General features: G+C 37.8%; 1 protein-coding gene across 1 annotated transcript; it reads right to left on the bottom strand.

The window, feature by feature from the left end:
- Positions 1-1,284: 1,284 nt before the first annotated feature.
- LOC135461413 (phospholipase D1-like) lies at positions 1,285-37,337 on the bottom strand. The gene is made up of 26 exons (XM_064738504.1): positions 37,334-37,337; positions 37,056-37,085; positions 32,210-32,360; positions 30,373-30,501; positions 25,010-25,115; positions 24,717-24,782; positions 22,655-22,812; positions 21,895-22,047; positions 20,671-20,820; positions 20,263-20,346; positions 19,755-19,836; positions 18,968-19,078; positions 16,728-16,867; positions 16,184-16,280; positions 14,431-15,297; positions 14,187-14,254; positions 13,695-13,843; positions 13,028-13,146; positions 12,512-12,622; positions 11,940-12,050; positions 11,049-11,137; positions 10,429-10,595; positions 10,154-10,221; positions 9,648-9,865; positions 8,807-8,927; positions 1,285-8,002 (listed from the first exon to the last, which is right to left on the bottom strand). Exons 1-26 carry the CDS (start codon positions 37,335-37,337, stop codon positions 7,778-7,780), a joined length of 3,774 nt encoding a protein of 1,257 aa, XP_064594574.1. The 3' UTR covers positions 1,285-7,777.
- Between the last annotated feature and the right edge of the window lie 34,752 nt (positions 37,338-72,089).

Genomic DNA, 72,089 nt, shown 5'->3' on the forward strand with positions numbered 1-72,089 from the left:
CACGTGTGTTGACTTCCTGTAATGTGAAGGTCACTGTACAATCAGCAAAGATCTGTACCAGGAGAACACCGCAACAACTAATCATCAAGATGCTTCACAACCTTCCAAGGCTATTCTTGAGACTTGAGCTTTCAGTTCTTGTCAGTACATGTACTTCTACCTTGGTGCTTTGGGCAGTGGGATAGACCAAGTACGAGTACTGGTTAAACCGTTGTCAGTGTACTGTGACTAGGTGAGCAAACTAGATAGCAGACAAGCAAGCCAATTTTGTTTAAAAAAAAAATGGTTTCAGGATACTGTTCATTGCAATGAAAAGTCCTCCCTCTCAGTCAATTTTCTTTAAAATGATAGGACACTGTCACACATGAACAGGGGCATGATCTGGCCTTTAATGAGTTTCATGCCATATTTGGTAATACTCTAGCAGAATGACAAACCAAATTTAGTCAAGATTTTGTGATTGCATCTGGCTGCAGTTTCTTTCGCCTGTAATCTTCTCCTGACTGCATGATCAGATGATACTCTCATGAAAGGTGGAAATAACCCTGTGTCTTGTGGGTTATCAGTTTTACCTCTCACTTGAAAAATATTTATGCTGTTCAGCCTCTGTGAAGCAATATCCCCTGTGCTTTCCCATACGTGATATAGTGTCGGCCACAGAGGGAGTTCAGTGTGTATGCATTGCTATTTTGCATGGTGAATGGCAAGCAGTACCCACCAAACTTCATACAAGATCACCCTAACATCCCAACAACTCGTATGCAAGAACCAGCCCCAACAGTTTAGTTGGCATAGGATCCCCTTTGGGAGCAGTAGGTCCAGGGTCCAAGAACTTAAAAATGAAGTTGTAACTTCCTCGATCGGCATTCAACATTAAGGGGATAGTGCAACAACTGGTTGCTTACTTGCCTTCGGTAAGTCATGTCAGTGAAGTAGCACTGGATAAAAGGTCGGTGGAAATCCGCCCTGCGACCAGGAGGCACATTACATGCACTCTAATGAAAAATTGCTAAGCAGGACATTAAACTCAAAGCAATCACCCACCTATGTGCAAGGAGTTCATGGGTCGATTCCCCCAAATCCATTTCTGACAAGTCCAAATGCGAAGAATTATCACAGTGTTTAGTTTTTGGTAATGGAAGTTCAAATTTTGACATATTTGTGTTAACATTGATGAGATGGTCAAAATTTTAAATTTACAGGGTTCCAAAAAACTCTAACACTGGCTATATGGAACTGGCCCCAGATAGCGAACAAAACCAAAACCACATTTTTTGAGTAAAATAAACTTTTATTTTTATGGTACAATTATATCACACTCTTCAGAAGATCATTATATTGATTGACGAAAAATCTACTCGTACCGAAAGACTACACCATTTGGTTCCCATGTAAAATTACTACAATGTGTGGGTGTTCTAGAACTACACGAAAACTGAATGAACTCGACCCTACACGTCTCGAGTAAACCACACTTAATATGTAATAAAACAGCTTAATGTCTCGAGATAGCACACGAGTTCTGAGGCGAAGGATGTATCTTATATCAAAGTAGTCCAAGCAGTTGTCTTTTTAAAGTCAACATCTGCATGCAGAGGTGAATGCAAAAATCTGTCCTACATATAAGTACTGAATAACTAATGCTAGGTATCAAAAATGAACTGTGCCTGCAGGTTTTGCCCAAATCAGAAAAAAAATTATTCCCATCATGATTCTACATGGGAACTAAGAAGTGTCAAATTTGGACATATTACAAAAATAGACTGTATCACCAAAACGAAATAACTTCTTAAAGGTCTGGCATCATTAGTTCATGCAGCCCAAGAACTTACTTCAATTTCATTATAGTAGCATTTGGAGACTCCCCAAAAGAATCTTTACCTTCTTTGTGTAAACAAGATAGACAGCGCTGTGACCACAAACAGTGCTACCCTATGTCTTCTAATTCTGAGAAACCTAGTCTGCTCATTTCACCCAATATATAACTGTAGCAGGAATATTGAGTTTCTCTTATATCACATGGTTTGACCATCTAATGAACAACATACTCATATCTTAGCTTTTCCAAAGGGCTGGTAAAGAAATGTAATATTCTGCTTTCAACACTATTAATATCTGTCCCAAAAATTAGAAGAATTGGGGCACTAATAGTAATGTAAGAAGTAATAAAAAGATAAAAATTCATTCAAAATAAAAAAAAAAAAAAAAATGTACATTTACATACTGACTGCCACCATATATGTATGAACATATCATAATGCTAGGTCCACATTTAACTATGAAACAAAAGTACATTGTTATCATACAGACTACTGTGTACCAGTACAGTAAAGGCCTATGACAACATCAGCAGCGCTGCTATGAAAATGTGTACCACTAGCTTTAACAATTAATAGCAAGGCTGAAATTGTAATACGTTTTAAGTTCTTTAGGGAAGAACCAGTAGAAAAATGTTCACAAATAAATTTAAGTGTAAGTGGTATACAGTTCAAACTACAGTACCTGTACCCGCTGTAATAATCTCTTACTTTCAGAAAGGTGTTTCCAAGTTCGTTTAGCAGGTAAACTGATATCATACCCCCCCCCAAAAAAAAAAACAAAAAGTAAGCTTCTGCACCAAAAGCATCTTTTGATATATTTGCCTCTAAAAATGCACCATTTTTTTGGGGGGGGGGGGGGGGATTCTTAGTCATTTACCATATTCTGCTAATAGTTTGACTTCCTAAGGGATGTTTTAATGCTTAAATAGAATGATCTGAGCACATTTTTTGCACTGAAGTTTTTCATCTTTCATCACTGTATTTTCCTCACAAGGCTCCTTACTAATACCTGGGACTAAAATATCTGTTCTATAAATCTCAGTTAATACAGAACTTAATACATGTTCAGAATGGGCCTCTTTTATATACAAAACCCTACTATTCATTTCCCTGTTCAGAAAAATAATTTACCTAGAATAATACAACACTCCCTAACCTATATTTTATACTGAGTAATCCAATATTCACATTCACACACCATAATTATTACACCCTATGATATACAAAAAAAAAAAGAAGTTTTTTTTTTGGTTTTATGATTTGATTCAGTTTTGTATGTCCTGGCTACAAATGCTTATAGGCCAAAGATTAAGTGTACACCAGCATGTCATGTCATAAAATTGTCACATCAGAAGGTAAAAAAAGCATGTGCATGTAGCAGACAAGTGAAAGACATCACCCGGGGAAAGATAAGCATTAATTAGGACAAATAAAATCACAGATCTGACAAGAATGTGTACAAATAATGCACACAAATATTTTACCCGGTACATGGGAAAAACCAAACAAGTTCACTGCTCTTATGCACAAGATCTAATTGACAAAGTTTTGCGATGGAATTATAAAACCATTTTCTAAAATCTATAATGTAGAAATAGGGAATGCCCTGCAATTGTGTAAACTATAAAAAAACAAAATCTGAATATGAACATAGATTAAATAGCCTTAATGACCACAAATTTCGTCCATGAATAACTTGCACATTTGTCCTGATTCTGACAGTTCTACCGATTTTTAGAAAGGTGTTTTTCAGGTTTTCTTGAAACATGGGATGATATTCTACTGAAAAATTGTAAGTTCCAGCACCAAAAATTATATTTTGAGACATTTATTTGCCTCTAAAAATGCACTTTGTGGACTAAATTTGAGGTCATTTTTTAGGGTATACATGTTTAACCTACATGTAATGTATAACTACAATGACACCAAACAGATCAGCACCATCAAATTAACTTTCAAACTTCGGCTACATAAAGACATTTACATACTAGATCTGATTTAAAAGGAGTCCGCTTATCAGTTCATAACAGCATAGCCATGGCAACACAGGTTATCATTTCATACTTGTATCATGGCAACAGAGGTAGTCAGTCCACAAAAGCATGATCATGGCAACAGTCCATGCATGATCATGGCAACACAGGTTGTCAGTTCAGATCAGCATCACCATGGCAACACAGGTTGTCAGTTCAGATCAGCATCACCATGGCAACACAGGTTGTCAGTTCAGATCAGCATCACCATGGCAACACAGGTCATCAGTCACTAACAGCATGGCCAAGTCAGTATTATACATGTAGTAGCATGAATTACTTCATTGTCAGTAACCATGGTTATAATAATTACAAAACTGAGGCGGTGCAGAGATCATGCTGACTTCCAATTAAAGAGTTTTTTAACCAAATCTAATACCATGGCTGTATTAAAAATGGAGGAGAGGAAGACAGATAACGGACTATTACTAAAAACCCATTTAAATCCCTTCAGCCTGAAAATGGTGATGATGACAACATAGAATGTCAGGTACAATTGTGATTATGTACAAAAAGTCACCAGTATAAAATGTAAATAATTAGAAGGATAAAAATTTTAAACAATCACATAAAAAAGATTGAGAGAACAACAAAAACTTGTCCCACAGACTCAAACTCCCCCAAACACCCCCGCCACCAACCCACCTCTCTCAACAAGAGCCTGAAAAATGACACATATGAGCAGACAAACATATAGACAGACAGTTTGGTGACATGCAGAAATATATGATCACATTGCCTGGAATGATGGGCCTATAGTTATGCAGTGTTAGTGAACTATATGCGCATGTACTGTACCAAGTGACAATTCTCAGAAGACTCAAGTACAAATGCTACAAACCTGAAGATGGTCATGGGTTGACCCCGGGATGTGCCTGGTTTCCTTCCACTATAATGCTGGCCACCGTCGTATAAGTGAAATATTCTTGACTATAGTGTAAAACACCAATCAGATACATAAATAAATAACCAAATGCTACACCTACAGGTCAAGACGTTGGCTGTACTATATTCCACCTAAAGTCTGCTATGTAAAATGTACTTTCTGAATCATAGAAAGGTCTTTAATCGATACATTTTATGCAACACTCAAGTTTTTCTATGAAATTAATCAAACTTCACATAAAACTCATATATAATTGGTCATATAAGGTGGACGAATTGATCAGAATCAAGCAGAATGTGTCACTTGGAAAAATCTAAATTTTAGGTGAAATAGGGTACTGGTAATAATAATTCCTTTGGTAGCATTGAGATTAGGCTGAAGATGACGGTTCAAATCTCACTAGAGCCATGGTCTTGACCCAATCTACACTTGTGATTCGGTTAAACTTCATATATTCCCTGATGGTTTTTCCTCAGATTTATAGGACCATGAGCAAAAGCATGAGCATGATTACTGTGAATATTAAATAGATTATTTTTTATAATTACTTTAACATGATTCAGCTGCCTATCAATACAAATTCAATGTTTCATGTATTATATCTGTTTCATTATTATGACCTGATGTGATGCAAGACAACGTCTGTGAATGGATTTCTGTACAAAGGTGTACACAATACATATCGTTCTGAATTGAGCTGTTTTTTTGAAAAATTTTCAACTCTGAATTATATTCAGTTCATGTGTTTTATATGGCATGCAACTGTAAATTTGTCACACTGCGGTAAAAGAGAAGATTCATGTTCATCTACGGACACTATATATATAGGCCTACATATATATATACATATTTGCTTAATAAGAACACCACTGTTTGAAAATTCAGTCTGAATACTAAGAATATCAAGCAAGGCAGACGCGTTCTATCATTTTTTTACATCGGAACTTTTTAGCAGTGACAAGCAGCTCTATGGAACGACGGTGTTGTTGTTGTTGTTCAGGAAGGTAATCTTTGATCATGATTATTGGGGGCACATGCCTTGTACCTTGTGAGAGCATGCAAGGCAGTCGAGTGTTCTTGTATTTTCCTATGGATATTTGTGTGTCTATGTATTTGTTTGCAGAGCCATGTATTTTGAGGCCCATCATAATCCCTATCAGTTTGCTATCAGTGCACAGTAGGCTACTTTCTGTTTGAGAATGACATAATCATGACTATTTTGTTAACAAGTTAATTGCTTCAATTCTGCTTTCTGAATCAGATATGAATCCCACTATCAAATTTGCCACCACAGCCTAAGTAACACAATCCATACAATTCTCGAACTACAGTCAAGCATTTTCCCTACAAAAAAATCCTGCCATCAAGTTCTCACTTAATCTCCAACATTGTGTCACCTTATCAACATTTTGCTATTTTCAGCTTAAAATTTTGTGAAATTCACAACATAGGATAAAAAGCTTGCTGCCACAACTTAGAAACACAGAACACTTTGTACAGGTACATTAATTAATGTACTTCCTAATCTGACTCCAAACAGTGAATATAAAACCACACATGCAGCACAACACATAATTTCTCTCCTGAACAAATCTGCATAGTCACTTCATCAAAAAGCACAACCAATTTTTTTAACATTTGCATGCATTATTAAAAATATCCATACTTCTGGACTCATCATGGGTAAGCAATTGCACATTTTCCTTTATTGGCCAATTTCGAATCCCCCCCTCCCTGCCCCTAAATTTCAGGACACTTTCCTTTCTCAAACAGATGCTAATAATCAGCTACACAAATGGGTAAACAAAAACATACATAAGTTAAGCATGCTTTTACAGGACACTTCTACAATGTGCAATGCCATACGGTACTGTGTGTAATAGTACAGTAAGATACTGTAACAAAGTGATAACAACATAATACCATTAAAATGAATAATACCTCAACCAATGACAGCAGCAATAAGCCCATTACAACACTACAGCAGGCTCACAGCCATGTTAAAAATACACACCTACATGTACAGTAGGCCTATGTGGCTCTGAAGAGCATCATTCTAACGCTTTGAGTCTTAATGTCGCACGAAAAATTGCAAATCACTCACGCGCAGATTAACAAGAATTCAGCCCCATTTGATTCCTGATATACTCCTTCACAAAAATATCTCACCATGACAGCATCTGGACAGGATATGGTTGTTGTTGTTGCTGTGGGTAAACAAATGATTAAAAGTCAACTTGTGAAAGTACTGCAGAAAAGGTGGAGATGTGATTATGTTGTGTGATGTGAACATTTAGGTTGTAACATGTACATGTCTTAATGTGGGAGTGCAAAAATACCTTAATGTTAGAGTGTGGTGTCATTGTGGAAGAATGTGACGTCTGTATACAGGCTATTATAGGTCAATTACAAGACTTCACACTGCAGAAGAGTTGCCCTTCATCTCAGCATGTCTTACAAGAATCCACATAGATACATGCATGTTACTATAGTCACCACATGAAAGTATCCAATAATCAAATTCTGCAGTTGCACATGTATCCTACAGGCACATTCTATGTGTACAAAGCCTCCTGCAGGCATCCTGCCCATTTACATGCATCCTACTGACACATCCTGTGTGGGTATACATCCATCCTGCAGACACATCTCCTACCCATGAATATGCAGGTATCTTTAAACAGACACATCTTGCTCATGTACATGCATCCTGCAGACATCTTGTGCATGTACATGCACCCTTCAGACATCCTGCCCATGTATATGCACCCTGCAGACATCCTGCCCATGTATATGCACCCTGCAGATAGCCTGCCTGATACATCCTGCCCATGCATATACATCCTGCCCATGTACATTCATCCTACAGATACATCCTGCCCATGTACAAGCATTCTACAGATGAATCCTGCTGATGCACATGAATCCTACAGATACATCCTTTAGGTACCGCATCAATCCTGACTGACTAGTCTGTTCAATCCAGCACCACAAAATCAATGCACTCAGAATCCAGCAGTACTACTGAAGTCATCTCCTCACGTCCACAAGGAGACAGGAAGCAGGGCCTCTTTCGTTCCTGGCTGAGGGGTCAAGTCCTCACCGCAGAGGAAAGACGCCGGCATTAGCACCAAATGACCTTTGACCTTCTTCAAATGTTCCCTTGCCTCGTCAGGGTTTAGTCTGGCCAGGGGTGTTTTCTTGCAGTACTGGTGCAGCTCGGCAAACTTCACCACAGAGTCTGTCGGTATGCAATTGAACACCTGTGAAGAAGAGAAATAATCAGATTAAAGGCAAAGTAAACTCAAATTATAAACATGCAAGTTCTCATTGAAAGTTCATCAAAAACAACACAATGAGCAGATGTAACAGGAATAAAATATTCAAACCTGATATGATATGAAAATCTACAATGCATTTTCAGCAAAGCTTTTAATGGTCTAAAATCACAAAGGCTTTACATCCTGTCAGCATGACCTCTTACTGTGTTAGGATAATCTATTCTGTACAGTACATTTAGTTATAAATCAATGACTCACAGGGTATTAATAATAGTTTTATTGCCCTAATTCCTCAACCTTTTCGCATATAAAAGAGCAACTTTCAGTGCAATATATGCACATTTTTACATTTGATTTTGCTGCCAAAAACACTGGCTGGATTAATGAGTTCTGGGCTTCACAAAAAGTACAATTTTATCAGTCAACACAGAATAATGCCTTCGGAATATGCTTGAATAAACATCTTGCAAACATGCAAAAGTTCGAAGAATTCCGGTACAGGGTATTGCCAGCTTAGTGTCACATATCACCTCGAATTTATTTTCATTATTCTTCTATGATTGGATTTCCAAAGTCAGCAACACACCACTTTCTGCATAATTATAAACACCCATAACATAAATCACAGACTCCCATTTTTTTCTTGCGACTAATCTTTGCCTTGAAATTTAAAAATGTTAACTTATTACTGATGCTATATATGTATTTATCAGAACTAACAGTCAGTATATCTTTCTGAACTCTTCAAGAAGCTAGTAAACGCATAAATGAACTAGAAATTTTTACCTTTTCAAACACAAATGTGTTAACGCTGGCCTGTTTAATCCAAATCTCCTTGAAGAATTCGTCACTTACAGGGTCAGAGACATCAGCTTGCATATCACCACGCTCTATGCCAAGGTGTTCCCTGATAAACACATCATAAAATCATGTGAATGGTACAAAAACTAATGTTTTTTTTTTTTTTTAAATCAGGGTTCATGGAGCACAATGCTTCTTAAATTCCAAAACTTTCCAGGACCGTTTCAAATAGAATTCCATGACTTTCCAGGACGGTTTCAAATAGAATTCCATGACTTTCCAGGACCTTTTCAAATAGAATTCCAGGAATTTTATCACCAGTTCAAAGCACAGTGCTTTCCACTTTTTGGCACACATTTGACTATTTAGCCATTTGCAAATATTTTGTCGTGCCATCATGAATGAACGACACATTGACCACAAATTCAAATCTTGCTCTGGTTAAATGTCAAGAATTTGAGACTTAACACATACAGTCTACAAACAATTTAGAAAGTGTTTTGTCACTTTAATCAAATTCCAGGACTTCCAAAAAAAATTCCAGGACTTTTTAGGGCCCTGGAATATTAATTTCAAATTCTATGAATTTCAAGGATTTTCTTTCAAGCAAATATGGCATACATGTAATACTACAATGAACATAGAAATACAGAAGATGTTTAGCAGGTAACAAGTATGCTTCAGCTTGTTCAATATGGTCCAAAAAGTCCACCATAGAACCTCCATCTTTTATTTTATTTCATTTTTTTTTTTTAATTTTATTCACTGTAAAAAAAAAAAACAACCCCCCCCCAAAAATCATGAATATTCAGAATACTATACTGACCTGAACAAAGTACGCCTTAACGATGAAGCAAAGTATCCAGCCTGATGAGACTTCCCCCCGAACATCACCTCAAATTTGTGTTTGTCCTCCACCAAAATGGCCACCTCGCTGTCACGATTTCCCAACATGCTCCTGTCATTCACATTGGCTGACCCTATGATGACCTTATTGTCATCAACAATCATCAGTTTACAATGGACATAAATAAGCTCGGTCACCTGCAAAGAACAAAATGAAAATGATATTAGAATGGTACAACAATGGTATCACTCATGGAATAAGGGAAAAATTCGCACCCAGCATGGAGTTAAGATGCTGCCACACTGTAGCCATTGAAGGGCACACGCCTTTAACCATTAGGCCAAGGCTGACCCTATGTAAAACACATGTACAGAGTACTGGTATATATGGTGCTAATCTTTACTTCCAAAAACACACCCAAAATAATTGCAGATTTTTGGGTGTTCTGGCGAAATTATCATGTAAACAACATTTCTAGAACTCACCAATTCTCCCACCAGTTCGCTGTGCGTCCTCAGACCGTAGAAAGATATGTACTGCATGGGGTCCCGAACTGTAAAACAATTTTATAAAACTTCCGTTTTTATGTGTTTTAAATGCAAAATGTTCCATTAATGAGAAAAAGAACACAAGCTGGTGAATGAAAAATTGTTCAGTCCTAAAATACATAGCAAGACAAAAACTAGAAAAATTTAACAAAGGATGAAAATGTTAGAAAAAAATAAAATTTCTGCTAAAAGAAAAAAATAAAATAAATTACCTCCTTGGGCACAGAGTTTGGTGTAGATGGCATAGGGGCCCCTGAACATGGACATGTAATTCCAGTGTGTGACAGCCTGAATGGCCGTGCCAGTGGCTGTTCCAAATGCCCCCTCAAAGCCTGGCAGAAGTGGCATAACTACATACACACGGAACTTCTCACCAGCACTGATGAACAAAGCGAGGAAGAGATACTAATTTCAATATTGTCTCATAGATGTTGGTTATAAATTTAGAAGAGCTTAATGGTACAACAACTTTTGTGTAAAAGAAAACCACTGCATCTTGCCTGACAAATTTACTTCTATGTATTAATGCCACTTTGCTGCATCTTTCACATATACCATAGCAATCCGTTTTTTTGGTTGAGCAGTGGGAGGAGTGCTATTGGTAAATCTCCAAAGACAAGCGGTCTTCAATAAACGTTAAACTCGGTGAATAGTCACAAGAGGGTGTTCATCTCTTCTGTTTCACCAAGGCCCCACAAGCAGCGACACTGTTCTGGATTTTACAAATTCCCTGACCAATCTTGTAATAAACATAATAGATCTTGAATGCCTGTATGTAATCACTGAGTTTAAATAAAACATCTCATCAATTGCTGAGAATGTTACAACATACCGATGAGCTTTCATAATCCTGTGAAACAAGGCATTACCAATTCCATTCTTCACATCTGGGTGTTCGATTGGTGAAATGAAAAACTGGTTCTGGAAAAAATCAATATAAACTTTTCTCATCCTCACGCAGAAGAAAACAATTAACTCAGATGCAAAGGTATCTTAAACTTGTGTTTAGCCAATCCCAAAATGTAACATCCAAATATGCATAATTAATAGAATTGAGGAGGAATAAGTTACTAAATGGTACAGTGCATTAACCATCCCATTCTATTAAACTACATAAAAATTCTGCAAATTAATTTTCAATCTGTGTACAAAAGTTGATTGCTGTAAATTCTTGAGTATATGTCAATATGCTATACACTCCCAGATGCAAGGAACAATCGTTACGGTACACTTTGGCACTTGTTTAGTACTTTTTTTTTAAATTTGTTCTACAAAAATCATGCTACGAGGAAAGCATTCTTGGCCTGAGGAACAATGAGTCACCCAATCTACTTGCTATGTACTTTACTAATTGATCACCTCCTTGTTAATATACATGTATAAAAGAAGTTAATAGTCATTCAGATTTATTGTGTTATGCTCTGAGTGATTGAAAGAGAAAAATCACCTGATGTGTGATGAATCTCCTTTAAGTACCTCAGGTCCAGATACTTTTCAGCCTTTCCTCGTACATGATAGAGGTTTTTACTATACATAATCAGGACACACTTCTGTTTTTGAAAACTTCCAGTTAACAGTATGATACACAGTGGTTCAAAGAAGTAAATGGCACATGTACATATAAAATCATGCTCGCATGGTATCATTATGCGTAGAATTCTTGATGAAATTTGCTGACACAGCTTCAACATTTCAAGACTTCCAGATTCCTCAGACTCTTTACCTCAATATATATAAAATGTTCAGCTTTGCCGATGAGATCGATGTAAGCGTTGTGGATGGAGCATTCTGTCTCTGACAACCCAGCTGACCATTTACCACTGCTTCTCAAAATCTGCAATGATTAATAAATAGGCATTATGCCATACTGATTTAAATGTTTGCTGTACGTGCAGAATGAATCTTTTCTCAATGTCATCGGAGCGTATAGAAATAATACTTCTGTTAGACATGAATGTTACTCATACCCTTTTTTTAAGACAAAAATTTTTAAATCCTCACATATTCAGATTATGTCCGTTTGGTTTTGATTTGTGGTTCAGGGTTTAGTGCCAAATTTCAACATAATCAACATTTCACAATTCAAAACGGTGCTTGCTGAAAAGCAAATGACATTGACACTGGAGATCCCAACTCAACTGCTCGTTAAGTACAGACACAGTGCTGACCAGTACTTTACCTGTCATGTTAGGAGTATCACAAGAGGAAGCTCAAAACACTGTTGAGTTTAAAGCGTCAGACATAATCAGAAGCACAATCAGCATAAAGCAGAAGTGTTCACATGGAAAACTGTACCTGTGAGTTGGTATTGAAGGTGATGTTTTTGATGGAGTGTGGGACAGGAATGTCGTCGTAACACTTAGGCAGCAGGAACGGGTACTTCTCATTGTACTTGGCCTTCTCCAACTGGAAAATACAAGACTTCACCCAGTCAGATAGCAACACAAACAATAAGCATTCCATACAAAAGTTCTCAACAGGCGAAGTCTTCTCACCAGTCACATGAACAAGCCACACTAGCTTACTTTCCAAAGATTTGTGTCTTTGGCCCGAATTTACACGCAACGAGTTGTCACAATATGTATCAATTATGAAATACAGTAACACAACCTTTTACTACACTTTACAATGTTCCCAGTTTCGTAGTAATTTAAGTCAAGTTTTTTAGGTTTTAGAGCATTTATAGACAATAGTTAATCACGGCAAAGATAGAAAGCTGTATCTTGCCCTTCCTTAATGCAATCTGGTTATAAGATGTTGACACAAGTGCTGAATGAGGTGAGAACTTCTTTCGTGAAATAAAGCTCTTACCTTGACTGTATTCCATCGACAAATGAAATGTCTGGCAGTATCTCGAGCAGCTTTTCCATACACAACAGATCCTATATCATGCCATGGCATTCTGGGAGTTTTTGTGCGGTCAATAAAATCTACATCAGGAAAACAGAGGAATTAAAGCACAAATGAAACACCTCTGAAACATATTTAAACATGCTGTAGTTACACAAACCCAATGAAATGTAAGTACTTTAATTCTTCAACCTTTTCTCATGGTTGCAAAGTGTTTATTCAAGTACATTCTGAAGGCATTATTTTGTGCTGACTTATAAAATTATACTTTTTGTGAAGCCCTGGAACTGGCCAATCCCACCAGTGTAGTTTTGTCTCCGAAATCAAATTACAAATGTCCACAGAATGCACTGAAAGTTGCTCCATCATATGCTAAGAGGTTGAGGAATTACGGTACGTGTACAAATTTCACATTTACACAAATATTCAGCTCACAAAATCTTACATAATTTAATAAAAGTACGTAAGAATATTATCAATGAGTACACACATGTTCCAATTTAACACTGATCCTCTGTAAAAATCAAATCAGGACAATAAGGATAAAACATAAGTATTAACTAGCTAAGCACTCGGTAGGCTTTTGTAAGAAAATATATACATTTACAGAACATGTTTCAACACAGACCTGTAAATGGTTGGTGCAGATTTTCAAAATCTTTGAATATAAAGTTGACATAATCTTTCCCAAGCCAGAGTTTGGATGTCCCTTCAAGGCCAAGTTCTTCAAACTCTTGTTGGCTGGATGTTCTGTAGAGATCAGGTGGAAGTTCCAGCCTAAAGAGTTCAACAAAGGGAGATAACACATCAAAACACCACACAACCATTCTGCTTCTAGTTAGGTTAAACATTTCCAATAGCATTTTTTTTTCCTTTTTATTTACAGCATGAGATGTCAAAAAACAAGAAATAAATAATTAACTTAAAATTTTACTTTTAAATACTTGAAACGCATGCAAAATTGACATTTCTAAATGATTCTGAGACTTGACATGCAATAATTAATAAAGAAATGTAATCAAAATGAGATAATTATAATAATGGTAAAGTTACATGTACTGTGAACAAAAACACAATGTATTTCAATAGGCGAAAAACTTCATTGTTTTCAAATACTCACGCATTTAAATAATTCACATTGTAGTTTTGACGTCCCCGTCTATGAACCTTATCACGGAGATTCTTTATCTGTCGAAAAAAGAGATGGTAAAAGTGTGTGATTGATTGTTTTAGGCATCGTTTAAATGATTACCTATATCAAACCAATGGCCCTCTTGCACGTGCATGGCTGACGTGTGATAAATTAGCATCAAATATAGCTTACATGAAGTTCATAAACTTTATACAAAACTTCCAAAACTTACAGTAGATCTTTTAGGCCTTTTCTGTGCCTCTGGCGAAGTGGGCTTAAGGAACAGTTCTTTGGGGACTTCCACCATGTCTCCTGTCTTTGTCCATCGCTTTGCCGACCGACTTGCTTTAACGGCGTGAACAAGTGCTCGGAACTTTCCCAATGAGTCCACTTCATCAATGCCACCATCTCCTGGGCTGGATTCTCCATCTTTGCTCTTCTGGCCTGCCTTTTTCCACAGATCTCTTAACCTGGGTCGCTCAGTGTCTGATGTTCTACTATTCTTACTTTCGTTCGATTGTTCTCGCTTGTAGTCCTTGTCGGAGTTATGCGCCCCTTCGTGAGAAGGGTCCTCATCGACTCCACCCGCCAGAGCTTCTTCTGACTTGTTCATGCGTTTACTGAAAAAATTGTGTCGCAATTTCCCTATTACTTTTTTCTTCATTTTGGTTTCTTCATCTTTTTTGTCAGTGTTGCTGGTTTGTTCACTGTCTGTTTGTTTGGCCGCAGGGTTCTTTTGGATTTCTTCATCACTGTCTGGCGGATCATCATCATCTGGGGGATGCACCACAACAGTTACATTCACCTGGCCTGGGTTGGCAGCATGGGTAGCATTATCAGTACTGTCCATGTCAGCTGCATTGTCAGTGTTGTTCTTTTTAGCTACGTTGTCTGCATTGTCCACTTTGGCTGCATTGTCAACATCGCTTGTGCTGTCATCGTTGGCTGCATTATCTACTACATCCACATTGTCAGTAATTGTCGTGTCGGCCGAGGTGGCTGCTGTGGCCTCAGCTGCATTTTTTGCTTCCTCCATGTTACAGTTGTTGTCCAACTTAGCCACAGTATCTACCTCATCCTTCGACAAGAATGTCACCGTCTAAACCAAAAGGATAACAAGAAAAAAACATTAGAGCTGTAGTTTCGATACATACTATACTACATTCCAGGGCAGAACTCTATCCATTCAGTAAAGATAAAATTTGGTTCCTTGCTGGTCTTTTGTTCAGAGAACAGTAAAACTAGAACTGCATGAAACTTGACATTTATACATCAAGAAAATCACTAATGTGCAGTCAAAGACAGACGAGCAGAATTTTAATTTAGTAAAAGTCATCAGTTACACTTCAATTTGAATGAATGAATGAATGAATGAATGTGGCTTGCAATAAACCATAGCATGGTCAGGATATGTTTGAACTACAATACTACTTCTTTTTATATACATATAAATATATCCTACAAAATCATTGCAGTTTAACGTATGCTCGAGTAAAAATATGAAATATCACCTGAATTTTTTTCATTCACATAATCTTTTCGTACGCATAACACAGCTCAATCTTTAGCCAATGGCTCAATTACTTTAGCCAAGGGTTTATCAAAAATGTCCTTGGCATGCACTTAAATCGACCCTGCACCATTCAGTGGGTTTCACACCATGCCAAGCTGCCAGTGAAAGGGTTTGATTGATTGATTGATTGGTGTTTAATGCCATGGTCAATGATTTTTTCACTTTTACAGTTTATGGGTGGAGGAAACGAGAAATCCCAGAGTAAACCAACAACCTTCACCATATACCACAGTCGACAAAGAGAGAGCTGGATTTGAACTCACTAGTCAAGGACTTTCACTATCTGAGCCATTGAGGCTCCAGCAGTTATAGGGTTGTGCTCAGAGTAGAACACACACATTATACACTCCAAACCATGAGTGTTCTAACACTAGAACAGACAAGTAAACAGGACTGCCTAACCAGACATTACCTTTGTTCCCTCAGTTTCTGACACTCCCACTGTCATACTCTCAGCCATACCACCGTTGGGCAAGCCATCCAGCACAATTGACCCAAGATCTGCTAGCCTGTTGGAAGAGTAAAACAAAAATTTACACTATGCAGTGTTAAAGTCCATGGTTGTTCTTAGTCTATACCATAGTGCTTGATGTGATTTATTTACTTTCTTGTTGTTTAATGCAATCCTCACAAATTTTTAACTTAATACAACGGTATTCAGTTTTATAAGTGGTAAAACCACCAACCTTAGGCAAATTACTGACAAACTTTGCCACATGGGACATACAGATATAAATGTATAATGATGAATGACAAATAGTCAATGTTGCAGGCATGCTTATTGTTACCAAGGCCTCAAAAACTGTGAAAAGTAAGGGAATCTAACAATTCAAGAAATCCAAGATCGGGTTTGAACCTGGACCATGTGTCTTCTGAAAAGCCTGCCCCATTGCGGGATTGAATTCTGGTCTATGATTTATCAGGCAGATTATCTAACAACTGAATTGGGTGCATACCTGTGCTGATCATCATCCCAGCGGCCGTAACACAGATCAATGCCGCTGACAAAGGCTATGGTTTGATCAATGACTACGATCTTCTCATGATGAGCCCACAGCAACACACCTTTAGTGACATGGTCAGGATGGCGTAATACCTGAATCATATAAACAACACGAGGAGTTTTACCGTTCCGTTCACTGAGTAATCACATTGATTTCAACTGAGTGCATATTCATAAAACTGCCAAGAATTGTTACTTGTAATAGAATATTATACTTTAGATATGCTAAAACAAAGACAAGAAATAATTTTCGCCTTTGAGGCATATATCGTATCTCTTAAGGGATTGTCCGCATAAATTGTTTGCATTTGTTCAGTCTCTTTTTCTTTGGAAAAACTGAACACGATATACACCATTGGTTTGCACTTCAGTTTGAACGCTTTAAGGGAATCAAATGAATCCCCCTATCAGTCGGCCACTGTGTAGTGACACGTTTCAACATCGTTGTGTAAACCAGCGATCAAAAAAAGAGGCTTTCAATGCTAGTCTGCACAAGAAACAAACCCAAAGAATCTACAACAGTGGTTCCACTCGTGATACCTGTCCAAAAGAAAGCTCAAATTTTCCACTTGCATATTATCACAATATTCCTGAGTCTACAGATAGAATATATGGTTGGACATATATGCCAGAAACTCCCACAGGCCTAGGCTAAACTGTACAAGTACACGTGTGCCGGCACATGCCAGGTCCTACACTTTCGTTCCAGCTGATGTCGAATGTTGACAACTATAGAGTGCAATAAGTGTTTGTCCAAATCTGTGCCTGAGATCTAAAAAGAGTTTAACTCAGTCCATGTGAACTATACGTTACAGCCAGCCTTGGGACTCGGGGTGTGACCGGGGCCGTCATGCAGGTGTTGCGGATTCCTCCTGATCAATCCGCATCCCGTTGATTAAAAGTTTTACCTGTCATATATAACCAGGTGTCTGTATCTACTCGGACTGAGTCTTGGTGAAACAAAATGTACATATTTCCTTCTTTTACAGATGATTACAGAAAGCAGCTTAAAAGTCTCCGCAGGATACATACAAGCTGTCAACTTCAGCTTACGTATGAATTCCCTCAGGGAATGGGAGAAGGGGTAACGTAGCATACCTTCATGTCAATTAGTATATATGTGTATAATATATATATATATATATATATATAAATAATGCAATTATTCACAATTCTATATATATTGCAGAGATTATTAGGACAATCAGTTATGTTTCATTGGAAATTATGGGATACCTCTACAGATTTCAAGCCAATGAGCCACCCCACCCTCACTATTCTTGAGACTGGGCTGTCAGATTGAGGTCAATCTGAAGCCTATTCTGTGTTCGGGCACAATTGTTTTACCCTTGCAGGCATTTTTCAAAAGCTTTGTTCACATGAAAGGAAGCATTACTGATTGATGAAACGGCAATTCATTGACTTCCAATCATATGTAGACCCCATACAAGATTTAATTTGGTATTTAATTTACTGCGTTGTCAACGTGTCATGCAGAAAAGATATACATGGCTAATACAGCTGGGCGGTATCCTGATAGTTCTGATCAGTGAAACGTGTCGATGTTGAAGTCGACATTCCCAGCTGTGCGGGACTACTTTTGCCAGGCCTGCTCCCTCATTGGCTGTTTCCAATAACAGGCTCCAAGGAAAAAAACGAACGAACTCGACAACCATTGTTTGAGTGTTCGTTCATTTCAATAGTTTTATCTGAACCCGTACAAACGATTTATGGGAGCAGTCCCTAAAAATCCCTTTATTTTATGCATATTTTCTGTCAATGTTCAGAAACATTCGGAAATGACGCTGGACCAGCTTAGCATCCCCAATTCATGTTCTCCCCCCAACAACGTTGTTTTGACCACTGTAGTCAAAACTTCAATAATTTCTGGGCTAACAGCTCGGGCCTTGCAAAAACCGTAGTTTAATGCCATTTTTACCCCCCAAGAAGAAAAGTCTTTATACTTTAATATGAGATTTAAACATCTCATGCCCCATATTTAATAAGAAATAGAAATCAAGCATTTCATGCATCTTTTAAATATACGTATCAAATTAATATAATTTTGACTGTGGTATTAAAATTTCAGTCAAGTTTAATCGTCCAACTTCAAATACTTTGCTCTGTAAAAAAGATCAAAGTTTTGGGCTATTGCCCCTAGTTAAAGAGTAATGTATTTCCACAGTGACCTACCTTGATGTTGTCACTGTGACTACAGAGCGTGCGTTTACTGTACAAGCTATTCAGTCCCAGAGCCAGTTCCACCTCTTTGTACAGCAGGATAAACACCTTCACACCTTGGTCCTGAGACACAGATACCCAACATATTTAGTATTCATATCGGAGTAAAATATCAGAACTGTCTTCCCAGAAATGGGTACTGATATCAGAACTATCATTACAGTACGCTGCTGTTCACACTTACACTAAGCTCAGTGAAATTCTTAGCCATTTTCACCTAACACACTTCTCAACAGTTCGGCGCAGTTACAGGTTCAAATGTAATGTTAGTCTGCCAACCAGCCTGTGGATGGTCGTGGGTTTCCACCGGGCTCTACCTGGTTTCCTCACACCATAATGCTGGCGGCCCTCGTATAAGTAAAATATTCTTGAGTATGGCGTAAAATACCAATGAAATAAATAAATAAATGTCATGTATGCAACCAAAGAACTTTGCACTTTTACAATATCGTCATGTATAGACATGTGTATAAATACATGCATACCTGATTAGACAACAGATAACATCACAACGTATATAGCAAGGCATCTTGTGAGTATGCTGGCAAATTTCGCAAAGCTGAGTTCAATTTCTTTGCAAGCATACACTAGTACAAACTAATGCAAACAGGTATTTAATCTGCATGGCAAGCTATGGCTTATTGTCTTTTGCCAGTCTGTTGGATTTACAATATTTGACATTCCAAGGAAAACTTGGTTTTATCACTGAACACTGTAGAACCAAAGCGAGGATGCTTACAGCTTTGCGTTTTAGCACCATGTCTAACCTCCATTTGTCTCCTTCAGTGACTGGACGTTTGAGGTAGATTTCTGGACTTAACCTGAAAACAGGAAAAATGACAGCACATCACAACTGTTGTTTTTCCACATAAAACTATTAAAATCTTCATGATTCAAGAGCATGCATCTTAACCACTTGACCACAGCCTGCTGTTCCAGATAATGATTTATTTATATATTTATTTATATTAATTTATATTTATACAGTTTCCCAGGAAACTGGGAAGAGACCAGGGAAAATCCATGACCATCTGCAGGACGCTGAAACACCTTCCCACGTATGGCCAGAGAGGAAGCCAGCATGAGCTGGACTTGACCTCACAGCCAATTTTTGAGAGTCTCCTGTGTCATTAATAAATCTCGGCCACGGAGACTAATGAGTGCAGTGAGATAACACAATTAGTACACATCATTATAACTTTGTTAACAACCTAGGCTGAATTATCATACACTGCATTTATACTTACCACCAATCAGTTATAAATATTTCCTCTTTTGCCATTTCTAAAGCATCAGCTACAGCAGAGAAATATGTGGCCCCATCTATAAACCTAAAGGAAGGAATAAAAGGAAAAACTTAGCACAGACATTTCCATGGCAATCATTAACTGACTGGTCCAAGAATCTCAATGAATTCTGAGTCATATGAATTATCTTAAAACAAACTAATCCCGCCAACAACAAAAGCAGCAAAGACTGAGATGGCCAGAAAAAAAAATACACAAACAAAAAAGATAACACTTTGTAATAATTCTATGGCTGAAAGATACATGTATATATAAATTTCATCATGTGCTAAGATCAAGCTACAGCAAGTGTTGATATCACGTAAAGCATTTTGTTACTTATCTGGATGGGAGTACGGAGTTACCTACCATCTGGTGTAACTCTCCTCTCTCACGGGGGCAAAACTCCCATGTTGGTTTGGCTCAGTGAAATCTTTGCCCGTTGTGTTGGCTGCTTCCTGCAAGTGTTGCATCCATTCTCGTGACTTTCTGGATGTCCAGCATTTCAACAGCAACCGCCTGCAGAGACATAATTCAATTTATGATGCAACATCTTCAGGTGAAATTGAGTGAGTGCTTGGTGTTTAACGTGGTACTCAACAATTTTCCAGTCATACGACAACAAAGGAATCCTTATGGTATACGTAATGTGCCTCCTTGTCGCAGGACGGATTTCCACCTTTCTTTTATCAAGTGCTGCTTCACTGAGACGACTTACCGAAGGCATATAAGCCGTCCCGCCCGAACCATTATACTGTCAACCAGTTATTACACTATCCACTTCATGCTGAATGCCATGTGAGGAACTTACAACTTCCTCTTTTAAAGTCTTAGGTGTGGCTTGACCCAGGATTTATCCTGGATCTACCACTGTAGAAGCAAACGCTCTACCAACTGTGCTATCCAGGCTGGACAGGTGAAATTGAAACTTATTACAAGAACACATTTTTCGACATCAATACACAATAATAGAAACAACCCCTGCAATAAAAACCACCTGAGGAGCTCTCTATGTAAAACTTCATAATTTAATACATCATTAAAGTTAGAGAGTAAGTCATGTCAAAATGCATTTTTAAAACACCAAACTGTTACATTAAGACGCAATCACTTTTATACTGCTGCCTCCCACATTCCCTATGAAAAATACCTTTGACTCAGTGTCGGCAAAGTCAGGGCACAAGTTTCCTGAACGGCAAATTTGTGTAGTCAACATTTATATGTGTTCAACATAAAATTGAGCAAAATATTACCACCAAAAAAAGGTTCCAAAAAAAAGAACAGGTTCTTGGACATATACAATACTTACCTTGACAATAATAAAACCTTTACAGTTCACATATTAATGTTTGATGGCGGAGTAACACATGGGATACTTCCTTCCAAGCAATGGCAACTCGGGTCGAAGCTGTTCTCTTGCAAAATGCCATCACAATGGTACTAATGAACCACTGGGCTTGAATTACTATTTGCAAGAAAAGTTTTCCGTTTAAGGTTGCTTTTAGATATAGCCCAAGCCGTTCCAGTAAAATGTGGGACACTGTAACTACCAATGTCTTGTAGGAGCAATTAGTGTTTCAATGCAATTCTCACCTTGACAGGTTTGTTACGCACACACCATGCCTGGCCCCTGTGTCCTCAAAGCCACACTCCACGTGAAAGTGATTGTCAAACAGCATAACGTCACAGATACGTCCCGAGTCCGGGTCCAGGTACGTCACAAAACTGTCCTTCACCATCATCCACCTGCAAACAACATCCCGTGATACTGGGGTTTCATCAATCTTCTGCTATATGTAGGTGTATTACGGAGTAGTCGGGGTTATATCACTACTCAGGTATCATGTTTACCAGAAAATATATAGGTAGCTATCACATTCTCTGTTATATCCCAGAAAAGATGCCAAACCCGTGAGTGCTAGATTTTGACCTTCAATCTCAAAGGTCAATAAACTGTGGAAAAATTGAAAATTCTTTAGTCAATTCAAACAGCGACAACTTGCTTTCTTTACCCATACAAACTGCATATGGAATATTGGAAATGTTCTTGAACGTAAAAAAAAAAAGTCGAAATTTCAAAACAGCTCTGACATCTCACAATAGGTTAATGCCTTATTGCTCTCATCTCACTCCTTATGTGAGTGGCCCAAGACACAATGTCAAAAACTTGACAGATTGACAAACCAACCTTCCCAGCAGCAGAGGGACTTACAGGGCTGCTTTGTGCAGCTAAAAACACATCATCTGATTCTGGGGCACAGAGTATGACATCAAATTTTGACTCTTAAAGAAATCAAGGTAAATGACTGGGCTTGTGAAGTTAAAACCATGATTTTCCAACTTAATTCATTACTTTTTGCTCCAGCGTCCAGCTAAATGACACTGACGAAGACAGGCGCAGCAGCCCAGGTTGATCCTGCGCCCACCTGAGCATTTCTTCACCATGGACTCGTAGCCTTTCTTCCCTAGCTGCTTCACGAAAGACAGGTGGCTCACACCAAAAAACTTCACCTGGAAAAAAAATTTATTTTATTACTTATTTGATTTTGTTTAAAGCCATACTCACCTATTTGAACTAATAGGGTGGCATCAGTATTGTGGTTGGAGGGAATTGAAATGCCCTGGTTAAACCACTGGCCTTTGGCTGTTACAGACAAACTTATCCCACATGTGACGTACAGATATGCACACCACATAGGTTTAAGACAAGTGATCTTTGTGACCTTTACACTGTGTAAATGGCCAGAGGAGTGTCCTGACTGCTTTTGGTCACCATGGCGCCGCAAACAGTGAGGGCGGGGGAATCTACACATATCGCTTTCCAAGGCCAGATTTCAACCTGCACCCTCCACTGAATGGAGAATAAAGGGCAAAGTCTGACATTTTCAAACAATACTGCCTTATGTCCGTTCTTGGCGTGCAGACTTAACTGATCAACATGTTGTATTCAAGTTTTATATTTATTTATTTATTTATTTGATTGGTGTTTTACGCCGTTCTCAAGAATATTTCACTTATACGACGGCGGCCAGCATTATGGTGGGTGGAAACTGGGCACAGCCCGGGGGAAACCCACGGCCATCCGCAGGGTGTTAGCAGACCTTCCCACTTACGGCCGGAGAGGAAGCCAGCATGAGCGGGACTTGAACTCACAGCGACCGCATTGGTGAGAGGCTCCTGGGTCATTACGCTGCGCTAGCGGGCTAACCGACTGAGCCACGGAGGCCCCATAGTTTTATATTTAGAATAGTCACAAAGCTCCATCCATACATCTGCTGCGACTACCAGCCGAAGTTTAAAAAGTTTTGTGTTGAAACTGAATAGAATATTGGCAGACAACACAACACTATACAGTTATTAATGTATATAATTATCCGACTATGAAGCCGAAGCGCATAAGCAATTATATGACGGCATTCTTCACAACGAAATAACAGGCAAACACAAAAAAGGTGCTAAATCCTGTGTGTCATAGGTTGAATAAAAATGAACCCAAGAAATATATGTTGGAGTGTCTTCATGATCCACTGGCAAAGAAAGAGACTACTAAACTCCTCCCTATGGATGGAATGGATATGTAACTTGGATATAGAGTTTCCATAATTTGTGTCTATGGTTGAGAACAAACTCATGGAGAAAGATGGAAACTGTAACAACTAGTCTTTATAAAGAAAATCAAGGAATCTAAACTGTTAGTCAACCATAGAGAGACTATTCTGCCAAGGAATTAAAATAGCATTCTGGAAAACACAGATTTCTCAAAAAACTAACTTCCCCAAAAATCCTACCAAATGAATGAAATCTCAACACAACCACTATGGCTTACGACACATATCCCATAAGCAAAAGAAACTGTACAGAAGCTATTAAGAAAACAACTCAGGAGTGATAATGGGAAATACCGAAGCCCCAAAGGTCTTCCCAAGACCACCTTGAGCGACCTACAAAAGAGGGAAGATGATTGAAAAAAATCAACAGACTTCTGTTACCCTTGCTTTATCTCCCGCTAGAGCCAGCACCTAATACAACAAGTGGTATGAACAAAATGGTGGAGAATGCAGACAGGTCATTGTAACACTGTGACACTACAGTGCTAAAGACTTCTTTGAAAGGCAATTCAATTCAATTTCAACAAGAGCATGCATGTAATCCCAAACTTATGGTCAAAATTACAGTCGTGAAATTCATTTGGACACAACATGAAATTTCCAGTTGCCATCAGGGATCATTTGCTCATGAAGTTTATTTGCCTCTAAAAGTAGTTTTTTTTTTAGTGAATGTTTAAAACAATGACTAAACAGCACATGTGTAAATATGCTGACAAAATGCACCAGTCTTGTACACTCATGGCAAAAACACACTGGAGATAGGAGGATTTTATCAGTGAAAATGTTGACAAAAACAGAAACCCTTACTGTTTCATGGTGATTCCTATACACAGCACACTTCAGCATAGTGTTCAAGTAATCTTCTAATTGTTTCTGTAAAACAGAAAAAAAAGCAGAAGGTGAACAGGCAATAGATCTACTGCAGCTGTTTTGCATTCAAAGATAAATTTAATTTTAAACTGAATGTTTGGAATAAAATTTGAAAACATTCTAACTCAACTATGAGAGAGGTCAGGATAAGCCTTTAATGCAGAAACCTGCTGCTCTTTGTACAGATAGTAAAAGGTGACCTATCAAGAGTAATGCCCCTTGATGCTTACCATTCTGGCGGGGATATCTTCCTCGTTAACTCGGATCTCCAATTTGGTTGGAAATTTGGACACTTCCCGTTTGTGTTCTCTGAGACTCATCCTCGTTTGACGGTGTCTGAAAAGAAAACATTTCATACACTATGTACCTGCGTAACAATGTTACAAGTACATACATACTGAAAATAACCACCGTCACATACAATATCCACACAACCAAGTACATGAACACATTAGTACACGTGTACAAATGCATGAGACTTGCATGAGACTGTCGTAATATTAGTACACTGTTACTAGGATTTATTTTGTGCCCGACATTCAAACACAGATACATCAGTAGGCATCAATGATAATTACCACTTTGGTACAGTAATATATTAAACAAGATTCTGACTGAATAAGAGCATAATAAGCTGATGTGAAAAAATGATACATTAATAATTCCAAACGTAAATGTTTTCACAGTCTCTGCTTGATCTCGTCAATACATTCCATTCACAAATCATGTACATTTATGAATTTATGTGTTTATTTAGGGATGACTGTTCAGTGACAGAAATCTGGTCTCCCAAACGGGTCCGGATAAGAACCCTTTACAAGTACACACAAAATAGAATTATCTAGGATAATAAAAGTTAAAAGGTGCATATACATGTTTTCTGTGTACCAGTCCAATATTGATGGAAAACAGCGTGCATTATCAGCTGGGGTGTGAGTAATGATTCCTTTGTAAATAAAAACATTTCCTGTGAATTGGGGATATAATGAGTTGTCTTAGAAGAGTGCAGAGGTGGGAAAACAGCAAATTGCTTTTCACAAAACATTACTAAATCGGCAAACCACCTCAGGCAGTATCATGACTTACAATTCCGCTCATACAGATTACTTGATCTTGATGGCAATTATGACTATGATTGTTCTAATAATCTGTAATCTCCCTAATTCTTCTTATCGGGATGAACGTCATAGTTGTGCAACTTTATCTCTGTTACAGCAGTTAAAATAACCTATTTCACTGACTGGTGGACTCAGTAATCGTAGCATTGGTCTGACATTTATCAATTCACATTTTTGCAAATGTACACATTGTTTTCCAGCTTTTCATTTATGATAATTCAATGCCTATAAATTATTTAAATATTACATGTATAACATGTACAACAATATAAAGAAACATCAAAGGACAACATCCCAGTATTTCAGCGATGTCACCTGAGCCACAAGTATGTGCAACTTGATTTGTATTAGCTATACACAGTCCACACACATGTGCATTATACATGTAAGTATTTACAGCAGGATCTGTTCTCTTTTAAAAAATTTACACACATCCTGGGTATAAATTTACTTCTATCATATTTCATAAGTGATTATACACAGTGACGTATTGGTCAGCTACAAAATAACAAGATAAATTAGTCATAACAACATGATTACACACAGGTGAAGAAGACTATTAATGCTAATACTTACTATAAATTAATTCTTTCATAAACATCTCCATTCATACTGGATTGATCTACGTATGATACTATTCAAAGCTGAGCACTGTAATAACAGGACATTCTCGTTTTCCTGCATGAGCACACATGCAGGCTTGGTCCAGGATAAGTAACAGTACGGAACTGGACGTACTAACAAGACAGTCATGATTATTTCATGGTTGTATGATGTTCAGCAATACAACTGTGGTACACAGGGGAAGTCCCATGAAGCTGCAGCAATTACATGCACCTACATGTACAGTTTAATACTCTATCTGACCTAAAGTTTCATCCATATATATTCATTTCTCCTGATTAGGACAGTTAGGTCAAACTTTTGGGGTCACAGTATTTGAGACAAATTAAAAATTTTATTTGAAAAGTTTTTACACTTTACATCTGGTATATGTGCAACTATGTGTGGCACATACATGTACTGCACAGGGAATTTATATTCAGTCTAATATCGAGATTGAACTAAAATTTTCCCATTATGAACATGTAACAGATGCTTAATCAAACTACAGGCGTCAGTATTTTAAACTGGATTAATTAAAAGGTGAAACAGATAGGTCACTTAATTCTAGGTCCGGCTGTTCTGAGGCTCAGCAGGACATTTCTTTAATGTTAAATTACTGTATTTCACCTGAAGTGTATCATTTATCCAAGACACAGGATTCTGACTGATTCATCAAGCTTAAATGATCACTTAAGCATTTTAGGTGAAGCTTGATTAATATCTTTCCAGAAAAACTAATGTGTTGGCCTAATCCAAACACCTACTGCATAATAGTCTTTTCAACAACAAAGTGCAATTAACAATTTATTTAATTGGGTGGTATATGTAACCGCTTGACCATTATAAAATAATATGAGCTATGGAATCTCACAATGATCTCAGCTCAATTAATGCATTTTCGTTTTTTTTTTTCACAAATCTGAATGGCTTCAAATTCCTAACATCTGAAGGAATAAGTCTGATGTTTGTAACAGTTACACGTATGTCTGTTGAATGAGTAAATTTAAAATATTAGACTAGAGTACTTAACATTTTCACAGAACATCAAACTGTTATGGTCAACACTGTTGATACACATTCAAGCCTGTGTGAACCAACACTGGACAACATGTATAATCTGGCTACACAGATCAAGTATTTATGGTCCTCTTTTTTTCTATCTGTTTTTATGAGTACCAACAACCTGTTTTGGGCTTGTCAGTACACAGGATTTTGAATAAACGAATGAATGATTGTAGCTTAATGCTACATCGGCAATATTTCAGCCGCATAGTGGGGACAGGATTTCGAGTATCAGTACACAAAATAAGATTGCATTTTATGACTGTAGTCATGTATCAGTGTAGTGCTGTCAATGAGATTTCATTTGGTTATAAATCTTTTAAATTCTGTCATAAAGCTCATAAAATGTCAAAGACTTTTAACGTAAACTCTCAAAAAATCCCCCTGTGTGACACAAACCCATGAAATGTCAGTAAACAGTAAACAAATGCGATAATTATCCAAATAAAGCAACAGGAAATCATGAACTGTCAACAGACTTCAATACTCCAGGAATATATGATTAACTCCTAAATTCTGAACAAATCTGTAAACACCCTAATAAACACCCTACGCAACACATATTTATAAACACATGAACTCGCAACAAACTTTTAACACTACCATACTCACGCCAAACACCATAATCTCATGAAATGTCAATGCACTGCAATCAATCCAAAAAATCACCCCACATACCATAAACTCATGAAATGCAAACATCCAAACGCCGAATCATTTCACAAACCATACAGCACACCATACAAACGAATGAAGTGTTATAATTTTAAAGTCAAGTTTATTACCAACTTTATATCAAAACTCTTCATGATATTAATGCTTCAAGGAGCATATGGCCTAATCCCTAGAAGAGGAGGCTAATATTATAATAATGACATTAATATTTTTTAATGTCTCGGTCTTACATGCTCTCACAGATAAAATTTGCTGCATAAACTGTGTGAAAAGGGTATTAAAAAAAAACCAGGATGTGGAAATAAAAACCTCTCCCAAAGTTGTCCCATAATAAAAATTCTCTCTACCTGCCACTGCATTTTCTTCGATAAGAGGCACTTGACAAAATCAAAACGTTTCCAAATGAGAAAAAGGACTAAAATTAGCAATAATTATTACTTTTATACTCTGTCTAAGTACATAGTATTTACTCACACCTGACAAATTCATTAATCCAACATCAATATATGTCTAATATTTCAATACTGTTCACCATATAATTTTGTAATGTGAATCATATCATATGTGTGAAACATTGTAAAACGCTGTACATTAGTAGGAATATTGCATAACTGTAAATGGATCGTGTGAAAATTCTGACAAGTACTCTTAAAAGTAAAATCTGAGAAGGGGCCTGAATGTACATATATGAAAACTGTGTCTCGAGATATGCACTGAAAGCAAGAATATATACCTACAATCTTTATCAGATTTCAGATCTGTCTGCTAAATGCATGGCAACGGGTAATCTAGACACTTCAGTTTCTTATACCCATAACCCTTACCACTGTCATAAGTGTAAAATTCTTGAGCACCACATAAAACATCAATCATTCAAATAAATAAGATATATATCAGATTTCTGAGAAATGTCAAACGTGATGGTGGCCACAGATGGTTGACACGTAACCCTGGGAATCAAGTCTAGACAACACACAGCCAGGTCTGATCAGTGGTTGTGACTTCAGGGCTCTACAGTGAACTTCAGTCTTCATAATTGATGCTACATCCATATTAAATATGATAAATCACCCTAAATGACCATAAATTTTGTCCATGACTAACTTGTACATTTTCCCTGATTCAGAGAGTTGTACTGATTTTAGACAGGTGTTTTGAGGTTTGATTGGAACATGGGATGATATGCTAGTGGAAAATTGCAACTTTCAGCATCAAAAGTGATACTTTGTGACATTTATTTGCCTCTAAAAAATGCACTTTTGTGTGCTGAAATTTTAGGTCATTTAGGGTAATTTCATAAATTATACATGTAAAACAAAATTAAAACCAAAGATACCCACCTGGCTACGTAAAAGTACAACCGGACCTTCTCTAGTTCTCATGTTATATTGTTATAAAATAACCACACTTTCTGCACAGGTACACTATGCAACTTCATAAGACTGATATGCACTTCATAGGTGATGCGTACTGACAGGTGTATAAATACCAGTATAAACCTCAACATCGTGTATCGGTCCGCACTAAACCCGCTAAAACATGATGGGTGTGACATTAGGGCCGTGTACAAAATTAGCAGGTTGATGATAATCCTTCAGACTGAGTCATTTCACAACAGATCTCTGTCAATGCAGTTATGATATTTACCACACATCCTTGTTAAGAAAAACAAACACACCTGACCCAGATACATCAATATATATACATATAACATGATCGTATTGACTCTTCGTAATCATGTTACAATGGATCCTTTCATCTTTGAAAGTCTGAAAACATAATGATGTGTACTGAAGCATACTTATTAACTCAAGACACAAAACATCCTATTTCCACTTATAGGTTCTCTTATAGGGTTAAAATGTACACTTCTTTTTTTCTCTTATAGATGTGCATATTTGCCTGAGTAAGCATCTTGAAAAAATCTTGAAATGTACAAAGGTTGAAGAATTACAGTATGTATTTATGTATGTATTTATATTAATATTTTATTTAATAAAATAATAATATGATGCAAGGGTGTAGCTCAGTAATTTCAACATGCTTGCATAACGACAAAAATAATATTTACATGCAACTGCACATGAAAAAAAAAACAAGTGTTTAAATTCTAAACACATAAAAGTACTTACTCTTTTGTTGGCAAAGGAATACTGTGAAGACGACGAAATTTTGTTAACTCTGAGTGTAAATCACTAAAATGTTTGTAACGACGCCGTATGGTCCACTTAAATTCATCGTGCGAGACCTCAATTGTGTACCTGAGGAAAAAAATAAAAAAATAAAATTTATATCCAGTTTAAATTCACAATTATCGATACTTAAACAAAATCCTTTGGTAGCATTAATTCTGTAATTAAAAATCCATTCAAGAAAGTCTTTAATGGGTGACTAAAGCCGTGCTTAGAAAACCACAAAATGTTGCCCATCTTGTATAAATCAAACAAATTCAACTTAAATGTGTCATGAATAGTTAAAAGCTAGCCAATTCCAAAATTTCTTCTCAACAAAATCTTACGAGAGACAAACCCACACAACAGAGACCAACAGGCCAACTGAAAAAATAGTGATCTTGATGCAATCCATCCATTACGATTTCAAGGCAAGACTTACATGTACATGTAACTGTTTTTACTGTTCCCATCAATCCCAATGATTTTATACACTAACATTTCTCTCTCTCTATATATATAATAATAATAAAAATCAACTCATCAAAACTATAGGTTACTTTAATACTTTGGAAATCTAGTGGAAATCCCCAAAAGTTCAACATTATTTGTGGAAATCCCCAAAAGTTCAACACAGTGTGTGGAAATCCCAAAAAGTTCAACATTATGTGTAAACAGTTGAAGTTGTTTTTTTATTGGGCGTACATCAGTACAGTATATCTTACTGCAGTGACTGCAAGAGCTTTATCACACGTTCACAAGTGAGTGTTACTGGTGAGTCAGTGAACCCACTTCATACATACAGCATTCATGTTTTGAACTGTAGCTGTGGAAATCACAAGAGACTGATAATATAGGGCACGTGATGTTGTTCACGGACTTTTAAATGATGTCAGTATGCACTTACCAATGTACATGTGTTTAGTGATGACTCGCATAAAAACCCATAATGGTCACGTGTATGCTAGTTCATTGATGGGGAAGGCCCCTTTATATAAATAGCAACCGCTGGCATCAAGTGTTTGTAAAATATAGACATTATTTTGCCATTTGGAAAAAAGAGCCCTCACAGTTAAAAAAGAACCCTCACCATAGTTGCATACCTTGCTTATGTTTTTACAGAAAAAGAATAGCGTGTATTTATACATTTTAAAACTTAAAGGTACTTGTTCATTTGTGGAAACATTATTTTAAAGTAGGAAATGTACAGGCCTCAGGATTCAAATCTGACTACAGAGATAGCTAGTGACTTTTTCTCCAGGAAGAATAACACAAAGACTTAACAGGACAACAAACTGTGACAAAGGTCAAATATACATATATGGCAATTTAGAAAGGTAAATAAATATTTGAGAGTTTCCTTATCTGTGCATATAGGTTCCACTGGGTTTTTGTTTTCTGGCAGATTCTTTATCATATTATTAAATCCGGTGACATCACATATTGGACCAACATTTCTGTATCCTTCTTTCCACATGTACATGATGTTGGCCCATTTAATTTAAACAGACGTGAGACTTAACCAGCTCGGATTGATAAACACATTTCATACGGCAGGACCTGCAGAAGGCAATATTTTTTTAGCAGACCTCTTTTCTCACAACTGTAATCATACTTGAAAATGTGAGAAAATTACCTTAACTCTTTCTATGCTGGCTGCATAGTGAAACACAGACTTAAATAACTTTTAAGTTACAAGACACACCTAATGCCAATTTCACACAAAACCAATGCCCAAATCCTTTGGGGAAAAATAAGCGAAAGTTCAAATTTATTATTTATAAGCACAAGCACATACAGGTTGGGGTTGAGTCTCCGTGGATGGGTCTGTCTGTCATAGCTGGTTATCTTCACCGTCACTGGCCGCCCAGGAATCCAGCATTGCCGCTCACTGGAGTCAAATGCAATAGGCAAGTGGTGCACACTAGTGAAGGGGATGATGGGCAAAACTGAAAGTGAAAGTAAAGAGTAGGGTTAATACCACTACAGAGGTTTTGTATCACAAATGACTGATGCAATACAGGAGGGACACATTAGAAAAGGCTGAAAGTCCAAGTTTAATTAGGATAACAGGAGTGAATAGACTTCTTTCTGCGTATTTACAACAGTTTGAATCACTCTCTTATGTTCATCATAATGATAATCAACTCATCACACTGCATGGACCTGAAAGAGCATGGAGAAACTGAGTATTATGACGCTCACAATGTACGTTCACTGTCAAGGATGTGATTATGTTAACCGTGAGACTTTACAACGTACATGCCATTCACAAATGTGGTTCTTCAGTTCTCTGTAGTTACAATGAAAAACAAGATTGTACCAGAGAAAAAATGTTCGTCAACCTGATACATTTCTGATGACATAACAGCAGAACAGCATCCATTAGTCTTTTTTCAAGGTATATAAATACTTTAATTAATATTTTCCTTTCTTTCATAAAAATATGTAAAGCTAAATATTTGATTTAAAAAAACAAATGCAACCGAAACAAGAATGTTTAATGTGCATGTATAATGTGTGAAAAAAAGAGTACATTTAAATCTTTTCGTTCTATCTACACGTCATCAGAATGCAAATAAAAAACAAACATATATTTCACTGAGAAATGAATTTCCTGCTTTGAATTAATACTTTATATAGTTCATAACAGATGATAATATATAACCAATCTATTGTACCCACCAGACAACATACATGTACAAATGCTGCCTAATGAAACCCACAATCATGCAGGGGAGACAATCTATTCCACCTCTCCAAACATCCAACGACAGGTTCACAATTTCTCATGGCATACAGGTATCTCCTGCTACCTGGTTTGATGTAAGTCACATATCAACAACACAAGATGCACACTAAACATTTCCTCCTCAACCCAATCAGATAACAAAGGCCACACTTAAAGAAAACATCATTAACACATTTTTAACACAGAGTGGCCTACCATGGCAACTTCAATAATAATATCGCATAAACTTGCAAATCTGGACATTTGTGAACTTGAGAAGATCCTAAAGGAAAGAGCTGTCATTTGTGCGAGACAGGTGATCAGTAAATTAGTGTCAACAAAGGTTGCCTAACACTTTTCAAAAGTCACATGACGCAGTAGGACTGTTTTTACCTTTACAACAGATTTCCAAGTTTTAAATTCCCCTGTTAAGTACATACATGTAAATTGTATTTTTTAAATACATTTACAAGACACTTTTGTGAAAAGGCTCAAAAGATGACCTTCATGTCAAACAATTCCCAATGTATCAATGTTTTATTGACAAAATTTTGATGGTTTACTGACCCAAGGGCTACTTTCACAAGACTTTGTAATTGATTAAATTTGGTTGGGCAGGACATAATTGCAAATCTTCCAGATATTAACATTATTCATGTGCGAGTAAAAGACTCCCATATGGATGTCACATACATGTGCAAGCAGAACATTCCTACATACATTTCACATACATGTAAATGCACAAGTAGAAGGCTCCCATATGTATGTCAAATACATGCACCTGTACAAGTAGAGAACTCCTATATGCATGTCACATAAATGTACATGTATAATACAAGATTCTAATATGAATGTCACACACACACACACTTGTACTTGAGCAATATTCCCACATACATGTCAAATACGAATACAAGCTCCCCATACGCATGTGAGATACAAGCATAATTCCTATTTTGCAAGATTTCTGGAAACACATTAAACAGCAAACAGATATTTTTACACTGCACACAACTACTGTAAACTGACCCTTAATGACCTTGTTACAAGCGGATCTATGGCCAAGGACTGATTTCTGGCTTAAGTTCAAATTTGAAATACCACCTTAGACCTTATTTTTGGGTGTTATGAAGACAAATTTTGTCCACCTCAACAGAGCTGTTTTGGGCAAAACGTATCCAAATTTCAACTTTCAGTATCAAAAACTAAGCCTTTTGGAAAGATTTTAAATTTTGACTTAAGTCAGAATCGGCCTCAGTTGTATTAAGCCATCACAGGCTTGTAGGTTGATTTTAACTACCATGGCAATGAATGTTCAAATATATATATTTACATAAAACAGCCACACAAGCGCAACCGTCTGCCTATTGTCATAAGATCTCACAAGCTGTAGGGGAATATACAGAATTCCCAGTTCAAGGTCAGTATTGAACTAGTACCTTGTACACCACAGTGATTAAAAAGCAAGCATGTTTAACAACTAAATCTGCAGGCCGCTAACATATACATATATAAGTTGCTATGGTAGTTACATATAACTTAGCCTATGAATGTGGAGCTAGACTTTGGGAATATCCTGTCATCATGAGACCTGTTCAGTGACCTCTGCTGAAGGACCAATGAGAAGAAGCCCTGTTAATTGGCCCCTACACACTGGCCAATCAGACTGGTGCTTTGCAATGTATAGGTTCTCACTGGAAAATGATTGACATTGGCAGTAATTCTTGGCAGTGCAGGTCACTAAACAGGCATCCAGGGAGGATGCTACCTCATCTATATCTCCTTCAAAATCACTAAGCACCTATGTGCAGATGCAGTTTTAAGAAAACTGATTCCCTACAGTACATACATGCTCCATATATAGGCCAGTACAAATTCAATACAAACAGCTGCATTATAATTACATTAACCCGTAAAACTAAAAATTCATGTAAGCTGACATAAATACAAGTAAGGCAAGCTTCAGCATCAACCACCTGAAGATGCACAAAAACAGCAAAGACAGAGGGGCACCAGAGGGAAGTGGGACAGATGATGATTTGGGGGAAGGGCACTACTCACCAAATCTCCAAATAGCAGTAACTGAGGAACACAAACAACATCAAAAGGGAAATACACTAAGGTAAACCAAAGCAAACCCATAAACAAAATCACACACTAAGGTGCTAAAAACGAAAAACACTGCAAGTGCATAAAGTGAAAAGTAAACACAACAGCAATAAATAATCAGCCTTTCTGCCAACAGAAAAAAATGGCTGTATGATAAAATGAAACTTTTAAGGTAATACGAAACACAGTGCATGTGTACTGAAGTGGGTTTATCAGGGGTAACTGTAAATGAGTGTTAATTGCCGTAAAAGTTGACAAAGGCTAACAGGATCCAGTAAGACTGCCGATAATGTCAACAAGTCAGAAGCTGCATTCATCTATTTGGCCTTTCAGTCATGGAGCCTGTATCTACATGTATACTGAAAGGAAAAAAGGATGGTAGGTAGGTGTATATGTTTGTTCTTCAATGTTATCCACAACTTTTCATCGGGTTGACTTCATTGTTGGGCCTATTACTTATAGCCTAATGAAATGCAATGTCGAGTATTCGTAAGTACATGAGACAAATTTGTTTAACAGTTCTTTTTAATGGGAAACCTGGTCACCTGTAAAGCATTCTGTAAATTCAACACTCTGGGGCTTAAAAAGAAGGCTGGCAGACCTCCTCGTGTACGGCCGGAGAGGAAGCCAGCATGAGCTAGACTTGAACTCACAAAGACCCCATTGGTGAGAGGCTCCAGAGTCATTACGCCGTGCTGGCATGCTAACCCTCTCGGGCATGGAGGCCCCTGTAGGAAATGTAGTAGTTACATGTAGTTAGTGAAGAGTTTATATGATTTTCCACCAACTTACACAGCAGGGTGATTATCCCTCAAAAAATTCCGTTAGATTAAATGTGATTTACCGTGTATATATCCTAAATGACCTGAAATTTCACTCACTAAAGTGCATTTTTAGAGGCAAAGAAATGTCACAAAATATTAGTTTTGGTGCTGAAACTTAGAATTTCCAGTAGAATAACACACCATGCTGCAAGCAAACACCTTTGTATAATCAATAAAACTCTCGGAATCAAGAAATGTAGGCAACTTAGCCATGGACGAACTTTATGGTCATTTAGGGGTGTATGTGCACGTACGTAGGCTAAAATTGGTCATTTAGGGTGTATGTGCACGTAACTAGGCTAAAATTGGCCCTTCCTTATAAACTGCATATTTCACTTCAGTTTCGTAATAAAGTACTTGTAATAATTTAGCCCATGTTCTGCAGAAAATTAAACTTACATTCAGCAGAAAGCAGGTCAAATGACTATGTATACCCTAAGGGTTAAAAAAACATGTGTACATATAGTCAGGATGACAATACTAACAGTACAATGACCCCGGCAGCCATGACATACTCTTCATGTCTACTGTCCCAGATGGTCCGACACGGCTGACTCAGGATTCTGCTAATTTGTCATGTCAGAGCATTCCAGTACATGAACTGATGAATGTGGTGGGAATATTTTCTCACTTGAGCTAAACATCAAATCTTAATTTGAGTATTCAAGCTAGATGTATTGCCAGTCATGGATGCCTTGAACATGGGTCCATATATCGGTTTAACCAACCACTCAGTGCTCACCAAAATCAAAACCATGCAGCTGAAATACTGAAGAGAAAGGACAATGACAACATCCATATTGCATTTGAACCATGACACCTCTACCAAGCTTAATCAATCTATTGTGCAACAACAACTCACACAAGTGTAAAAACACAGCTCACTGACAGACATTACTCAAAATCTCATTGAGATGCACACAGAAGTTCTGACGTTTTACAAGGAAAACTTTTTTTTTGTGGAAAATTGCAGTACATACCTGTGTCAGTTGCTTGAATTTTTGTCAATGCTAAAAATGTAATGATTAACACATAGTTTCTTAATACAGGTAATTAATATACCTGGGTTAGCTGATTGAATTTTGTCAGTGCTAAAAATGTAATGATTAAGACACAGTATGTTAATACAGGTAATTAATATACCTGTGCCAGTTGCTTGAATTTGTGTCAATGCTAAAACATACAATGATTAAGACACAGTATCTCAGTACAGATCTGTGCTTACAAGAGAAATATAATTCGATACAAGTACATTTACCCATGTTTTTTATACTGCGTATCAAACTAAAATACCTGCCATGTGTCCCTAGCCTATTATGGCAGCCAAAACAACCACTAGTCTACAGAAGCACAATACATTTAGTCATTACATGTGTTCCCCTTACTAGCTTCATTACTACCCTTCACATGTTGAATATGGTGTCTGTTCATGTTTTTCAATTCTAGCTATCTAGATGATAATGGTGATGAAATTATGATAATTCATAAATCAAACATATATTGGCAGTAGCAATGTGGATTTCCTCCATCTAAATAAAGGATTTGGTTAACTGAGATATCAGCAAGTTCATACATTGGTAATTCCTGGAATCTCATGAATACATGTATATATGTACATGTACATATATACATGTATTCACACTGTGTTATGGAAGCATGATGTTAAAATGAGCCCTTACTGCCTTTCCTCTGGGGTTATCCTCCAGGGCATGTCCGTGGTGTCCTCAGGGGAGAGGGGGGCTAAGAGTCTCGAAATCTCCATCCTCAGAGATCACCGAAAACGATCGGAGAAAATCGTGGGTTGTATCTCTCCGTACTGACTCGCTATACTCCATGTTTGCTTGTGTAACAGTGCACCGTCTACTGCCACGCTCTAGTTACTTCTTCAATGCAACGTATCCCTTCCTTCATCTAAAATAAGAGGAGAAAAAAAAGCTTGCATGATATTTCTATTCATTACACTGCTTCTAACATGTTAGGGCAAATATAAGTATATTCTTAATATGAAGAGATGGTAGACGACTGTTGTCATACCATAAGCATTAGGGTCACTGATGACAACATACCATGATTGGAGGCTACATGTTCTACAGTACATATGCACCTTTGGCAAATCAAGACAGTTTTCAAAACACATATGTACGCTAAATTAACATGTAGGTTATTAAGAAGGGTAATTCAGCAAATTGAATATACCATAGGCTGTAAGAGAAAGATATTTTGACCTCTCATAACATGTGCCATTTCAGATTAAAGGCCAGCTAAACAGATGGCTATAGACAGACATTTTACATTTTGACCTCAGGGGTACATGCAAGCATTCCACAAACATAATGTTTTCTCTTTGCATAATCAATCTGGCCTTAACAATGCAACTGTTACAGCCCCCAGGCCTTCATGTTTGTTGGGTTTCCTCACTATAATTTATCACTTCCAATATTATGTCAGTCAATCTGTGGTATCACAATGACATCTCTTTGTAAGTCCTGTCCACATGCTATACAGTTATAGTGCTGCCATTCCAAAGACACCAGAGATCATGCCCTGACACCTGTAATCTTAGCAGACTAACACAAGGTCAACCTCTACTTAACCTATCACCATATACTGAGCCCCAAACCAGGAAGTACCTCTATATTAACTTTAGTTGCTCCATTTGCCCTAAGAAATACCTTTAAAAAAACAATTACAGAGCCAGATAAAGGTCCTAAACAGTATTTTTGGTGATGAAACTTAAATGTACACTTACAATTTTCAAGAAGAATACAATACATGCATCATGCAAACAAACCTCACAACACTTTCCTAAGATCAACAGATCTCTACAGATGCAGGTAAAATGAGGCACTAAACTGTACAAAGAATGAAAAAACCCACAACCCAATCATTATTCATTTACTGCTGTTTTAAGTCCGGTTTATAGGTGCTGGAAATGGGAATGCACAGAATAAGCTACATCCCCTTCGTCAGGTACATATGTACCCAACCTACATCTTGACCTACAGCCGCAGTTGAAACAGTGAGAGCAGGATGTTAATGTGATTCTTTAACCTTTTCTCATGTTGGCAAGGTGCTACTCAAGCGGATTTTGAAGGTAATACTGGGTGCAGACTGACAAAATTACACTTTGTGTGAAGCCCTGAAATTGGCTAATCCAACCAATGTAGTTTTGTCTCCAAAAATCAAATTAAAAATGTGCATCAATTACACTGGATGGTGCTCTTTCATACATAAAAATGTTGAGGAATTAGTGTAACATTATAGATGGCGCCTCTTGTAGCATGAGATCTTTACATATTAACGGGAAAGACGTAATCGTCCGTTACTTTTGAATCACTATCTGATCGGTTAGGGTCTGTAACGCTCATCATTTTCAAACTGTATCTTATACCGCTTAACCTGGGGCTAGGGACTGTAAAGGTAGCCATGCTCATTACATCAGCATGATGCCTTTATGAACAGTTGCAATTAAAGCGCGACTGAGATACTTGTTTAATTGTTATTTGACATGGAACTCATTCACGGACTACGAATTTAAACTTTCATATTGAATTCATGCCTGGAATATTCACTGTCTGCCCGGCATCATTGAAAACTGATGACCGCTTCTCTCTTGTGTGTTACCGGCTTTATTTCTTATTTGTATAATTTCTTACATACCTTTGTCTTTGGGAGTTAGTGTTAAACGTTGTTTTGGAAATGGATCTTGCGATTATCAACTTGGAACGCCTTTTACGGACTACTAATGGTATATGAATGTCCGACTTGACGCTTATATTTCAATTGATCTAGATGTGATACTTCTGATCTGATTCCTCCTGGATCTAGACCAGACTTCATGAGAACTGACAGTACATATACAATGTATGTACCATCAAGTTGACATGCATCAACCCTAATTCTTCAACCGCCGCTGCAACCAATATTTTGAAACATTGTTAGAGAGAACTATGGGGAGTAGAGAAAAAAATTTTAGCACCATTTTCATAACTGTATGCATAACTTCCACTGAAAACAGTGCTTTAGCAGTTGAAAAGGTTGAAGATTTACAATACATATACATGCATGTTTATGTATTAAAATGACAGCATAACAGGCATGACAAGCATGCATGTCTCCAAACCTTAATACAACAGAGGCTATGTGGTAAACATGTTTGTACAGTATGAATTAAATACACATGTATTTCTTCACGGAGCCAAGAACCGCAATTTCTGAAATTTATTTCCATGCAGAAAAAGAGGATTGGCAAATAGCCAGGGCCTATATCAATCCTTAAGTTACTCGGCAAACAAATATTTAAAAGGAAACATTAGGAGAACAGTTACCTGCCCCGAGTGTGATATATAAAGTAAAATTGCAATAGTGCCACACATAAATGAGTCAGATATTACTTTAAATAAAACCGTTTTAAGCACTGCCTTTTCACAGGTACACATGTAACTGAAAAACACCCTGACCTGTAAGAGCTAGATTTGAGTTACTTTTTAAAAAAAGTTATTATAAATTGGAGGAGGAAGGTTTGAATCTGATGTTCAGAGCATTCCCTCATGCATGGTGTACACAGAAGTAATCTACAGCTTCTATAAAAAAAACAAAAAAAAAACCCATGAAGGATGAAGGTTAATGCTCTAAACATTTACCATGTAGAAACACAGCCACGTAGAGTCCATGATAAATAACACAAAGGCATAGGACTTTACATACAGGATACAGGCCGATGCTCTGAAAACTCACTCAAGTGGAACATTGTATGACCAGAGCCCACATTAATTAACATCATGGTTAACTGGCACTCCAGACTCTGAGATTGTGCGAGTGGATTCAGATACCGGTGAAGTGATTCACTCATCATCAAGACCAGTAGTCTTAAGTCACTGTCAATTAATTACTCCAGTAAACTAGTCAGAGCCTCAAAACTCTAACCTACAGGACCACAAGATAGTGAAATTAAATTCTTGTATAATGTACAAGTAGGCATGATTGTAGTAAGTATGGGTTTTCAAAGCATATTGCATCTAAATGGACCTGGTCTAGCTTGTCGAGAGATCATTAATCAAAATATTTATACAGAATAAATCCGGAGAATGCATTCATTAACCACTGATACAGGCTCTGAATATTTGCTAATTCTCCTTTCGTTAGATTTTAGACAAATCCTGTGTTAATGCCCACAGGATCAACAGCTTAAATTGTGACCTCCTCTCAAGTATAAACAATTTGTATACTGTACCTTAACTCCTACAGTCACTGAGAAAAGCTTCAAAATTCCCAACGTATTTCTAAAAATCTTGACTCGTGTGAGTGAACACATATGAAAGACCTTGCAAAAGTTGATGAATCTAAGGACGTGAATAACACAATATGCCTGAAGGCAGATACTTTGCTTTACAGCCTTTTGCTGTTCATCATTATAATGATGAATTTGGTTGGCTCTAAGCAGTTCATGATTCATAGGTTAACTATGGTAATGAAAATGAAAATCATCAACACTAATTGTTTGTCCACTAAAAACCATGCTAAGTTATCTCCCCCTGTCTCTTCTAGCAGCTGGAATAGTTCTACATGTCAATTGTTGCATAGTAAAGATAGATTTGATTTATTTATTTATGGTATTTAATTACATTTTTAGTTTTTTTCTGCCCTACTCAGGAGCATTTCACTTCTACAACAGCGCTCAGAATTATGGTGAGAGGAAACCGGGCAGAGAGCGAGGGAAATGATCCTCCAGGTTGCTGACAGGCCTTTACACGTACAATCGGAGGGGAAACCAGCAATGGCTGGTTCATAATTTCCTACAGTCATAAATGTACGGGTATGTGACCCCATCATTAGTTTAGATTGCTGGTACATCTGCAAATTTTAAATTCAGCAATTTCTACTGCTGAGTTTTGACGGCAGTGTGCACCGACAAGTGCATGTATGACGGAACAATTGATTTAAAGAAATCGATGATGTCAATGTGAGCCTTCTTTATATGCTCACAATTTTAATAGCAGTAAAGGTAACTAAGGCAATCTGTTCCTTACTGTCTAACACACATGAATTAAGAATCCAGATACTTAGGAGGTTTGTAATAAAACAGTAATCTTATATACATGTAATGATTATATATATATATATATATATTTACAAAAAGATGTTTAAATACATTAAGAAAATAGAGGTTCACAGGATGAATGTACAATCAGCAAAGCCATCATAGTATACATCAATGTCTATACATGAAACATGTACATACATGTATATACTGACACTCACCTTTATAATTTACTCCCACCTTGATAATTTACATAACTTACAAAGTTATAAGTTGGTCAAAGTTTGATCAAGCCAATGTATACCCATGCACACATGTGCTGTTTATTTCATTGGTGTTTTATGCCATGCCAAGAATATGTCACTTATATGACGACGACCAGCATTATGATGGGAGGAAATGAGCGCAGACGAAGCCAGCATGAGCTGGACTTGAGCTCACAGCGACAGCATTGGAAAGTGGCTCCTTAATCAATACACCATGCTGGCGTACTAAGCTCCCATTCACACCAATGCACCCATACATGCATTTAGAATTAACACATAGAATATAGAGTACCACATAAACAGGTAAACAATGCTAATAAGCCCTCTTCACTTTTAAATTCACCCCCTTACATGTAATTAAGCACCTACCTGTGTATATAAACACCACATGAGTCTTAAAACTGGTCATATGTACCATCTGTTAACAGTCCAACTGAAAACACCTGTGAAATCTGGTAGCTATGCCCTGTGTATACATGCATGCATGTGCATCGGTAGGCTTCCTGAATGAAACTTAAAGCATGGTGACATACACACAAGCATTTCATTCCTTGTCCCACAGGTAACAACTGTGTCAACAGAGCACTCAGTCTGGTTCAAGTAGGTATAATATACGACATAATAAATGTAGTGACCCAGATATGCTTACGTTTATTTTTAGTGTGTAGCATTAGGGCAACAAGAGGGAAAAACATGTAAACAAAGAGTGTTACACCTTGTTAGAAATGACTTTGAAAAACTTCTGTGCTTACACATGAGGTGAAGTAGATGAAAAAGAAATCTCCATGCACTTATTTTGCAATCAAACAAGTTTCAGCTGACTGCAGAAATACAGCTATCTTTAACTGCACAAGGTTATGCTGCTATGCAGTTATGCATTTTTTGTCGGTGAGAAGTAAGTTTGGAGTTGCCCACTGCCTCATGCATGTGGTGTGACAAATCAGGGTGGACCTCACAAATCCTGGTATTATAAACATGTATTTACGCTATACTATTCCTATATGTAAGAAGACGCCAAATGCATTATTACTGTAGCAGTATCATTATTAGGAAATGACACCTATTAATCAGATGCATTATTACTGGTATGGACTAGTTGAAGGACCAAGTAAAAGAAAACTACTCTACTGTAATTCTTCAAACCCTTCCCATGTTTGCAAGGTGTTTATTCAAGCATATTCTGAAGGCATTACTCTGTGTTGATTGATAAAATTACATTTTTTATGAAACCCTGAGATTGGTCAATCCAACCAATGATGTTTAGTCTCCAAATTCGAATTAAAAATGTGCAATAAATGCAGAGAAGGTTGCTTTTTTATATAACAAAAGGTTGAGGAATTAGTTTATTTATTTATCTGATTGGAGTTTATGCCATACTCAAGAATATTTCCCTTGTAAGACGGCAACCAGCATTACGGTTGGAGGAAAACAGGCAGAGCCCTAGGGAAACCCATAGTACTCCGGATGTTGCTGGCAGACCTGCCCATGCATGTACCAATGCTCTGAGGCCTCATTAGTAGGAGGTTTCCACATCATCGTGCTGTGCTCGCCCTCCAACTACTCAGCCACACAGGCCAACTCTGGTTTAAGTCACTCTTTAGTTTATGTAAAATTCCTGCAATAGCTTTGTATACTTAAATATGACAGGAACGTCAGTGAAGCAATGTGTCTTCCTAGTAGCCATGTGCAAGTCATACTGTTCTAGTGAAATATAAACACTGGGAAGAATGTGTTTGGACTGTATTAAATACCTTGGAACTACTTGTAGTCTAGGCACCCTGTGGCAGGGAGATGTCTTACATGAGCTTGCTATTTTTACATATTCAGTGTTACTACAGCCTCAGTATAAGCAGGCCAGACACTGTGAGCCTTGCAGGACCTACAAGCAGTCAGGGTGTAGTACACCTGCAATATGAACTGCCATAGTTCCTCAACCTTTTCGCATGCGAGCAAGTTTCGTAAACGAGCAAGTTTCAGTGCGATTTATGCACCTTCTTAATGTGATACTGCAGATAAAACTGCACTAGTTGGGCTGGTCAGCTCCAGGATTTCATAAAAAGTATAATTTTATCAGTCTGCACGGAATAATACCTTCAGAATATGCTTGATTTAATTATTCATTTGCTTGGTGTTTTTTAACCCATACTCAAGAATATTGCACTTATACGACTGTGGCCAGCATGATTATGGTGAGAGGAAACTGGGCAGAGCCTAGGGGAAACCAAAATATGCTTGAATAAGCACTTTGCAAACATGTGAAAGGTTGAAGAATTACAGTATATTTTGTAGATCTTCAAGACATCATAAAATATCCTTCACATCTGGTACCATACATGCACACATGTACATATGCTTCCCTGCAAACAAAACAATTTAAAATCTGGTTGCTCCTCAGAGCTAATGTTCCAATGGCTCAGCAACCTGTTTTCATCTCGCGCTGCTATAATGCTTTATAGCTGTTATTCTCTATCTGCATGAAAACTGAAAGATGTATCAAGGGGTTCATAGATGTCGCAATTCAAAATACTGAATACGGAGTTTTAGAAACTCAAAAGTATGGTATAAGTTAGAGAAAAACTGAATATATTGCAGTAAAATTCAATTCTGAGAAAGAAACTTCTTGTGCGATACGTGTTCGCACCACGCATTCCCGCCAATGTGACAATCATCCCATCATCATCTCTGCTGCAGGTCATACAACAGCAACAGCTTTCAACTGACTTCTGAATACTCTGAGGTATGGAAGCCCCAACCCCAATATATTACCTACATCATCTGGTTACAGAGAAGTTCACTACCATGTGCTTTACTCTCTGTTACATATATCCACAATCTGTGTACAGACAGAAGGCCCTAAACATTTTACTGGGGCAGCTGATAATTCATAAGTTTAATGTGATGGGACATAGAAATTAATAACACTCTGTCTTATTAATTTTATAGGGCTAAAATTAAAAAATTAATTGTTTGATGTTACGCAACCGACCCTTCAAAAAGGCCCTGAAAGAAATTCTTTTTCTGTTTTTTTAACAGGTGTCAAATTTTTTTTGTTTTATTTCATTTAATAACTTGTTTTTTTTTTGTCTGAAATGTCACTCTGTTTACAGGTGACAGATGTTCTTTTGAGATATAAAATTTCCTCCCCCACTGTTAAGCAAAGCCGGCCTTACAGGGCTTCGATGGGTATACCATATCCAATACCTGTAGAACGAGATAGGCCTACCTGTGAAGTGTTTTCACCGGTATCCATTTGGATACCCATAAAAGTGTTGACATATTTTTCATTACCTTACTGAAATGATGACCACTGTCACTGTGTTTCCATAGGGAATCGAGATTTCAAATTAATTACTCATTTTGTGAGCTAGCCATTGTAAATTGTTCAAGGAAATCTTGTAAACATCGCAGCTGTCAGGGTCTTACGAGGGCAAAATATGGAATTCTCTGTGTTCCAATTCTTTTCGCCACGCTATACCTTAAAAACACACCTAATTTCGCAAAATTGAATTGATGAGAATTGTGGCTCTGGTTATAACTGACCTGACCAGCCCTAGCCCACTAACGTAGATCCCCTAGTTTATTTTTTTGTGAATTAATTCAGTCATGGACTCTTAGAATCACGGTGACAAATTGAGATCTTACTACATCATAATACATGCTGTAATATGATTAAAACGGAAGATTAATGTTTTGAACCTATACGTTATCAAAGAATCCTCAACAGAGCCCCTTTTATGTTTTGTGTTAACCCCGTTTCACAGTACCCAGGGCCCCCACATGAGCCCCTTCTGTTGGCATGGAAAAAGGTTAGTCAGGTGTGTGGATAGCTTTTCTCCCCATCAAAACTCTATGACAGGGAGCATGCAGCTGGGAATATGTTGGTATAATTTCCTGAACTGTTATTGATATCACCACTGCCAGATGCTTTGGTGGGTAGAAAATGTATCTGTTTGCTGATACATTGTTGTGAAGTGGAAACAATGGCAGTGACAATAGAAAGGTCAGTATGAGGTACTGAGTACAGAATAAATGTTTGATCCTTCACATGAAGGAAGAATCCACTAAGTCTCAAACATTTTAATTAAAATTAGACAATTTAGGAAAATGGAAAAAGGTTTACCAGGATAGCTTTTACTTTACTAGGTGATGAGGTTCCACTTTACTCCATCAAAAGTGTCATCTGGGCAGAATTTTTGTTATATTTTCACATGCAAACCCCTCTGTATGTTACCTGAACATGCTAGCACAAACTGTTGACTTTGTACTCATAAAAATGCCTAACTAATGTTTACTTGTTAGTTTTATTGTAAAGATCTAAGAATATTTATTTTGAGAATTTGAGGAAAAACATATTTAATTTTGAGGACAACAAAACAAGACCTACCTACCCTCTTTTGTTATACAGGGCTTGTAACATCAAGCATACAATATTTTAAATTTGGCCTAGGGTAGTTAGATATTAAAAAAAAACTCAATGTGACACTATTACAGGGCAGTTGGATCTGCAAAACAAATTCAGAACAACTTTGATAAAACCCCTGACAGGGTAGTTCACATTCTGACGTCTATGAACCCCTGTGTACATGTAATTTAATAGATATAATTTGAGAATGATTTATTATCAAATTTCAGCTAGAGAGCTATTACATTAATTTCTGAACTATCTAATAATTTATACTATTATGCTTTTTTGTGACTATTTTCATTACAGCAGATCAATCCAGTCGGAGTATCAATTTTCATGCCCCCTCCCCGCCCCCCCCCCCCCAAAATACTTCCTCACAAAAATTAAATGCCAGCTTAGCCTTTTATCATGTATGAGCACAATGGGTTTAATCAACAGATTATTAAAAGCCTCACCCCAAACGACACTAGTATGCAAGTTGAAAATCATACATGTGCACTGCAGGGTACAACAGGAAAATCACATATACATACATGTACTGGTATTGATTTCCCTGGAGGTCACTAGGTTGGAAATACCAGGCCACCAGTGGCCACGATTTGCAGTTCCTGACCTTCAAGATGGACTTAACAACAGTAGTACTGGCAAATGGGCAGGAATGTAAAACATCACTTTCAGTCAATGATCTACATGTAATTGGAATTTATTAATGGCTCTATTAGATACATGTAGATAAACATCTAAAATTACAAAAGTGGATCCTTACTGTCTGTATTTTCTTTGGGAAGGTTGTGATGTCAAAGCGGATGCCAGATGTTCTTGTTCAATAGCTTTCCAAGCAGAGGATAACTGGCATTCATCGTTTACATCTGCATGGTCGTGTGAGCCAGTATTCAGCTATTGGCAGGTCAACAGTTCTTTTGTGGTCAGACGGTCAAAATATAGTAACTCTAGCCATGGCCTAGATTAATCAATGAAGCCTTGATGTTTTTATTTTCGGAAACATAAAAGCTTACATGCATTTGTCAAGTTGTGTGCAAATACTGAATAAAAATGTTTTATACATATACACATGTATGCAGCATTTTTCAGCTGAATAGCTTTAAGTATACTATGAGTACATAAATATTTGTAACTGACCTACATGTAACTGTCTACTATGGTAACACAGTTTCACATTTTACTTCATCCTGAGATGTTTTGTTGATCACAGAAATATGTTTTTAAGTTTCTTAGGAAGGAAGTGTGATAACCTATTGTACAAAAAACAAAATTACATTTCAGTTCTGAAAGTAATATTCTATGCCATATTTTCATCTAAAGTTGCACATTTGGTAGTGAAATATTAAGTTATTTACCATAGTACTTGTAAACACAACACAAAATCTGTTACTGACATTTCTGTCTTTTTGCAGGCTTTCTGGACATTTGTACACTTATGCAGCCTATCATATCACCCAATACAGGCATGTACATGCATATATATACCTATATGTATCATAGGGACCTATATAGGTCGATCTGTATTGACAACTGCTAGTGTGCAGTGCACAAGAATGTCTGCCCACAAGACAGCTGTACCACATACAGGCTTAAATAAATTAAACTACTTCAATCCTTTCACATACTCACTCCATATAAATACATGAGGATGTAGGGTAATAAACTAGGATTCAATTGTTAAATGTAGACTAGCTGGTCTCTGAACAGCTCAGAGAATCTCCATTCTTTTATAGTGAGACTGCATTTATATTATCCGATTCTTTTATTGTGAGACTGTATTTATATTATTTGATTCTTTTATGGTGAGACTAAAGTAGTGTTTAATTATTTATTTATGTATTTGGTTGTGGTTTAACGTCATACACATTAACATTGCTTTCATGGGTGGAGGAAACTGGCGTGCCTGGAATAAACCACCGACCTATGAAAAGTTACTCCTAAACTTTCCCACATGCAACACACACATATATATATGTACATGTATGTAAACCACATTGGTGGAAGACAAGTGGTCTTCAACAAAAATTAGACTGCTTATTGTCACAGGCCCCAGAAGATGAAGGAGCAGGCAAATCTATAAACCTAATTCCCTGCCTGAAGACTGGTTTGAAAGTGTTTAATTAGGACTACTAACAATCACTCAATAAATATGCGTATACTAGTACATATGTACAGCTGTAACAGGACTGCACAAGTTAGTATAACACGCAAGTACAATCCTGACATAACAATAGAAGAGTAATGTTTCTATTCACACAGTAGGGCTAATCACTTCTATATTAAGGCAGATAGTTTAACCCAGCAGGTTGCCACTTAAGCCAGAAAGAGCCTAGATGTAAGATAAAATCCGACAGCCAGACTTACCCTATATTAAGCCTTGTTCTGCATCATGCAGTACTGCGGAGATTAATATTTTACAAGGGACAGAGATATCCTATTGTTTTATCATTCAAATTGCAAAAAAATGAAAACTACGCTATATTCTGCTGTATTGCTACTGTATTACTTATATAGCGTGAAGAGAATCTAATTTGTACATGCATGCACTTACCAAAACAAGTGCAAATTTGCATTTCAGCGACATGTGCAACATTTGGCTGAAATATGGGTCATCTTGAACTCGGATCCATCATTGTTTATAAGCGAATAGTCCATCTTACAAGACAGGATGTTAAAAAGTTAACTGGCCACGTGACTAATTGACCGACAGACGGACATAACTACTTATAGCTAAGTGATAATTATACTAGGCTCATAATTAAACAATAAAGCATAAATGAAATTGTACCTAAATTGATGCATGTCAAACACTGGATCATTATAACCACCCAATTATGCATAATAGAAATAAATTTTTCAAGAATTCATAAAACAAACCTGTATATAGTATGCTTGTCCATTGTACAACGCGTGCAAAGCTCAGAGTGGCTGATTTGGGAGTCCTGTACATGTAAGCATTATACATGTAAACCTGACTAATACAGTTTGTGTCCAACATACTTATGACATTAACATTAGGAATCAGAGAGAATCCTAATACTGCATTTTCACACATTTGGCCTACAATCAACACCTTCACACAAAATGCTTCACCTTGGCCGATTCATCTGTCTAACAATGAACGCCTACTTATGAGGGTGAGGCAGTTCCTTCCAAATAAAGCCACAACACATCTCCCCTAATTTATGTATTCATTTTGCCCTTGACCACTGACCTATATTCCACCATAAGTATATATGTATAGTATTAACTGGATAATGGGACAAACCACTATAACAGTATATGAAAATAAGGGGTGATCCAATCCAATGTCAAGTGCAACTTTCCTGCCCCTGTTGACATTCATAATTACTTGCTGATTGCAGCCACTTGTCGATAATTTCGCAAAATGTGAGCAGTGATAACCTTACATACATGTGTGCGTAAATTTCTATCACGTAGCGAATCAGCAACGATATGCTGACATGGTCAAGCCGCAGTTAAGCGGAGTCCTCACTCTGGGGATGCATCAAATGCCATGCAGGAACACTGTATCAATATGTGCAGATTGATTACTGTTCAACTACTCTAATATCATTGCAACTGGCAACTCCAGCCCGGGACCTCATGGGAAAAGTGGTGTCAGCCATTTCTGCTGATTGATTAATGCTCAAATGCTCTAATATCATGGCAATTGGCAACTTCAGCCTCTGTCTGGGGACACCATGGGAATAGTATAGTCAGCAGTTTTTTGAGGTCGGCCCTACAGGATGTATATACATGTAACAGCATGATGAGAATGAGTGCACTGTATCAGCTAGATCAGTTTCTGCATGCTAACAGGTTGTGCTATTACAACCTGGATCCAATGACCTATGATAGGGGTAATTAAAATCAGCAAAATACACTGAGTCAAAACAATGTACAGAGATATAATTTTGTGAATAACAAAGTTAATATATAATATAGGTATCAGCACAGTTTTCTGATTTTCCAATTATCACATATTAAAAATCTGAATTTTTCTACCTTTGCCATTAGGGGCAATAATGCAAGAAAGATGCTTGAACCAGATTCCTTTCAATAAAAAAATTCTGTTAAGCTACTAGGTTAATTGATTACTTGTTTCTCATGACCTCTTATCCTAAATCAAAGATGCTACACAATTCAGCAATAACTATTATGGTAATACTATTACTGAAGACCAATTTCTTGCCTAAAAAAATATTTTGACCGGGAATGCAATCTAGGTTAATAAAGAATTACAAAAACATACTAGTCAATTATCTGAAAATTATTTTTTAAAACATTAATCTCAGCTGACTGTTGTAGATCAGACAGGACTCCCCCCCCCCCCCCCCCCGCCCAATAAACCAGTTAATAATTAATATACATGTACACCCTTAATTGTTGGCTGAAAGTATGTACATATACCTGCAGGGGTGTCATGAAAATTAAAATATTAATGATCATGCAATGGCCTTCAGCCTCTATTACCGTATTCCACAGAAGGCTAGCAGAACAGCATTTGACTTTATATCTTTAGTGTATGTTTGAATAGCTGTGCAAAGGTAGTTGTTACTTTGACCTGGTTTGTGAGATTACAGCACGTCACAAGCTGTTACACACATGATTGCATACAGCACCAGGCGTACACATGTAGGCCTAATCTGCACAAACAGGATTATACATGTATAATATAAAAATAGTACAATGTTGCAGTGACATAAGAAAGAAAATTCCTCTGGTTTACATGGTGTTCAAAACTTATATCAAAACAATACTACGCTTTGAAATAGCAGTTATTCTATCCACGTATTGTTTGCGTCACCATTCATCTCAGGACTGAATATAAAATGAGCTGGACGTGAAGGGTCAATGGAAGTTATGCAGTCATTGCGTAATATACAGAGGATATAGCACAGCAAAGGCTGAATATCATAACTTAGATGTTGTCTGTGTGCAAGATAGAAATGCAAACCAACAGTATAGAAAGCAGTATGTAATTAATGTAACTTAGATGTTGTCTGTGTGCAAGATAGAAATGCAAACCAACAGTATAGAAAGCAGTATGTAATTAATGTAACTTAGATGTTGTCTGTGTGCAAGATAGAAATGCAAACCAACAGTATAGAAAGCAGTATGTAATTAATGTAACTTAGATGTTGTCTGTGTGCAAGATAGAAATGCAAACCAACAGTATAGAAAGCAGTATGTAATTAATGTAACTTAGATGTTATCTGTGTGCAAGATAGAAATGCAAACCAACAGTATAGAAAGCAGTATGTAATTAATGTAACTTAGATGTTATCTGTGTGCAAGATAGAAATGCAAACCAACAGTATAGAAAGCAGTATGTAATTAATGTAACTTTGATGTTATCTGTGTGCAAGATAGAAATGCAAACGGGGCCTCCGTGGCTCAGTCGGTTAGCGCGCTAGCGCAGCGTAGTGACCCAGAAGCCTCTCACTAATGCGGTCGCTGTGAGTTCAAGACCAGCTTATGCTGGCTTCCTCTTCGGCCGTACGTGGGAAGGTCTGCCAGCAACCTGCGGATGGTCGTGGGTTTCCCCCGGGCTCCGCCCGGTTTCCACCCACCATAATGCTGGCCGCCGTCGTATAAGTGAAATATTCTTGAGTACGGCGTAAAACACCAATCAAAAAAAAAAAAAAAAAAAAAAAGAAATGCAAACCAACAGTATAGAAAGCAGTATGTAATTAATGTAACTTTGATGTTATCTGTGTGCAAGATAGAAATGCAAACCAACAGTATAGAAAGCAGTATGTAATTAATGTAACTTTGATGTTATCTGTGTGCAAGATAGAAATGCAAACCAACAGTATAGAAAGCAGTATGTAATTAATGTAATCCTTGGGGTTTTACTTTTCTACTTAACAATTCTTCCCTCGCATAAAGCCAAAGAGCCTCTAGGTGTCTGTACATGTACATATACAGTGTCTTTTTGTACCAGGGCAGGTCCATGCTGCCAAAGAGATGTCGTTACTGAAGTATCATGTCAAAGACGGCCGGAGTCAGCCATTTTTCTGGCAGTCCCTGGGCACTTATCTAAGATGCCCCTCCAATTTGGAACTCGGAAAAAGGATATTGCTCCGCATGCATCATCTTTCCCCCCAATTACCCAGCAAACATGTTACCAGACAGACAAGCTAAATCAGCTAAAAATGTGATGTAAGAGTCACAGATGCAAATTATATTCATCAGTTGCATCATTTGTTTCGCATATTCTGGATGTCAAGACCGCTGTTTGTCAATTGCAGCACCAATGTACACAATATGTTCACAAACAACCTGCTCATTACACCCTTAATTGCTAATTGCCTTTATGTTTCCTCTTAAATTTGCTGCCATTTCAGAGATATTAACATCCATATAACCATACCTTTTTACAACGTAGAATGTTCCTGGAAAAAATGCGACAAGGAAATACATGTATAATCTATAGTTCACGGTAACAATGTTGATGAAGCAGCCAGCTGTCTGTAGAAGTATATACAAGGTCGGCTGTACATGTACAAGGTCTCAATGGTTCCTTATGAATTTTTAAATACATACGCTGTGAGTTCAGCAATGGCTATCACATGGATAACTCAGGCATGATAAATATGCAATTAGAGCATGACTACAGGTACAGGTTGGAATCTAAATACACCTAAATAAATAAAAACAAGACTAAGGAAACACTGCTTTCATTCATATTTTCCTTGGAACAACACATCTTAATTATACCCATCCAGCTGTTCTAATCATACGAACATGCATGATGTCACATTGACAACAATAACTAGAAGCTATTGGCTGGCTGCCATCGCATATAAAGTGCAATATTCTTGAGTACAGCGTAAAACACCAATCAAATAAATATATAGAAGCTATTGGGGGTTTACAGTTTGAAGGCTCCATATTGTGCAAATATTACACTTTAGTTTAATTATATTAAAGCAGATGACTTTCGGTTTACAGATCCTAACTCACTAGGGACTGAATCTGATGAAAAAAGTGACAGTTTGGATGATTTATAGTTGTCTGCCATAGAGTTCACTTCCCTGTACATTGACCATTAACAACTACTAATGGCAGATATTGCCACTAAACACGCTCTCAGACATTTCAAGTGGCTAGTTTCAGAGTCACATTTCCCTGGCAACATTATGTTTTTGGTTGATAAATCACAATTGCGTGTCAATGGTACATGCACGTATGGAATTCACCAAAGCCAATTCCCGAGGACTTTATAGACTTTGCAACGTTACCTGTCATACAATTTTATCCAATGTATAAAATTGAGACTAGGCTGCCTTTCTTGGACCAATGTTACATAATGCCATGACATGCTTTTCTATTTATTTATTTATTTGATTGGTGTTTTACGCCATACTCAAGAATATTTCACTTATACAACGGCGGCCAGCATTATGGTGGGGGGAAAACCAGGCGAAGCCCGGAGGGGCGGGGCCTAGAAACTACCTGCTGTATAACAGTTCAAAATGCTAAATTGCTATACATGTGTATATTATGAAGTAAATAATACAAGTATAGCTAATAGATTACACCTGACCTCATGATGAATTTCGTGTAGTTTCATATACATAATGGAATAATTTCCAGCTGTCATCTTACACGATAAAAGGTAGGCCTATTACAGGTATAACGTTCTTGAGCATATTCTCAAAACTGACACACTGTACATTTTCGTAAGTTTGCCCATGTGCATTGTCATTAGTCTAATCCACTCTATCCAGAAAGTTACTGATGATTTCGCCAGGTTAAATGTCAATTATACCACTGTCACTTAACAGTTTGCTGCCTTGACATGTGCAGTTCAACTGAAGGTCAACAAACTCCGCGTTATCATCAAAGAACCAGTACCTTGTTAAGTTACTTAAGCGAACACAAAATACTCCCCCTCCCCTCCCCTAAAACTCAACCTCTCCGCCCATCGTTATCAGCACAGAGGGCCGGTAACCTCTTCTAGCCACCAAATATGTATACTAAATGGGATATGTGGTAGCTACAACTGCTGGTGGACACGACGTTTGTAGATTTGGACGACTGATGAGCTAACAAAGCCTTCTTTTACGGTGTCATTCAAAATAAGGGTTTGGCCACTTAGATATCTGAACAACTCACCATGTATTTTTCACCAACTGTTCTTAATCTTCGTGTGTTTTGAGGGAAAAATAGCATTACTCCAGAGCATCCATAGTTTTCACACCACCTGAGGTCGCTGAACCTTAAACCGTAAGGTTAACTACCACACTGATGTTGTCTGGGGCTCGCTAAGTGCATAGACCCCTCAGAGTAAGTGTGCTATTCTTAGCCTCATTTCGTATAACTATATCACGGCAGTAATGCTGCATGAATATACGGAACAACTGCATTCTTGAGTTGATGTGTCTTTTAAAAGTTTCAGACTTCGAAACTCAAGTGGAAATATGTGGGATTATCAGAACGATATTTGGGTCGTTTAATATAAGTAACCAAATAAATAAGTAGATAATGATAGTAAATAAACAAAGAGATTAAAAATTCGTGGATACCAGTTTATTTGTTTGTTTATACTTTATAAATCATTCACAAACTCTTCACTGCTTTCGTTATACACGAATCGGTTATCAGATAATGGGGGATGTCAAAAACGGCTGGAGTATTGTTAAAAGAGAGTTTCCTGGCACAATGTATTTCAAAGAGACTTATTGTCGAAAGAATTCAGGATCTTTGAGTGGGTTCAGCTAGATGGAAAAATAGAGTTGCATTTGACTAGCAACTAAAATCTTTGGGCCTATATTTTCCGAAAAATCTCAGTTAAAAGAATTACAAGGGAAATCGGTCGCTGGTTTCAATTGTACCGTGTCTGACATTTGAAGTTCACTCAGGGTGAACGTCTCCCGTTGTCCACAATACATGGGAAGGTAATCCAGTCATTAAAGCCGATCTTAAGCCATGTCTCTAAATATAGCGACTTCAGTGAGTCGACGGTCGAAGGGAAACCTCGGATAAAACTGAACATTTGACTGACAACTGAAATTCTAATACATATCAGTAGACATCTGAAAATCTTAACCTTATGTAGGCCTATATGGATGACGTTTAAAATAGCAGCACTATTTTTTCGCCGTCGGCAATTAGTCTCTTTAAACTCCGATAACCCGTGGATCCAGTGTATTCCAAACATTATACGATGAATTCTCGTTGTGATTTCACAGTGAAATTTCGTGGGACACGTACGACCACGAGACGGGCTAACTTAGTATAGCATAGATCGGTGGGCTATGACAGAACATGATCGGTTTGGATCAGATCATATAAGCCCACATTTTTGCTAGGCTCGTTAGCTGAACGGTGTCCGGGTTTCAATGCCAAATCGAATCATATACTTGAGACTATAAACGCCGGCCATCTTGACTCATTTATTTGTTTTTCATATAAATATTCATTTATTTGATTGGTGTTTTACGCCGTCCTCAAGTGCAGTTTATATAAGGGAACAAGCAATATTTATCAAGGGGGATTGGGAGGACCGGCGCAAACTGTAAAGCGTCTGTTAAAACCATTTTGCATGGGGGATGAAGACATTTTCCCCCAATTTTACTAGGGCCGTTACTTTTTGTAACCACTAAACCGGAAGAAATAAAACTTATTTACACGAAGAAGTCTTTGTTTGGAAAGATACATGGCAAACAATATGTATGTGTGTATATGGCTTGGGGTTTTACTTTGTAATTGAAAATATTTCAGCCATATTAGGATAAGGAGTCATTAGGTGTGTGTGTCTCTAACTAATAGAGACCTTTAGTTAGAAGTTAAAAGCTCAGCTTGTAACTTGTAACTTCTAACTAGAATAGGTAACTAATTCAAGTTAGAAGTTAGAAGCACAAAGTTACAACTAAGGTGCATTGATAAGATGGTGTGACGGTTGTCTTAAAGCGCCTGCTTTAGACTGAATACTGCCAACCTGATAAGGATTGTTTCCACCGTCGGCGCATACTGTACGTCATCGGGTTTATCCCGAAAGCGAAAATTCCAGTGTTGATCGGAGATATATTCCCGATCTGGATTCAACGAGACCTATCAAATGTGGCCAATCAATCATTTAAATTTCTAACATCAGCAAACCTCATGACAATAAGATTAAAATACCTTTAAATTAGTTCGGTAAAGTAACGACTCTGTTTATTAAACTAGGACACCGTATAACACTCTGACTGGCAAATATATTGACAGAGCGCTCTAAACCTGTGGGTATCTACAGGTGTTTCATACAGATGTCACACTTTTATCTGATTCCGCTTAAACCTTTGCGAAGGGTTGTATAAGCATTCAAGTGCATTACACCAACCTGGGACTATAAAAGTTATACACCTGTTAGTCCCACCACCAGCGTGACGTTTTTATAAACAGCTGCCATCAAATCGCGAGGAAGGGCCTATAGGTCTACCTACATATTTGTGTACTCGACGTAGAAGTTGTACACGAACTGTGGATTCATGGCAAGAATAACAACTACCGGTATTTATCTTCCTGAAAACAATGAAAACTACTGACTGTTTCTCTCCTACATCTTACCATCTTTACTGTTTTCATATAATTTCTTACATGGGCCTGTTCTTTGGAAAACTAGGGTTTTAGGTTGTTTTGCAAATTGTTTTTTTTTTTGCTTTGCATGGTTTGGGAGTAGAGTATTCCAGATTGAAATATGAAGTCTGTATGAAGTCAGCTTTAATCTCCGTGAACTGTTTTATATACGACGTCAAATCTCTCAGGATAAAAGATCGAATTCCTCGCCATTCATATTACACACCAATCCCCCTGAAAAACAAAACAAAAAATTAGTATAAGAAGTATTATGTATGAGGTGGTATAAGCAAAACGAAAATGTGTATAAATGCATGTGGCGGTATGCAAACGAAAAGGTAATAAATGCATGCGGTGGTATGCAAACGAAGAGGTATATAAATGCATGCGGTGGTATGCAAACGAAAAGGTATATAAATGCATGTGGCGATATGCCAAGGGGAAGGTAACAAATGCAAGCGGTGGTATGCAAACGAAGAGGTTTATAAATGCATGCGGTGGCATGTAAACGAAAAGGTATATAAATGCATGTGGTGGTATGTCAAGGAAAAGGTATGTAAATGCATGTCGTGGTATGTCGAGTGAATGAGTGCTTGGGGTTTAACGCCGCACCCAACAATTTTTCAGTCATATGACGACGAAGGAATCCTCAGGGTGTATGTAATGCGCCTCCTTGTTGCAGGACGGATTTCCACCGCTCTGTTATCTAGTGCTGCTTCACTGAGATGACTTAACGAGAGCAAGTAGGGCGCCCCGCCCGAGCCATTATACTGATAGGGGTCAATCAGTCGTTGCACTGTCCCCTTCATGCTGAACGCCAAGCGAGGAAGTTAAAACTTCCTCGGTTAAAGTCTTAGGTGTGACTTCACCCAGGATCGATCCTGGATCTACTGCTCCCGAAGCGGACGCTCTACCATCTGTGCTATCCCGGCCGATCAAGTGTCAAGGAAAAGGCACATGGTGGTATGCCAACGAAAAGATGTTATGCAAGCAAATAGTGTTACAGTATGTACTAGTGTATGTTAAATTTTAGTTATATACATAACTTCAGATGTACAGTGTACGTTTTGATTACCTCAGGTGCAGTCATTCTCTGTTAATAGCTCTGTTATATTTTCTTCAAAATCATTAGATATGAAATAACAGTAGGCCTACCATAATATACACTTCTATACTGACATTCGACCTTTTTGTGAAAGGTAGTTATTTGGACTCCTAGAATTCTAAAATAACATCAACACTGGATTGGATTTGTGCTGATGGTTTTTTTTTTTTGGCCAAAATATCCGGTACAGCCTCCCTAAGTTGTTGCGGAATGTAATTCTGAAATCGACCAACACGAAGTGTTGGAAGAGTTACGGGGAATAACTGCTTCTAATGTGTCGGATCGAGGGTAAGCCACATTTACCGCATCTTCACACGTGCATTAAAACTTTGTTAGAGTTACATTCCGCAACTACCTCTCTAAGTTATGGAAATCCCTATACTCACGCTTGATATCTTTCTCACATATGTATGGGATTTTGAGTGTACACTGACTTGTGTACCATTTCCCGTCTACATTCAAGGTGACACAGTCTGGTACCACTTTGCCATCATGATCAGGTTCTAAAAATGTGAGAAAGCTGTGCTATTTAGGTTGTTATTTTTCATCCATTGATCAAATTTTGTTATTATTTGTTTATTTGCTTGTTGTTTTACGCCATACTCAAAAATATTTCATTTATACGACGTCTACCAGTATTATGGTGGGTGGAAACCGGGCAGAGCCCGGGGGAAACCCACGATCGACCGCAGATTGCTGTGACATACCATCCCACGTATGGTCGGAGAGGAAGCCAGCATGAGCTGGACTTGAACTCACAGCGACTGCACTGGTGAGGCGCTCCTGGGTCTGCTCCTCGCTGGCGCGTTAACCACCTCGGCCGTGGAGGTCTCTGGACTGTTATTACGTATATCCACTCATAAAAAATAAACATCAGCCTGGTCGACAATATAAATGTTCAGGTAAAACCTGTACAGGGCCTGCTGCAAGACTAAGTCGTATCGGTTGGTTTGAAAGACGTACATAGGCATGTGCCGCTATTCAAGGGACACATGCGTGATGCATATGGATCCAATCTCTCATTTAGTTGTAAAGGTTAAATATAATATAAAATATTATAATATATGCGTTGCACATGCGCATACTCCACCAATCTCCCATTTCATAGGTAGCTGAAACCAACGTGCGTGGCTGTTGTATATTACCGTCTTTCGCCAGATACGTGACAATCCTCCTGACTTAAAGCCCCAGCCGAATTGTAGGGTGAGCATGGTTCGGACAATTTTATTGGCCAGTGGCCGATCCACGCAGTGAGGCCAAATCTTTAAAGCAAAGAGGCTAAAAATTATTTTCCCCATTTAAATCTTTTTTAATTGTATGGTGGGATGTACTGACCACACGGATAATACATTTCACCAGTCACTCAACTTTAAAGCCTGTATTCAAATCTGAGTAAATCTCTTGCTAACTCTTTTCTCATTTAAAATGTGGCGGTGCATCAAAAAGGTAATTTTAGATTAAATACCTGTCTTAGAACTAGACAAGAGTTCCGTTACGTCACTAACGACATACACTACCAAAGTGACCAATCATACATCTAACCGTACTTAATTAGGTGAGGAAATATCCATGAAAAATAAGTAAAGGTATTTTGAGATACAGTATACAGTTTTCAATGGTCTTTCCACTGATGCTTACTTCTTGTAACAGTTTCTTTCCGTTTAAACCAATGACCCAGCAAGATCTATAGCCGTCCCCCTGGGCCCAGTTGTTCGCAAATGTATTAGCCAATACTGGTATTAAGTCATATTTTATACTTAAAATCTAACCAAACTCAGTAGCCAATTCAGTTCTCCAAAGTCTAAGTATAACATCAGCGGTTATAATTCATATTTAATACACTGTTACGCAATTATTTTTGGTCTAAGTATATGCAAAATAGGAGACTTTTTTAAACTCAAATCTGGTATTGTGTGTTACATCAGTTTTAACAACCGAGCCCAGAGTTCCATATAACATGCTTTATCTGGGATTAAGCTAGTGGACGATCTTCAGTCATACCCTATCATCAGTCTTAATCAAAAGTCTTTCTTACCGATTTTCCAGTTCGTGTAATTTATAGGTGTGTCCCTTTCCCACAAATATTCCGTATCGTTCTCATAGTAAAGTCCTGTGTAGGCTTCACTCAAACCGGCGTCCGCCAAAAGTTTGGTCACGAAGTCGTTTTCTTCTTGGCTTTTCAGAGTGACCAGTTTGCCATCCAAATCAAAACAGAATTTCTCCGCGTCTACAAAGTTCAGCGGAGATGAATAGATACCGTAACACGCGTACACGAAACGTCTCCACTCCTCCTGGCATATCTCTGTAAATAAAATATATAGATGGGAAAATGAGTGATCACACTGATATTTACGTCATTATACAGACTGATCTATCGTTTAATTAATTGATTGGTTGATTGACGTGAATAATTTAACTGAATAGATTGAATTAGATTTGGACTGGCTAAGCGTGAATGATATGATCTTTTTGAGAAATGTCTTAATTCGATGATTTGTCTTACGAATTGAATGTTGGAAGGGAAGAAACATCATACCACACCTTGGAAAGGTTTCAAAAATCTCATGAAAATTTATACCATTAAACGACCACAAATGGAACAATAGAGTGCAATTTAACCTGGAACTGCATATTCTAGAAAATTTGCGTGACTTGGGAACTATATGCAAAGACCTATATACACGTATATGCTGACACAGGCTGATTGATTATTGTACCTGGTGCCCGAAAAACATACTAACTTAAAGCCACAGCCGATATAGCGATAGGTGGATTCGAACACGAGACCTCTTTAATCTAGGGCCTGTTACCACAGCGAACCAGTGGTTCAATCATCTGAGTCAGCAAGGTTCCACATTGCTGGATTTGAACATTGTAGTAAAGCTTTTTCAAATTTTAATTATTTATTTGACTGGTGATTTTGGCCGTGCTCAAAAATATTTCACATATACGACGGTGGCCATAGCAGGAAACAGGGCGGAGCCCGGGGGAAGCCCATGACCATCCGCAGGTTACTGTCAGACCTCTTTATAATTTTAAGGTTCAGTCTAAGACAACAAAATCCCAGATCAGACATTCCATGTATTAATAATGTTTCTAATATATGTGGGAGTTTGCCCATGTTCTGCTGCTAGACTAAGTATGACCGAGACCCGGTCCCTTTGCATTGCTTTCGTGTTATTGTGTGCTAAATATATGATGGCAACTCATCATTTTGATTAATTTTGGACTAGTTTAATACATTGCAGGTAACATCATGATATCATTTTCCTTTAAATCTCCTTAAGCCATTGTCCTATATTGGAGACGTACAATTAAGTTGCTATTGTTAACCATTTAGATGACCAGTTGAATTAAACCTCTAACTGCATGATGTGAAGTTCCATGAAGCCGCGGTTTTTGCCAATATATATTTCCCTATATTCAAGTGCAGTCTCGTGAAACTTCATCCCATATTAGACAAGGGCGAGAGAATGCGAGATTTGGCAATGAAATCAGACTTAAAAAAAACAGGTATAATGGTAGTTTTTGGAAATACATGTAACAGTTTCTAAGGCAAAGTGTATGTTGTTCTTAAAATGAAAATTATCATCGCAAAAACAAAACAAAAAACAAAAAAAAAACAAAAACAAAAAAAAAACAAAACAAACAAAAACGAAACCAACACAATACATAAAAATAAGATAATCATGCATTCAATCTTCAATCAATATGAAAATATATGTTTGTTCGAAACATACTGACTGTGCCGGCGGATGCCATAAAAAGATTAACAGACAAGATCAGCATAGTGTAGCACCACGACTTTGATAGTAGGCCTAACTGCGCCATTTTGTCCTCAACAATCCCAGCGGGTTATCTGTAAACACGAAAGACGCAAAACCACTATATATAGCCGTATGGAGTATCTCCCTGCACTTTTCAAGCCAGGGTAACAAGCCAGTATATACATATGCATGTATATACATAGTCTTTCAAGTTGCGTACTTTATTTGTTTGTTTGTCCGTTTGTCAACATAAGACGTATATATCTGCAACGTGGACGAAGTGATTTCCATGGTGACCTGTTACTCACACTTATATGTGGCTCAAATAGACGGGAGAGAGTGGTTACCAGATCTGACTTGAATGAAATTGGTCCCAGATCAAGCCAGTTCAAGATCATTATACTCAATAAAGCCAACAATAACAAAACATGCTGGAAAAACTACTTTTCGTTCATTTCGTGAGCTTCAAGATCTATGTAAAAGACAACAACAAAGTTTTCCAATATAATAGTTACATACCTGTTTGTACCAAACGCCAAGCACCACTGGTATCAAACACATCGCAACCGTGTAAAACAAGGAACAAAAAGTAACGGTATACAGAGTAACGGAAGACTGTATAGTTAAACGTATTCTGCACAAAACGTCCTATAAGGTATTGTTCAGAAACCAAAGCTTTGGAGGGGTCTGTTTTCTTCTTGTTCATCTTTGTTCCTTTAAGCAACCAAACACAAAGGATTGTTGAAACGAAGCTAAGGGAGTACATTATTCATAAATCTAGTGTAAAGCTATCTGTATTATTCATTCACAGACAGATGATTCCGTTTCTTGCTTTTCAATTCTCTTTTTCACTTACTGTACTTCTATTTATCTCTTTAGTCGTACCGATATCATGCATTTTGCTTTTGGGGTATGGTTTAATTAATAATTTAGTCAGAAGGGTTTTGTTAACAAACTCAGCTGTGTATATCGTGCTCTCCATAAAGGGAGATGTTTTGGAAGCATCAAATTGGATATATTTATATATACCTTACTATACTCTTACCAGCACTCGTATAATTTGTCCTTACGGAAACAATTTCAAAGGAAGAGTATGGAAACTTGTTTAAAATGTTGTGTACATACTGCTTTTTAAATTAAAGGGTTATTTAACACATCCATATTTGTGTAGTCATTAGGAGATGGGGAAACTTTTACATGTTCATTATTACATTTGACAACAAATTCTGTTTTTTCATTATGTTACAGCGTTTTCCTATCACTTTATGGTGGGCTTCCAGATCCACGGAAGTATCACGAAGGGAGACAACTGGAAACGACTTTTGGTACGCGTTTATTTCTCTGGTTATTTCCCATGTATTAAAGGACAAGACAGCACATGGCTAAAACATATTTCAATCGAAAGCAGGATTCTCAAGCCTTCTAAAAAGTATCATACTTTATTATTTTAATGAGATTTCACCGACTAACATGTAGAACAAAAATGTCAATACTCCACAAATGACTGGTGTGGATCAAGGCAGACATCTTCAGAATTTTATCCAATCAAACACGGTGCTATCAGATTGCGCGGCCTAAGCTGTGACGTAGTCTTTACCCATTCACTCCATAACGTGACATATGATAACACAGAACTACTGCATAAGACATCATTTTGAGATAGTTTACAAGGATTTAGCTGAAGCTGTATCAAGACGAAACTGTCACCAAACTTTTACTGTGGTAAAAAAAATCGCAGAGGGCCAGGTAATGTTCAGTTTTTCGATAAAATGGTTCATTTGCTTTTTCTTTGATAGGTATTTAACGCCGTACTCAAGAATGTTTCACTTATATGATGGAGGTCATGCGTGTTTACGAGTGGAGGAAACCAGAGCGCATTTAGTAAACCACCGCCCTTCGCTATGTACGGGTACTTGACAAACCTCCTGACTTAAAGTCACAGCCCAAGCCTGAGCGCTGGATTAGAACACGCGACCTCATTGGTCAAGGGATTGACAGTCTGAGCCATCTGAGCCACTTAAGGCGGTATAGCCTTCCTGTATAGTACAATGGACTGAAACTGACCTGTAGGCCTGTCGACGTGGACAAGATTAGACTCAGTTCCAACACACAATGCCAAGCAATACATAATCATGTTTTCTTCATTAAGTCAAGGAAATGAAGTTTCTCTCTTTTTTGCTGAAAGTTAATATAGGGAGTTGAACAGTGACTCGAATATAAGGTTTCTTTAAGGACGTGAGTTCTTATAAGTGTCAATTCCTGCGTGGACCAGCGTTTGCTGCAGCTCTATTGAAGGCAATGCATGCTGGCGTCAAGGTTACTTGGGCGTCGTCTGTTGTACCGTTGGTCGGCAATGTTTTGTTTGTTTGATTGTGGTTTGACATCGCTTTCATCAATAATTTTGTCATATCAACATGATGCCCTTGTAGCAGATCGGACACAATGCCGACACATTTATTGTGCGGCTTCAGTGGAATGTCATGCTGAAGACACTTGGCTCAACCAAGTCACATTACACTGACTTCGGGCCGAAAAACACTAGGCCTAATTCCTATTATGTTGAGCGACAAGTGAGGTACAGGGTTATCGTGCCAGACATATTGAGAAAATCCGACGAAAACATAGAAAATAATACTAAGAGCGAAAGATATTTCTGAGAGGTTGGTCTTGGCAGAGTGGTCAATGGCTTTGGTTTGTCTAACACTCGCATGATACACAAGGTTCCGGTTCAAACCTGCCTATAGTACGGGAAATTTTGCTCAGATTATGCGATCGACCAAGCTCATGCGGTCATTTTTCGCAGTGCTATACCTTCCTTAAAGACCACTTGTATTCTACCAATAGGTTATGCATATCTGTAAGTTGTCAGTTACTTGCCAAACGTCGCTGGTTTACTCCAACCATAAATAGATATTTATTAGTTATGAACAAGATATCTATTAGTTATGTAATAATGAAATACATTTATTTATATGATTGGTGTTTTACGCCATATTCAAGATTTGACTTAAAAATCCCTGAGGAATAAAGAACTACAGGTATATTTTGATATAAAGGAAGGAGGGAAAAAGCATGCTTAACGAGACGCCATATATCTCACCACATAGTCTGTGATATTTAGCAGAGTTCATGGAAAAATACTTTTTATACTTCACTTTGATACAAATAACAAGATCATTGATTTATGGATCGGAAGTTTATCATTATTATATAATACCTACAATATCAATAAAGATACGAGCACTGCCCATACACAACGGTCTTAGCGAGGCTAGTCCAGGCTCTGGACTATGGACGTATATTTAGGGTTAATGAAATCCTGTGATAGCAAGACGAACCTTGTTATAGGCCTGGGGATTTATACTTCTAGCCAAGATCGAGAAATTTACCGAACATTTCAAGCGAATTTTATGTCCTTGTGTATTGTCCTTCTCCGCACGCGTATTGGTTATTTTTTTCAGGAATGTGATTTTTTAATATCTCGATACTTATGACATTTCGATTTCCGTAAACATAAACGCAAAATACTCGGTTCATTAAAGAGGTATAATTACAAAAAAACAAATTAACTTTTGATGAATTAAAACATTCATGTGGTAAACAATCTACAGAAACCTTATCTCATGGTTCAATTGCTTGACGTTTTAGAGTAGATTTTCGTGACACAAACTGAAATGTTTTACGTATGAATATTTTATTCATACGTGATAGAATGTTATCATTTTGAAGAGAATATCGTGAAGAGCGTTATCTCGCTCATGGTGGGCAGCTTGCCAGAGCGTTGGTTTGGGATAGGGATTGTATTTCACCAACAGTTTTCCTTCTCCCGTCTATACAGGCCTATTGCTAATATTGCCATCAGTTCAGGATCAAGAAAACGTTGTCAGGAAAAACTTTTCTTGGCGAAACGCAAACAGCTCGGTCATGGCTCAGCAGTGGGTCAAGAATCTTATCTCTTATCCCTCCACGGTTTTCATGGTGCTTTTGTTGATTATGATTGCACGCCACGGTGAGGCTCGCTAAACGCCACTGCAGTTGTGAATGCAGAAGTCTTTCGGCGCTGCGTTTCATGGCACACCTGTTCTTGCTTGTCTACTTACAACTCACGCTAACGTACAAGTGTACGATTGTTCCGCAATCACACAATCTCATTATTAAACGCACTGTTTCTTGTCGCAGTCAGCGGATTTGTATTGAAAATTCAGACAACATATGAAAAACCGTCATATAACAATCATTGCGAGTTCATCTGCTGTTTGTAGATCTACTCTCGCAACTCCAGTCTGATGGGATACAGCGTGTCAGAAGGATGTACATGAACCATTTGTCGCCCGGAAACAATCTTGATAGCTTTTGTGAAATATTGACGAAGTTTTCATTGGTCAACATTGGTCAGTTATTAGATAAAAGGAATGAAAAAAATCCGAAAAAACAATATACTGAAACCAACATAGTACCTTAAAAAACAAAAGTGTACGTTATACGTCTCTTGCGTATAGATACAATAGGTGTACTTTTATATCCACATCCAAAACAACATATCACTCTGAAAAACAAAGGTCTATACTGCATGGCCTCTTTTGCTTATTTATTTATTTGTATAATTAATGTTTTACGTCGTACTCAAGAATATTTCACTCATACGACGGCCGGGACCAGCAATAGGGTGAGAGGAAAAAGGGCAGAGCCCGTGGGAAACCCACGCAAGCAAACAGTGGGTCTTTATATTGTGCATCCAAATTAACATACCACCCTGAAACCAAAAGTGCGTATGATATCTCTTGCACATAGATGAAAAAACATATTTACACATCTACATCCCAATGAAACTCTATGTGACCTAAACTCGGTCAGAAATTGTCTGTCACCCCATTTATCTGTCAGCAGATGTGTATGACCCCATCGAGTCTACCAGCAGTTTTGTGACCTCACTGAGCCACTCAGCAGTTGTGACCTCATCAAGTCTGTCAGCAGTTGTGTATGACATCATCGAGTCTATCAGTAATTTCCTGTGACCATATTGAGTCTGTCAGAAGTTGTGTGTGACCTTATCGAGTCTGTCAGCAGTTGTATGTGACCTCATCGAGTCTGTCAGCAGTTGTTTGGGACACTGTCCAGCCTGTCAACAATTATCTGTGCAATCATCGAGTCAGACAGCAATTGCCCGTCACCTCATCGTACTTATCGTACCCGTACTCTTGTACTTACACACAAGGAGCTGAAGAGCAGAGTAATTAACCATGTCCTCTTTCATCACTATAACACATAGCGCATGTGCAGGAATACTCTTATGTAAAACACAAATCAGAACAATAAATTAACTGATAAATAATACTGACACCTTGCACACACTAATCGATGGATTTTACATATGGCTTCTCAGATTCGTCCGGGTCTGGAAGCTGGAATTTACTACCTGAAGATACATAAGTCACCCCAATATTAGCTTGAATCCGGGAAACTTTGAAAGGGCAGAGATTTTTTTACCATGAAAGGCAGATTAAGCACTTGGGCGATCACGTGGAGCAACTATGAGGTCAATCTCACCAAATCGCAATTGCTCGCAATGATGTAGAGCAAGCCAGTGGTTCGAGAGATCTGAGATTAATTCTAATTTAAATCTGAACAACGTCAGTCAGTTTCAGGATTGTTATGCCGTTTAATTAAAAAAAGTAATGTACGTTAAGATCGTAAACATTTATTCGGGTATAATTACGAATGAAGCGTTTGCTGGACTCTTTTTTATCCAGCATGTAGCATATATAACTCTAACATCAAGTAAGTTGTCCGACATTGACGTGGATACAATGCTTGGGCCCAGTTTTCACAAAGCGGCGTACGACATTTTTGATCGTATATTTGTCGTACGATATTTTGTACGTAACTGTTACCGTACCATTGTCCTATATGTGCAATTATCGTACATGTACGACATTTCCGTGAACCTGGGCATGAGAGAACCAAAGCTAAATTCGCTTTGTTTCAACAAACCTTTACTTTTTAACCTATGTTAATAAGTGAGTTTATTTTTCGTGCTGTTTTATTTTGGCTGAAGGCAAAAAACGTCCTACTGTACAACGTGATCTGTCAGAAATGTTAGGCTACTATATTAGGATTACATTTACTCGAACTCGAAGCCCCCGGATTGATGAGATACAGATCGACAAATAAAACGAACGGGCGGATCAAGACTATTACCAAAAGAACATTAAAACCATTTTTAATTTTATACTAAATTAGCACCTCCTGATCTCGCCACTTATCGTGACTGGATTATTAAAAAACATGTCAGACTCCTGTTCACGCACCAAGCTTTCCTATCCCCCCACCCCCCATACAACAAGGATCGATTACAGCATCGAAAAAACATCGACAAAAAATGTATCCAATGTTCTTCCCAGTCTTGAGGCAAGATTTAATTGGTGTTCGGTTTAAAGTTGATCATCTTAGCGGCATTTACATTAAAACCCGTCCTCCTCTGGCGTTTATCAGTTCAGTCCGTTGTTCCAAAACTGGTACGCAGTTTTCAAGTTGGTACGTCATTACGACATGACGTAACCGTTTTACCGCACGTTAGGGCCATGCATGTATCTGTCTATCTTTCAAAGTGTCAGTATTCGTTTTTAGATAAAACTCCCGACAGAATGTTATTATTTTTCAAATATTTTGACAATCAAGCTCATCCAAGAGTTTAGAAGATTTAACTAATTAAGTTTCTATATTTGACATACTTGTACTGCCCCAGGTAAAAAGTGGCCGATTGACCTTACTGTGAAAAAGCGACGACGTCATGTAAAAAAAGGGACGTCACTGTTGTCGACACTTCGCATCCGGAAATGTGTTTTCTAATGTGAAAGCTGAATGGCCATGGCGTCATGGCGTAAACAATAAGATCAGGCAATCCGTTGATATGGTGTAGATGACACAGATCTATAGTGTAAACAGTTTGTATTTACTCGTCCGTTTTATGAGCGAATATTGCAGCAGACAGGATGTGTAAATTCCAAAAGGAAGAAAAGAGAAGAGTTGCTCCGCCTGAGGACAACAAGAAATCGGAAGAGGATTCAGACGTCACACTGGTTGAATCCGTTTACTTGCCCCTTTCCCTCCAAACCTGCCCTTGAGGAGCCCTGTAAGAGAGACATGAAGCAGCAGGTTCTGAAGCACCTGAAGAAAGATAGACTTAAGATGCGAGACCCTAAAAGAAAACGACAACATTAACGTAGCCTTCTTTGTTTCATTGGTTGGTAATGCGCACCCTTCCGGAAAACCACGGCTCAACTGGGCTGAAACATGAGGATTAAGACTAATCTGGACAACAGAATGACCAATGCCAACCGCCTGAGAAGAGAAAGTCTGCGAAATGTTAAGAGGAAGGTCAGTCTTGCATCAGCCAGGCAGAGACACAGATTGTTGTTAAGAAAAGGCAGAACAATACCACCGAATTCACAAGTAGCGCCTGGAGAGGAGAATGGGGCTGGTCTACAAGAACAGACAGGCAGGCAGGAGGTAGGAGGTTACAAGATATGTGGGAGAGAGAGAAAGAGAGAGATAGAGGGCGAGGAGGGGTGAGAGGATGGTGGAGAGTTGAGGATGGTGGAACGTGGCGACAGGATGTGGGAAGTGTGGGGAGAGGATGGTTGACAGCGGTGAGATGAAAGTGGACTGAGGAGAGGGGAAGGTGGACCGTGGTGAAATGAATGTTTGCTGTGGTGAGAGGATGATGGACTGTGGCTAAAGGGTGGTGGACTGTGGCTAGAGGATGGTGGATTGTGGAATGAGAATAGTGGACTGTGGAATGAGAATGGCGAACTGTGGTGAGATGAATGTGGACTGTGGTGAGAGGATGATGGACTGTGGTTAAAGGGTGGTGGACTGTGACTAGAGGATGGTGGACTGTGGAATGAGAATGATGGACTGTGGAATGAGAATGGCGGGACTGTGGTGAGATGAATGTGACTGTGGCTAGAGGATGGTGGCCTGTGGTTAGAGGATGGTGGGCTGTGGAGTGAGAATGGCGGACTGTGGTGAGAGGATGGTGGACTGTGGTGAGAGGATGGTGGACTGTGGCTAGAGGATGGTGGAATGTGGAGTGAGAATGGCTGAATTGTTGAAGTCAAATAGTGTAAATCAAACATTTATTCGCCTCAATGTTCACTCTGACATGGTGCAATCATTTTCAAAATATACCAGAAAAGGTGTGTGGATACACGAGCTTTATTTACAAACACTTTTGTTGTGGAATTGAACGGATTCTTCAGGATTGTTTCAATACGTTACTTTTTTGATCTTTGTATTCCGTACTATTTTGATAAAAAAAATCTTTCGTTTATTCACTTTGTTTGTTTGTTTGTTTGTTTTTTTCAGATGGATATATCAAAGTACTGAATCCAACATAAAACCGTCAAAATGTAATGTGGTGAATGATGTATGTGATCTATCAAGTTCTGTTGTGCTTACACGAAAGGAATTAAGGATGACTTATTGGTTATGTCCTCTTTTTTCTCTTCACTACTAAACTGCCATAACACAAGTGCAGGGATACTCTTATGTAAGGCTTCAAACAGCAATCAATCCAGTAAAGAAAATGACAAACAACACAGACATATTACATGACAGATTGACATTGCATCTGGCTTCTGAAATGAGAGTTTGAATAATAATACATATGTGTTCTGTAGGTGCCTCTGATTTATTATTTATTTATTTATTTTTTTTATTTGATTGGTGTTTTACAATGTACTCAAGAATATTTCACCTATACAACGGCGGCCAGCATTATGGTGGGAGGAAACCAGGTAGAGCCCGGTGGAAACCCACGACCATCCGCAGGTTGCCGACAGACCTTCCCACTTACGACCAGAGAGGAAGCCAGCATGGGCTGGACTTGAACTCACAGCGACCGCACTGGTGAGAGACCCCTGGGTCATTACGCTGTGCTACTGATTTATCCGGATGTACACCTAACTGTGGAAGTTTAAGCTGGCGTTTGGTTATGTGTAGCCCTTGGCGGAGTAGAAATAACTCAACAACACCAATGTTAAGATGCCTACTTTCAGCTCACTAATGGGAATTATTTAGATATTAGCTGGATGCTCTTAGATATTCACAGTCACGTGTATTAAAAGAGTTAGAGGTAAGGAAAAAGGGCACAGAGCAGGGTAGCAATATCCCTGAAACAACAAATACACCCAGCACTGCCACAGATATCATATACGGCAAAACAATAATAGAGATAAATTTAAACATCAAGCGAAATATATCTTACAACGACAGTAAACAACCTGCAGATATCTCTGATGTTACCACATAAAGACATACGTTCCAAATACCGTATGGCTTCCACTATTATCACAATGGTATATACCTATGTGTTATATTGTTATGATCTTAGTTATCCGAATTATCATTTCCCTTCACTGGCAAATTAGTTACACAAATACAGAATGATGTAACGACACGAAACATTACACAAGTCGACTTAACAAAGTAATCAAAACGACAGTAAACAACCTGCAGATATCTCTGATGTTACCACATAAAGACATACGTTCCAAATACCGTATGGCTTCCACTATTATCACAATGGTATATACCTATGTGTTATATTGTTATGATCTTAGTTATCCGAATTATCATTTCCCTTCACTGGCAAATTAGTTACACAAATTACAGAATGATGTAACGACACGAAACATTACACAAGTCGACTTAACAAAGTAATCAAAACGACAGTCACAACATGTGTCTCGTCAGGTATGCTATTCATCCAGTAAACCTCCGTAGACACCCAGGTGAGCACTCCGAACAGGTAAGTAACCCAGCGTTCTCCATCACTGTAAGTAATGTATGACTG

Source organism: Liolophura sinensis, chromosome 1 (assembly GCF_032854445.1).
Source record: "Liolophura sinensis isolate JHLJ2023 chromosome 1, CUHK_Ljap_v2, whole genome shotgun sequence".
NCBI lineage: Eukaryota > Metazoa > Mollusca > Polyplacophora > Chitonida > Chitonidae > Liolophura > Liolophura sinensis.

Bases quoted from the DNA above. Each gene is read 5' to 3' on its own strand.
- LOC135461413 (XM_064738504.1), bottom strand. The intron at 22,813-24,716 runs GTAAGGGTTTCT...TTTTTTTTCCAG, and splicing joins ATAGGAATCACCATGAAACA to GTGAAGTTTTTTGGTGTGAG. The intron at 14,255-14,430 runs GTAAGTTTTGGA...TTTTTTCGACAG, and splicing joins AAAGGCCTAAAAGATCTACT to ATAAAGAATCTCCGTGATAA.